Source organism: Eurosta solidaginis, chromosome X (genome assembly GCF_040869045.1).
Source record: "Eurosta solidaginis isolate ZX-2024a chromosome X, ASM4086904v1, whole genome shotgun sequence".
Lineage (NCBI taxonomy): Eukaryota > Metazoa > Arthropoda > Insecta > Diptera > Tephritidae > Eurosta > Eurosta solidaginis.
In genome coordinates this window covers 128,052,654-128,124,742 of record NC_090324.1, presented here as the reverse complement: position 1 = coordinate 128,124,742, position 72,089 = coordinate 128,052,654, and the positions used below count along the sequence as shown (strand labels likewise).

The 72,089-nt window shown below is 37.8% G+C and overlaps 1 pseudogene; it reads right to left on the bottom strand.

Moving 5' to 3' along the window:
- Window positions 1-38,899: 38,899 nt before the first annotated feature.
- Window positions 38,900-42,943, bottom strand: LOC137235147 (methyltransferase-like protein 25B; annotated as a pseudogene).
- Window positions 42,944-72,089: the final 29,146 nt, after the last annotated feature.

Genomic DNA, 72,089 nt, shown 5'->3' with positions numbered 1-72,089 from the left:
CTTCATTAAATCGAATCCCAAATTGTTGTATGTTTTTAGAAATTTGTTTTTGTAGCTTTTTTTGATGCGTTCTTTCCATCCCGGTATCGATGTATTTGATGTAATGATCTTGTTTTTCTACAATGTTATTGTAGTCTGCTTCTCCAAGCATTTTCAGCGAGTCTTTTGTGCGTTTTAGATCCTTTTCGAATACTTTGATAGTTATATTTGTTTCTTTGATTTCCAAATTTAAAATTTTTCGTAGAAAGCATTCCTCTATTTTTTCAAAACTGCGACGTGTTGTCTCATTTTTAAAACAATATAACAAAGACTTTGTCCTACCTCGAAGGTGTGTTGGTATAATTCCATAGCTTTTGCATCCAAGTAGAAATTTTAGTCTTCCCTTCTGTCTCACGATTTTTTTTAGAATTTTTATTGAACTGTTTAATTGTGGACTGGGTTTCCTCATTGTGATTGATTTTTATATAACGCAAAAAATGTTTATCTTTGTTGATTGTTGCGAGTTTGGATGGTGTTTGTTTTTCGGATTTGCTCACCGATGTTGTATTTCAAAGAGTTTGTTTGGACCAATTTTAAATATTATGATCGCGGGTTCGAATCGAGCTCAAGGCCTAACAATAATTTTTTATCATTATTATTGTTATGATAAATTTTTTCTTAATTGAAAAAATTTTTAAATTAGAATAGAAGAAAGAAAAAATTTTAGACAACTGCCAAAGCTCGTTGTATAGATCCATTTCGGGAACTGCTAAATTCCTTCATCGGCAACGTTTAGGCGCCGCTGCTATAACCATTCAGCCACCACAGCGGTTTTTTTGTTTGTCTTCATTAATCCTACTTCTATTCTGGTTCGTGCCAATTGATATTCACACCACTGCGACATCTGTTGCAGAATAGCTGTGAAAATTGGACTTGTTTGTTGGCAATGCTGCCATAGTGTCATATTTTATTGACACTTTTTTACCCCGTGCTCTGGGATGTATTAACAATTTTTGTTGTTATATCGGCCTACTGATTTTAAGATCGCGGGTTCGAATCGAGCTCAAGGCCTAACAATAATTTTTTATCATTATTATTGTTATGATAAATTTTTTCTTAATTGAAAAAATTTTTAAATTAGAATAGAAGAAAGAAAAATTGGCACGAACCAGAATAGAAGTAGGATTAATGAAGACAAACAAAAAAAACCGCTGTGGTGGCTGAATGGTTATAGCAGCGGCGCCTAAACGTTGCCGATGAAGGAATTTAGCAGTTCCCGAAATGGATCTATACAACGAGCTTTGGCAGTTGTCTAAAATTTTTTCTTTCTTCTATTCTAATTTAAAAATTTTTTAAATTAAGAAAAAATTTATCATAACAATAATAATGATAAAAAATTATTGTTAGGCCTTGAGCTCGATTCGAACCCGCGATCTTAAAATCAGTAGGCCGATATAACAACAAAAATTGTTAATACATCCCAGAGCACGGGGAAAAAAGTGTCAATAAAATATGGCACTATGGCAACATTGCCAACAAACAAGTCCAATTTTCACAGCTATTCTGCAACAGATGTCGCAGTGGTGTGAATATCAATTGGCACGAACCAGAATAGAAGTAGGATTAATGAAGACAAACAAAAAAACCGCTGTGGTGGCTGAATGGTTATAGAAGCGGCGCCTAAACGTTGCCGATGAAGGAATTTAGCAGTTCCCGAAATGTATCTATACAACGAGCTTTGGCAGTTGTCTAAAATTTTTTCTTTCTTCTATTCTAATTTAAAATTTTTTCCATTAAGAAAAAATTTATCATAACAATAATAATGATAAAAAATTATTGTTAGGCCTTGAGCTCGATTCGAACCCGCGATCTTAAAATCAGTAGGCCGATATAACAACAAAAATTTTTAATACATCCCAGAGCACGGGGAAAAAAAGTGTCAATAAAATATGACACTATGGCAGCATTGCCAACAAACAAATCCAATTTTCACAGCTATTCTGCAACAGATGTCGCAGTGGTGTGAATATCAATTGGCACGAACCAGAATAGAAGTAGGATTAATGAAGACAAACAAAAAAACCGCTGTGGTGGCTGAATGGTTATAGCAGCGGCGCCTAAACGTTGCCGATGAAGGAATTTAGCAGTTCCGGAAATGGATCTATACAACAAGCTTTGGCAGTTGTCTAAAATTTTTTCTTTCTTCTATTCTAATTTAAAAATTTTTTCAATTAAGAAAAAATTTATCATAACAATAATAATGATAAAAAATTATTGTTAGGCCTTGAGCTCGATTCGAACCCGCGATCTTAAAATCAGTAGGCCGATATAACAACAAAAATTTTAAATATTATGGTTTGCTGGGTTGAGCTTATTGGTCGTCTAAATAAGCAAAATTTATTTTTGTTTAATTCGCTTCAACGCGTTTCAACGCTTCATGCGTCATCATCAGGAAGCTATTTATTGAAATATTTTAATAGTTTAACAATTTTTTAACAACAAACATGAAATTATTACTTACATTGATTAATTTATATAAATAGTATCACATTTTTTTAACACTGTGTACAGAATACGTATATATAGGTATCTTAATGTTGACATTTACTTTTTTTATTTTCTTTTTGCACAACCGCAGTATAGACATTACTTATGTTGTTTATATCTTCTTTGAAGTTCATTACCTTGTTTATCTTTTGCTGCACTCTTAAGCTCTCTAAAATTAGTGTTGTCTTTTCTCTTTTTTCTATATCTAATATTTGTGCATGGTCAAAGTCCGCTATATGGTTACTCTTAGTCAAGTGTTGCGCGAGATCTGTGGGCTCGGGACTATACGCAAAAATATAGTTTCTGGCGAATATAATATTAAGAATTCATTCCAATTAAAAGACAAACTTAAAAATATCCATATAGAAGATGACGAAATCCTCATATCATTTGACGTAATTTCACTGTTCACAAACATTCCGATACACTTTGCAATACAGACAATAATTAAAAATTGGTCAGAGTTGGAACAACATACAAAAATTACAAAGGAACGATTTCAAAATATACTCGTATTTTGTCTGAGAGAAAACAATTACTTCATTTACAACTCAACAATATATCAACAAATATACGGCATACCCATGAGCAATCCACTGTCTCCCACCATAGCCGACATAGTACTGGACAAAATACTTGACGACAGCATAGCTGAACTTAACGCAAATTACATATATATCAAATACATAAATAAGTATGTAAATGATATATTCGCTATCATAAAGAGAAAGGACGTGGAAGAAATTTTAAGAGTATTGAAAGCACAGCATAATAGTTAATAGTTTATCGGTATCAAATGAAAGGTGTTAATGAGTATTTTTAAGGCGTGGGCCTTAGTTCTATAGGTGTACGCCTTTTTGAGATATCGCCATAAAGGTGGACCATGAGTGACTCTAGAATTTGTTTGTACGATATGGGTATCAAATGAAAGGTGTTAATGAGTATTTTAAAAGGGAGTGGGCCTTAGTTCTATAGGTGGACGCCTTTTCGAGATATCGTTATAAAGGTGGACCAGGGTTGACTCTAGAATGCGTTTGTACAATACGGGTATTAAACGAAAGGTGATAATGAGTATTTTAAAAGGGAGTGGGCCATAATATATAGATAGTGGGAAATATACTGCCTATGCAATACGGCCGCTGTGATGCCGGTTGCTGCTTTGACCTAAAATCAAAAACGTTTTTGGGACCTATTTTTTTGTTTCGTTTAATATACAACGTGAAAATTTTCGATTCAGTCAAGTTTCATTTAAATAATAATAAACCAATTTGAAATAAGAGAATATATAATAAAATAAAATAAGAAATAAAATAAGAAATAAAATAAATTAGCATAAACGGCAATATAAAAAATTGTATTTTATATTTTTGTAATTTTTTTTTTGTTCAGTATAAGACGTACTTTATCTAAAATGAGGATTAAATCTGCAAATGCAAAAACATTTTCGGGCAAATTTGCCATTAATTGTTATAAATAAATTAGTTAGTTTCAACAAAATTTAACTCATTATTTGTGATTTCATGTTTTTTGAAAACAACTAAAATAAAAAACAAAGAATCTGTTAAATAACTTCTTCACTCAATTCTTTCACTCTAATTACTCTTCTGTGGTTGATTCATCACCTACAAAATATCCGTATGAGCTCCATTCTAGTAACTCAATATATGTCCCACATTTGCTGCCTGAAGATGTTCTACTACATCTAAAGGCCCTAAAAGAATCCTTCAAATACGGTCCCGATTTGATCCCAACATGTTTTCTTAAAAAATGTGCGGAATACATTTACCAGCCCCTTACTGATCTGTTTAACCTCTCTTTAAAAAATGGCATTTTCCCGACGGCTTGGAAGGAATCTCTTCTTCTCCCACTCCATAAAAAAGGAAGCAAGTCGTCTATTGAAAACTATCGTGGAATAGCAAAGCTCTCCGCTATTCCTAAGCTTTTCGAAGCAATCGTTACTAAGCACCTTACATTTTCGATTTCTACATTGATAGATAATTCTCAGCATGGCTTTTGTAGAGCCAAATTAACCACAAACAATTTGCATGAATTTACAAGTCACGTCTTTAATGGGTTTAGAAACAATCATCATACCGACGTTATATACATTGATTTCAGCAAAACATTCGACATAGTACGCCACTCATTACTTGTTTATAAATTCGAATTGCTTGGTTTTCAACCTGGCCTAACTCGCTGGATCTCCTCCTATCTTTGCGGTAGAACTCAAAGAGTCATTTTTAAAAACATTTGTTCGAATGTCATCGATGTTCCCTCCGGTGTGCCTCAGGGCAGCCATCTCGATCCTATTATGTTTTTGATCTTTATAAACGATGTTTCTACAACTATAAAATATTCTAAAATTTTAATGTATGCCGACGACGTAAAACTTTTTAAGTCATACGCGTCGGTTGAAGAACGTTCTGTACTCCAGGCGGATTTAAATCGTTTAGCGACTTGGTGTAATGCGAATTTTATGCCTCTCAACATAGAAAAATGTAAATGCATGTGTTTTTCACGTGGGAACATACAGCCAGCTTCCTACACAATTAATGGCCAAACTCTGGAAAGCGTTGATGTTTTTGTCGACCTGGGAGTTAGAAAGAATTGCAAATTTAGTTTTAACCCTCATATTAATGCCACAGTAAATAAAGCGAGAGGAGTTTTAGCATTTGTGAAAAGATGGGCAAAGGAGTTTAGTGATCCTTACGTTACAAAAGCCCTTTTTACATCATTGGTGAGGCCGATATTAGAATATGGATCGATAATTTGGAATCCGCGTTATCAAGTTCATGTGGATAGCCTAGAATCAATTCAAAAACAGTTTTTACTTTTCGCCTTGAGAAATCTTCAATGGGACTCTCCGTATAATCTTCCTCCTTACACTAATCGATTAAAACTAATAAATCTTCCTACACTTGCAAGTCGTAGAGAAATGCTAGGTGTACTATTAATGGCTAGACTTTCAAATGGATCGATTTCAAGCCCATTTCTTTTGAACGAAGTAAACTTTAATGTTCCATGCCGAGTTTCAAAGCATTATAAACCTATAATTCTTAAACAATGCAGAACCAATTTCCAACTACACGAACCTTTTCTATGTTTGTGTGAAGATTATAACTCTCACTCGAGAATAATTGATGTTTCGGACTCGCTCTTTGCCATAAAAAAGACGGTTCTATCTTCTCTTAATAATTAAGAAATTATATTTATACTTTTAATCTATTGTATTTTGTGAATCTATATTTCTCAGCTGATGAGTTTCTCTGTAGCTGAGCGGTTTTGGATCTCGGCGCTTAAGAAGCCACTGCCTCTCAAAGACTCGGTAACAAAAAAATTATAAATAACACATAAATAAGAATTAGGATACAAAAAAAAAAAAAAACAAAAGTATGTATGAATGAAAAAAAAAAAAACAGGATTAGCCTGGTTTCATCGGGCCACTTGAGGGCAGTGCGCTGCCACAACGTCCGAGAAAAAAAAAGACATGTATTTACGTGTAAGTGATATTTGCCACAAAAAATGGGCCGATCAAAAATTCCATTCCATTCAAGATTTTTTGGTACGCTACAAATTATTTTGGAAAATTTTTTTAGGATTTTGGTAGAGGCTATTGTAGGTAAGTGGTAACAATGGGAAACCATGTTTTAATTTTTCACCGTGTAGCGCGTACGTAACAACACAATGAGTTTATACGTTAGAGGCAGCCGTAGGTATTTCGCTGCACTAACTATATTAAGAAATAAGATTACCCAGGAAGTCAATGATTTGCTATCAAATCATGAAACAGTGCTAAATTTTGATGCCATTTTGGCACGATTAGATTTCGCATACGCCGACAAGAGGGCCAGCCCACATTATTGAACAAGAGATGAGCATTTTGAGACAAGGCTCTAATTCAATAATTGATTATTATAATAAGGTTAGAGAAATCAACGTTGTTGATAAATAAAACGATCATGACCTACGGTACTGACAGTTCAGTTACTAGGGAACTTAATGCCATGAATAGGCGAGATGCTTTACGCATATTTATAACAGGATTGAATGGGAATTTATCAAATATCCTGTTTTCATTATCGCCAAGTGATCTGCCGAACGCTTTGGCAAAGGCCCAAGAATTGGAGTCTAACAATATGCGAGCAAATTTTGCTTTACAGTTCGGTATGCCGACCCATTTTTCGCCTTCAGCAAATAATGGGCAAAATAATTATAACCATAGAAGAAACTTCAATAATAATATGAGGTTTGCACAAGAACAGCCTCAAAGAAATTTCGACCAAAGAATTGAAAGGGTGCAACTACGACCGACCCCAATGGATGTTGATTCCAGCATCAGGGTACAAAATCGGCCGCAGCTAAGACCTGCTTATAATTACCAAAGTAATAACAATCAAAGTGGTAATATAGAAAAAAGACCAAAATTAGCTTTGCCATACATTTTCTTGTATGACAGGGCAATAGGTACAAATTTTAAAATATTAGTTGGACACAGGAGCAACTATCTGTTATATAAAGTCAGGTATTTACAAGAATAGAAATGAATTGGCTATACAAAAAAAGAGTTAAAACAATTAACGGCTATTCAATACGTTACTATCATTTTATAACTTTGTTCGGTAAAAAGCAGATTTTTTATGAAATTGGAAATTTAGAAGCAGATTTGCTGATCGGATATAAGTTCTTGAGAGATATAAAAGCGGTAATTAATCTTGAAAAGAGGAGGTTGATAATAAATAACGATAAAGAAGCAGAAATATTTAGCTTGGGAAGTGAATCCGAGCGACAGGAAAATTTAGAAAATGAAAATACTTTGGGAGCAAGGACTTCTAAAGTGCCAGCCGATGGTAATACCGGCACAATAAAGGAAGATAAAAAGGAAAAACACTCGGGACAAAGAAATCCTGAGACGCCAGCCGAAGGGAATTCCGGCAAGTTTTAAAATAAAACACGTTAATAAAAATAATTTGAATATAAAAAATTCGGGAGAAGATCCTGAAAAGCCAGTCGTTGAATTATCCGACAAGATAAATAGTGAAAAGGGAGCGTTGAATACAATTACTTTGGAGGAAGAATCCTTTGAAGCACCAGCCGATGTATGTTCCGGCAATGCAGAAGATAATTACAAACCCTGTAGTAGGAAAGGGTCAAATAAATTTATTGTTATGGAAAAGGAAAAGGAAATAATAGCGGGAATTAAGAAAATTCATTCTGGAATAGATATGAATTTACCGTTTAGGGACAGATGTTAGAGCAGAGATTCGTACTACGACTAATACTCCGGTTTGGAGTAAGCTGTATCAATATCCGCTAGGTGCAAATAGCTTTGTTAATGAGGAGATCAGGGTTTTGTTACAAGATGGTGTGGTTCGTCCAAGTAGAAGCCCATACAATTCACCCATCTGGGTTGTACCAAAAAAAGGCATAAATGAAGATGGTACACAAAAGTTGAGGATGGTTGTGGACTTCAAAAAATTAAATGAAGTAACAGTTTCGGATAAATATCCAATTCCAGACAGCAATGTCATACTGTCTAATTTGGGGGGTTCTAAATACTTTTCTACAATTGACATTGAGTGAGGATTTCATCAAATTTTGATGAAGGATAGTGATGTGGAAAAGACAGCATTTTCAGTTAATAACGGCAAGTATGAGTTTCTAAGAATGCCTTTTGGAATGAAAAACGCTCCCAGTATTTTTCAAAGAGCTATGGAAAACGTTCTTAGGGATTACATTGGCAAATTTTGTCACGTATATATAGATGATATCATTGTGTTTTCCAAAACATTTACGGAGCACACGGAGCATTTAAAGACGGTTGTTGATACGTTGAAGAAAGCAAATATGAAAATTTCATTGGAAAAATCGAAATTTTACAGAAAGGAAGTAGAATTTTTAGGGTATATTGTAGCTAACAATATTATTAAAACCGATCCGGAAAAGATTGAAGCGATTTCGAGATATCTATTACCTAAAACAGTGAGACAACTTCGTAGTTTTCTGGGGATGACAGTTTATTATAGAAAATTTTTTAAAGATTATGCAGCGATAGCGAAACCATTGACGAAGCATTTATCAGGGAAAAATGGGCATGTGTCACAACACATGTCTAAAAAAATCGAGGTTAGATTAGAACAAGACGCAATTATGGCTTTTGAAACATTAAAGAAATTACTCGCAAACCAAGTCGAACTAACTCAACCGGATTTTACAAAAAAATTTATATTCGCAACAGATGCCTCAAATGACGCATTGGGAGGAGTATTAAGTCAGGAAGGAAAGCCCATTACTTTTATATCGAAAACATTAAATTCAACAGAAAGAAATTATGTGACAAACGAAAAGGAGCTTTATGCCATAGTTTGGGCATTAAAAACTTTAAGAAATTACCTTTATGGGGTATCAGATCTGGAGATTCACACAGATCATCAGCCACTTTTTCGGTTTCTCCAAGAAACCCTAACGTTAAAATGAAAAGATGGCACACTATAATCGAGGAATATGTTCCAAAAATAATTTATAAGCCAGGTAAAGTGAATATAGTAGCGGATGCGTTATCTAGGCAATATTTAAATCAGGTATCTGATGACTCATCGGATCGTGCCACGCAGCATTCCGCGGAAAGCTCAGATAATGTGGAAATTCCGGAGACAAAAAAACCGTTGAATCAGTTTAAACAGCAGATATTACTGAGTAAAGGACGTTTTACCATACATGAGTCAGTGATAAACTTTGGTAGGACAAGACATCTTATTGAATACAATACGGTGGAAAATTTGATAACAATTTTAAAGGAATTTATACAACCCAGTCTTGTGACTGCAATTCACTGTACACCAGAAGATCTCTATGAGATTAAAACTAAGTTAAAGGAAACGTTTACAAATAAATTTTGTATGCCAGGAATTTTCCTATAGATGTAACAAACAGGGAGGACCAAGTTGCGATAATAGAACAAACACATAACAGAGCACACAGAAGTTTTGAAGAAAATATAAAGCAAATTTGTAAGATGTTCTATTGGCCTGAAATGCATAAGCAATTCAGAGAGTTTATTAGAAGCTGCGATGTTTGTAATGGAAATAAATATGATAGGCACCCGAAGAAAATACCGATTGGAGAGGCTCCTGTACCTGATGAGGAAGGAATACAGATTCATATGGATATATTTTATGCTCAATCTTTGAAATTTATTACATGTATTGACGCATATTCAAAGTTTTTTATTATTAAACGAATTGAGGATAAGACTGAGTTGGAAGATAAAATATTGGAGATATTACAGGGTTTCCCTAATGTAAAGATGATAACACTAGATAATGAACCAGGATTTACTACTGTGCAATTTAAGACTTTGATGGAGAGATTTCATATTGAGATTTATTTTTGTAACCCAATTCACAGTACTACAAATAGACAGGTGGAGAGGGTTCATTCAACGATAATTGAGATTGCGAGATTTATGAAGCAGGAATATTATTTGATCAGTTTTTCTGAATCAGTATATAGAGCGGTTCAACAATATAACAAAACTATACACTCCATGATTGAGAATAAACCTTTTGAGGTACTGTATAATAAGATTAAACATGATACTGTGCCACAAAAATTAGTACTGGCGCAAGAAAAGATGTTAGACAGACAAAATAAAAACAGGAAAATAAAAACGTATTCATGTGGTGATATTAATGGTACTCATATAATGTCGCATGTTTGTAATAATTGCGAAGTTGCAAAGTTGCCAATACGGTTAAATGAATGCCCCAATGCAAACCGTGATGGCAAAACTATTAACAGTCAGCTGTTTAGTTTGTTTATTGTCACTTGTAAAAAGTAAACATTTAAAAATGCCGAGAATAACCGAAAAACAAAAACTGCTTAATTTATTACAAGTAGCAGCATTAAATGATTTGATGATTGTCGAATTTTTTTGTGAGGACGAAGGTAATAACTTAAATTGTATTTTGATTCATATGAGTAAAGTTTTATATTTTTTTTATAGAAGAGAAAGGAAGAAAAGAAGATATTGGAGGAACTTCTGTTTGTTTGTGCCCTAGGCGAAGAATGCAGATACAGTGTGCCGTTTATTCAAAATAGCGTTCCAAAATGTCAGAAGTTTGTAAAAGAAGTGTTATGGGAGCTTGATGAGAGAAGATTTAAGAAGATTACACGCGTAAGCTGGAAAACCTTCGATGTTATTTTAAATTTAATAAGGGATGATGAGGTCTTCAACCAATCACGTTCTTGTAAACAGTTCCCTCTGGAAACACAATTAGCAATAGTATTATATCGCTTAGGCTCAAGCGGTGAAGGTGCTACTTTATCCAAGATTGCCGGTTTGTTTGAGTTAGTGATGGTGGTATCATTCAGTCAGTTTCCCGGTATTGTTTTGCCAATTGATTTTTAAGCGTTCAATTTATCTTAGATTATAACCGAGAGAATTTTCAAAGCGCTATTAAAGTATAAAGATCGTTATCTGTTTTGGCCAAATGTCGATGAACGTAAAAAGCTCGTATCAGAGACCTGGGATGAACTACCGAATTGTGTGGGATACGTCGATGGTACAGAAATTCCATTGGCAGAAAAACCTTCGCAAGACCCAGAAGCTTACTTTTCACGCAAGCATCACTACTCTGTTAAAGTTCAAGCCGTTTGTGATAATAGGCTTCAAATAAGACATTTGGTGTTAGGTTATCCAGGTAGTGTTCATGATGCCCGTATTTTTAATAATAGTGAATAGTCCAATGAAGCTGATAAATTTTTTGGAGGAGCTGAATGGATCGCCGGCGACAGTGCCTATAAATTGTCTCGCACAGTTATAACACCATTCAGAGAAAATTCTTGAGAGCTAACACAAAGCCAACGGAATTTCTTTAACAAAATATTCAGCCGTTATAGGATTAGAATTGAACATTGTTACGGCATGCTGAAGGAAAGGTTTGGCAGCTTAAAAAACTTGAGAATTCAAATAAAAGACGAAAATGGCATGAAAAAGTGAACAAATGGATTATCTGCTGCGTATTGTTGCACAATCTTATGCTACAACAAGACGATCGTTTCGATTACGAACTTGAGCAATTGGAGCACGATGCTGGAGAGTCATTACCAAGTGCTCAAACTAATGAAGGGGAAGCAGTGCGACGAACCATCTACGAAATGTTAAGTTATGCACACAATGAGTAAATAATTTGTACTAACACGTAAATGGTTTCTTACTTTTCCGAACTAAATTCAATATTCCATTAACATGTTTAATCGTCGTCGAAGGTCTATAACCCCATGTAAAAAATTGTTTATATACATTTATACAACCAAGAATATCCGGCAGAATTTGCTCTGCTCATTTTCTTCCATTTTATGTTCCATTTTTCTTCCTATTCTTGTGTGTCCCTTATTCGATTTATCTTTCCACTGCAACTTCCACTCATTTACGGGAGCCCTGGAAACAACCCCGACGGCTGCACTGTATTCTATTCTGCACATTCCACCTGTAGACCTGGTAGCAAAGAACATAGCGTTAACAACTGCAACCAGGCTCGGTGCCTCGTGGCAGCTTGAGCGCCGACCATACGGCCATAGAAGTATAGCGTCATCAATCACAAGACGAACAGACCACCTGATTTCACTAACAGACGAGGCTCTGGCGACCCCAAGCTCCTCATGGAACTTGGCGGTGGGGAGGGAGGGATGGCCTGAAGGTTTAATGTGGTCATATAAATCGTTCCCGAGATGGTCGGGCCAGCACCTTAATGGTGCTGTTTTACCGGAGCGTATCGGATCTGTATCCGACAAAGGACCATCACATCGATAACACTCCCCAAAGCCTTCGGGGAGTAACCTAATCGCTACAGCAACAACAACAACAACCACCTGATTCCCTATCATGACAGCTTTCTGACTAGACACTGCCTTCTGGCTTCACGTGCCTTTAAATTAGGTTTGGTCAGTGATAGCAGATGTAGGAAGTGCAGGTTGGAGGAAACGATCGAGCACGTTCTGTGCTCGTGCCCTGCGCTTGCCAGGCTAAGGCTCCAGCTATTGGGAGTGATACAGCTGTCAGATCTAGAAGCAGCAAGTGGCTTAAGTCCTAGGAAGCTTCTAGTACTTGCCAAGAGGACGGATTTATTTTATAACGTAGGTCCTGGTTTTTCAGTTTGGTTCTTAAAGCAAACTTCTGGTAACACTACGGACTGATTCAGTCTATGTGAGGTCCTCATGGACCGGTCAGTTCAACCTAACCTAACCTACCTTCTCTCTCATTAAAGTTGCGCCTAAGTAAGGAAAAATAATTGTTCAATTTCTTTTGCATTTAATTTAAAGAAGACCGTTAAACACTTATAAGCTTGTTAGGAATATCTACTAAAGCATTGTTCCCTCTAAATCTGTACGCAAAGCAGCAATCCAACGGAATAGACGGACTAATAACAGTCTCTGATGTAGAAGGTAGCATAATAGACGGACTGACTAATGGACTCTCGGGCAAACTTGTTGAAGATGTTTCGCCGTCAATTTCAGTAAAGATATCTACTTCAATAGGTTCCAGAAGTGAAATTGGCATGCTCGATTGATATATGGCTGGTGGCTGCACGATTACACGACGTCCAAATATTGCGTGCAAGTCATCATAAAACGGACACATTTTTTTTATATACTCTTCAACACTTTTCACATCTCCACTTTCAAGAAATCCTGCACCTGTTTCTCCCTTCCATTTCAATGCGGACGAAAAATTAGTTTTAAGGTGCCTCATTTTTGTGCGCATAACATCCCATTTGATGCTGCATAAATTTGATGAATTTTGCGTAATGCGCTCATAGAATTTTTGAGCAGTTGGTTTCTATAATAAGTTTATCACATATTAAACAACCTGTTATTGAAAAATGCAAAAATATTACCTCGAAATGTTCTGGATTAGCCTTTACAGTTTCTACTACATTCGCGAGCAAATCTTTGGTTTGCTGTTCTGTCCACCGAAAAGTGCCATTTATACGCCCACGTTTTTTCTGTAAATACGGGTATATTATGCATTTATTTTGTTGTTAGTTATTATAAGAATATTAAATTTGAATATACTTACTTCATCCATTTTGCAGAAAATAAAATTAAAAAATCGCGCTTTTGTGTGAATTTCTTTGGTGATCAGCTGATATTGATTTGCGATAAAATGCGATGGATGCCACTCAAAATAGCCCCGCATAGTTGCCATTACGTCGCAACACAAATTCCATACAAAAATGAGCTGATGAGTTGCAACTTTGCGATTTTGCGACGTTTGCAACGAATGCAATAAGTATGCGACATTAAATGAGTCCCCTTATTATATACGAAAAAATCATAGTATAATAATAAATTAAGACCTAGGTATAGGAAACAGATAGTAAAGGAGGATTTAGGCAATAGGGTTAGGATTAATCAAAGAAATATAATAGTGCATAAAGATAATATAAAATCTTAATTATACATTTTTAGATGATACCAGTAATAATTGTATCACTAATTGCTCTAGCGATATCAGACATAGTAGACTATACACGGGAGGATTATGTACTGATAGAAGATGGTGATGTTGCTTTATACCGCAGCTTTGGAACAATTTTCCACATAACCAATTTGACTTATTTTGAAAATCTCATAATGGCAGATAAAAAATTGTACAACAAAAAATTCAGATACAATAATTTAGAGGAGACGTCTGAATTACCAGATATTGAGAACTCAGACATAGAATTTGAAACCGGTTTAATAGAAACCTTATTGGGGCAACTACAAAGAAAGAGTGGAAGAAATAAAAGGGGTATTAATGAATTAGGAACAATATGGAAATGGATAGCGGGATCAGCAGACCATGATGATTTGGTGTTAGTAAATAACAAATTGAACGAATTAACGGATAATAATAATAAACAGTACACTACAAACTCTGAATTTTTTAAAGAAATTTATAGATTAACTGAAACAATAATAAGCTTAAATGGAGACGAATATGTTAAATTACTTGTAAAACGAAGAAATGATTTTTTAATGTCGGAATTACAAAATCTCTTTAATACTATAGCAATGGCAAAAGTAGGAATTTTAAATCCAGTAATTTTACATTTTGATGAAATAGAGAAGATAACCGAAAATGAGCACGGACGACTGTCTATAGCAGATATAATAGACGTATCTACTTTTAAAATATTGCAAAATGAAGATGTAAAATTATATTTGATTGTAAATTGTTTGAAGTAACGCCAATTTCCCAAATAGATGCTAAGCTATTAATTGCAAAAGAAATTGCAAAATGTAACGACAAATATGTTAATGTTGAAAATTGTAAAAAAGAATTGGTAAATACCTATTGTAAAATTAATAATACAAATAGTTGCTTGTCTGATATTTTAACTGGAAATAAAGCTAAATGTAACAAAATTAAAGAAGGTAATAAACAAATAGATGAAATAAAACAGGGTGCTATATTAGTTTCAGGGAAGCATATTATCAATAATCAGGAATTAGATGGAATTTATTTAGTTACATTTGAAAATCAAACAAATATTGATAATGTTACATATGAAAATATAGATTCAAAAATATGGCAGTATGTCAGGAATAGTAAAGTAAGTACATTTGAAATTGTAGATTACATTGAGTCAAAAGACTATAATTTGAAAACATTAATTTGATCAACTATGTAAGAAATGAAATACAATCACATCCTGTATATTGGATTGTCATTGTATTAACATGTATTATAATTATAATATATATACTTTTTAATATCAACAAAGTGGTTGAGAGATGGAAAACAAATAGACAGTCAATAAAACAAGAGGAAATTTTTAATGAATTAACCGTTAAAATTAATCAACTTACAAACAAAATTACAGAATCGGGGCGATTCTCTTAAAGAAAGGGGGGAGTTAACAGTACACTTCCCACAGTGCCCTTATGGCAATCATAAACAAATATTCCATTTCTCAAGCCACTGGCATTTCAATAAGCAGACTAAACAAATATTGTATTTCTCAAGCCACTGGCATTTCAGTAAGCAGACTAAACAAAGATTATATTTCTCAAGCCACTGGCATTTCAGTAAGCAGACTAAACAAATATTATATTTCTCAAGCCACTGGCATTTCATTGAATAAACATTCCATTTCTCACGCATCGGTTTTCAAGGGCAAATCCGATGCAACGCTTATATTGTAAATATTAAATTAAGTTATAAATAAGAGCAATTGTAGAAAATAAAGGCAGTTTGGTGTCAATGTTACATTCTGTAACTAACCATACAAATTTCTTATTATTTTTTAAAAACCCCTCCTAAAGTAGGAGGACGATAATTTGCATGCACTCGTTACTATTTGACAACTCATTGGAACGGGCATCCAATGTCCAAAAGGCTGGGCGCTTTTCCAAATGTCCGCCCCTAAATTTAAAGATTATGTTGAGAGGGTTTCGGAAAAATTTTTTTTTATTTTTTTTTGATCCTTCGAAATACAGCCGAAAAGGTTTTTTCGTTGTAACTTGGTTATTTGACGACCGATTTTTAAAATTGGTATGTCATTATTTTGGCCTTGAGAAGCTTCACATTTACGTTTAATGTCCTTTTAAGCTATGAAGTCGTTTTCACATGATTAGGTCAGCTAACAAAGTTCTACCCCCCCTAAAGTATCCTTTTTTCCTTACCAAACGAAAGTACTTAAAAATTCAAGAAAATGTTGCTTTGAAACCATATTACTAAAATATTACTATTACTTCTGACTTTTCACCTCGTATAACAGCTGTTATACTAAATTTCTCAAAAAAAGAATTCACTCCCTTCAAATAAAGGAAAAGAACGGACCACGCCCACATTTTTACTTTTTCAATTTGCTGAACGCGTTAACAAAAAAATAAAATTTCGAAATGTAGAATTTCGAACTTCGCAAGCCGATATCTGCTTTTTGGAGGCTAAATTCGAAAAACGGAGATAGTCCTTTGTTTATTCAAGCCTCAATCTCTACAAAAAAGTGGGATTTGTCCAATACCCAGAAAAAAAGTTGATTTTGTCGCATAGTGTTATTATTATAAATACGAAACAACAGGTTTGACTCATTTACTTTGGCTTCCTCTATTCATGATATTTGGCATATATTTATTAACTTTTCAATGCAAACCCTAATAATAATTTTTCCTCCAAAAATATCATGAGTTTCACGTCTAAGTATAATAAGAATCAGGTAAAATAACAGTTGCAATAAATATTGAAAGTGCTATAACTTCTTTGTTTATAATTTTAGTAATATGGTTTAAAAGCAACATTTTCTTGAATTTTTAAGTACTTTCGTTTGGTAAGGAAAAAAGAATACTTTAGGGGGGTACAGCTTTGATAGCTGACCTAATCATGTGAAAACGACTTCATAGCTTAAAAGGACATTAAACGGAAATGTGAAGCTTCTCAAAGCCAAAATAATGACATATCAATTTTAAAAATCGGACGTCAAATAACCAAGTTACAACGAAAAACCTTTTCGGCTGTATTTCGAAGGATCAAAAAAAAAAAAAAAATAAATGTTTCCGAAATCTTCTCAACATAATCTTTAAATTTAGGGGCGGACATTAGCAACTTTTTTTTGTATTTTGACCAACACAGCAGATATCTGCTTTGAGTACTAATAAAATTAGTGCACTTAGTCATGAGCCAAAAAATTGTGTCTAACGCCTCGATTCTGAGCGTTACCGGTAAAATAGTTCCCAGAACATTATGTAACCGAATATCGTTACCAGTTCTTTTATTCGCGATTCTGGCCCAAGTGGCCAAGAAACTCATCAGTGTCTGTGGAGAAATTTGAAAGGTAGTTTTCTTCGCTTTCACGGTTGCCACTTTGGTCCATTTGGAGCAAAAATGGTCCCTTCCAACCCCATTTGGTCCGCTGGTCCCTTTTCTTCAATTTTGGTCCTTTTTAGGCAGTAGCCACGATTGGTGCTTTTCTTTCTTTTTCACTCAGTTAAAAATTCACAGTATTGCCCAAAAATTCGCCACACTTTCGTTAGCCCCCATATAATTTTGAATTTAATTCAATGGAACTCTACCAGAACAATAATATTTCACATAGGATATAATTAAGCCGGGCATTAAAAAGAAAAGTATTGGCAAACACATTGTCATTAATTGTTGATGAAATAACCGACTAATCAAAAAAAAACTCTTGTTTTATAATAATATTAATAACGGCTAGATATTTCGATCGGTTATACAACACTATGTAAAATACATGAAAATAAAAATTTCTTCGCGCCTAGCATAGCTTATAACGAGCACTCTGCCGTGAGCCTAACACTTTCAAAACTTATACAAAGAAATTCGATGCATTTCTTCTCGTTTGGAACTTTGATATTTAATTTTTTCTCACCCGGCTCAATGAGTTCAAGGAATTCCAGGACTATTGTGGTGTTAAGCCACGCAAGGTAATTGAAACTAAGTATCTTGGCTTAAGAAATATTTTAACTCGAAGACAGAAGGAAGCAAATGCAAAAGAGATTTGATTTCGGAAGAAATGTTTTGTATAAAATTATTCCTGTAGGTGCTGGTAGAATGCCTGAGGCCTGAGATTAAAACTCACACTTACTGAATGTAGGCTTTGATATGAAGTTTAAACGCTAAGAGAAAAGGTAGGCATCTATAAAAATAGCACAAACAAAATTGCCTAGTTTCATTAATGATTTACTGAGTTTTCCACATAAATAGCTTGGCAACACCAGAACGCAAATTTTGAACCGTTTCTTACTAAAACCTAACTGCACTTCATATTTTATTTCATTGTAATCAACAACATAATGCTGGAACCAAGAGCTTTGTGACCAAAACTAGGTTCCAACGTTTGGTTCGTGGAAGACATAGACATATCCTATGTCAAAATATAGTATCATTTTTGGTTGCATGCCCATATATTTGTTCAACTTGAATTAAAGGAAAGTATTCGCTATATTTAGTAAAGTTTTATATAAAAACATTCTAAAATGTTGTATTTTATACTAATAAAATAAAACAAAAATTTGGTTCTTTTTTCGATGAATTTTGGTCCCAAATGAAAACATGGTGTGGCAACCATGTTCGCTTTACCGAAAATGTCTCACTTGTAGATACGAGGTTAACGAATAAACGTGACGATGTGTATATGCATATTATGCATGATAGGTTTATACATAGGTATATTGTAATTTATTCTGTGAAAGTACATAATGTAAACAAATATGTATAGCAAGAGGCAACACTTTTTTACTATTATCTTTACTTTTTTGCGCTTACAATGCTTTATTTTTCAGTTTTGCCCTTTTCTAAACAACAGCTGTTGTGTGGTTATTTCGATGTAACCACCTACTTATGTGGGTAAAAAATTATCCGGCTACTTTCGCGGGTAGAATACCAAAAGGGTGTAAAAGTTGCCACATGATTTCGTTACCGTGGTGAAGAATGTTGTTACCACACTACAATCGGGGCGTAAATGTGTACTTAGTCAAGTACAGAAAAATACTATGAGTGATTAGCACATAAAATAGAAAATGCATACCAGTGCCCCGCAACACATATGTCCCATACATATATGAGATTGTTGAGTATAAACTGAAATCATAGTCGCTTTAACTGAAATCATAGTCGCTTTAACTCAGTAGCACGTTGGTTACGTGTGTAATACACTGTATACTTCGTTTATTAGCGTTTTTCTTTAGCGCTGTATTCAGTTTAGTTTCGTGTACATCGTTGTGTTGCTAGCGTCCATAGTGTACTTTACCAAGTCTGTCAACTAAGCGATAAACGTCAAAATTGCAAACAGCCTCGCTCATCTGATGCAAATCTCAGGTCTAGAGTTGCATTTTTGGTACGTAAGAGTACTTTAACCTGAGTTGCATTTAATAGTTCAATAAAACTTTGTAGTATTTACAGTTGAAATAGTTGCATATATTACCACGGAAATATAAATAATAGAAGACTTATAGCCTCCAACAATGCGGTAACATACGGACATTAAAATTTATTTAAATTAGAGTCAAACAAGTATAGAAAAACTTAACAAAAAATAAAGGGCCACTCGTGTAACATTGTTGCTTTTTCATATAAAAATGCTGTTACCAGATTATTGTATTACACAAATATAATGAACTTGGGTACAGAGATTCAGAAATCATAGAAAACATTTTACCGATATACTTTGTTGTTGTGTTTAAAACGTTTTTCACAATAATTTGAAAAACTCTACGTTTTCTATGCTTTTTACACTTAGAGGAGTAACCTCGTGTAATAAATTAAATTTTCAATGAAAATCAATAACTCTGAACTGATAAATTTTCGCCATGAATAAAATTAAAATGCTGTGTAACAGGAGCAACACTTTTGTGACAACAAAAACCCAGTTTTAATTTTATACGTCCCTGCACAGAACCCTAATTGACCGTTTTCAACCGAAACAACAATGGTAACACAGATTTTCCCGTTATGCTAACTTAATGCGGCAGTTACTCACGAACGTACGTACCAAAAACCGGCCTTTTACAATATCAAAAATTAAGTTGGAAAAAATTGATGTTTCCATAAGCATGCATGCAAACTGGCCAATGGCAACAGTGCTTTGTTGTAAACAATACACACACAAATATGTTATGTACATGTACACAGACGCACACATTGATTCCTACGGGCTTGAGAATTCGGTCAAACGTGCTTCGTACGACAAACGTCCGTACGTACGGCACACGTCGGTGGCTAACTGCCGCATAAGCGAGTGCCTGTCAGAAAGAAGTCAACACACCTGTACTTATCCACAATGCATGGTTCAATTATATGGTTGGCTCATCTGTAAAGCAACAAAATATATATGTTCAAATTGTCAAAATCTGTGTATTGGTGTTGGTGCGAATGGTATGGAATTGAAACATAAAACTTAGGAGTTTTTGTATGTGTAAGAAAATGTTGCCAATGTGTTGGTTTCATTTTAAGTTTGCCATCTCCTTTTGACAATCCCTTCGGCCATGTAATGAAATAAATAAAATCAACTGATGAGATGAGCCAACCATATAATTGAACCATGCGACAATGCTAGCGTCAGAAGACTGATATGACTTTATTCATTTTATTGCACTGTAAGTATTATTTATTCCAATTAGTGTTTTCGTATAACACAGTTGACTTTCTTGATCAATAAGACAATTGAGTACTGAACTACAAGATGAATAATTGCAGCTCACTGCAACCCAGTCTAGTACTCGTCAATAAGTACCGAAAATCCCCAAGGCGAGTGACATACATATGTACACATATATGTATATACCTACATTTGATGTTAGATTTGCTACTCGTGCTAAATACCATCATTCCCATACAGTGGCGGATCCAGGGGGGACGAGGGTGCCGATCGCCCCCGCTTTTATCTGGAACTTATGAAAATTATGAAAGTTTGTTTTAGATACATATAAAATTTTTAAATTTTTAGCTTTTATGTATGTCTAATATATAAGTCGTCCTAATCACCCCCCTCCCAAGATCTGCAATTTATAATACTTCGGTTGAAATATTTTATGAAATGAATAGTTTAGCTATATACTCATTTCCAATTTCCATTTGCTTCGCTGTGGGTAAAATCAGCAAGAAAAATATACCATTCTGGTATTTGAGGAAAGAATTGCTTACTTTTCGCTGAAATTTGGCAGCCTTGGTCACTATTTCATGATCACGGTTACCACACTACATCTTTTTTCTGGACAAAAATTCCTTTTGAAAAACCAAAACAAGGTCCAATATTTTTAAAATGTGTTACTATTTAGCAGCAGTAATACATTCAAGTTAGGGAATCTCCATTATTTTGAGAATTGTGGCACGCTCTGACTTATACTATACATAACTATATAAAGATAAAGAAATATGTAAAATTAAGTCAACCTATAGTTATTTGGGCAGCTCGTAGTAGCTGATGGAACCTATCTTGCTTCGGTCCGAAATTCGGTTAATGCAGCAGAAATTCTTTGAAAGTCGAGGCCTCGTACTTTATGAACAATATGGAGAGTTGCTTAAATGTGGATAAACTTTTAGTATTATAGCTAAGGTAACTAATAAAAATAGTCGTGAATTAGCCTAACTGACGCATTTATAATATTTCAAAACCTGTATAAGAGCTTTCAATACACGACTCGAAAAAACGGAATAATAAGATATCCTTTCCAACAGGTTGTGTGGGGTTCACAATAAGCGTAAATTTTTCATGAAACATAAACTTTCTCATCAAGATCAATAAAAATTGAGGGTTTTCCCAAAACAAAGTGAACACTTGTTATTTTCATCTTATTATTATTTAACCGGAATTTAAGCTTAACTTAATGCTTTTGCTGGTTCAAGTCTCTGGCGGTGCCGTGGTGTAGTGGTAGCGTACTCCGCCTACCACAACGAGGGTGCTGGGTTCAATACCCGCGGAAAAGCAACATCAAAATTTAAGAAAAAAGTTCATTCAATTACAAAAAAGCATTTCTAGGTGGGGTCGCCCCTCGACAGTGGTTTGGAAAACACTCCGAAAAGTTTCTGCCATTAAAAACCTTCTCAGTGAAAATTCATATGCCTTCCAGGTGCCGTTCGGAGTCGGTATAAAAATTGAAGCCTCGTCCCGTATATTTGTAGGAAAAACTAAAAAGGGGCAAAATGCAAACTTGAAGAGAAGCTCAGCCTTAATATTTTCTGAGATAAATCGCGCCAAGTATATATCTTTTATTTATTTTTTATCACGGTTCAGGCCTGCTTATTCAATCGTTTATTTGTCAATTTAGCAATGTCTGGCTCTGCCTTAAAATGCTGTGATAATTATTTATTTGCGCTAAAAAATCTGAGAACGTGTGTTAAGTGATCCTATTGCCCTACTATGAAAAAAATTTACACGCATAAAAATAAACCTTGTATTTCATAGTTTTGATATCGGCTGACACTTCGGCCAAAAATCCGCCTGAATATGCATTGCAATGTGATATCTTGGAGAAAAATTTATAATTTTTTTAATCGGTCTTGGTTTAAGTATATATTTTAGTGGCGCAAAGAAATCTATTTTTTGTTATCTATTTCGCTCTCGCTTCCGTACAAAGAACCAGACTGGAGGAAAAGTGGCCATCAGACCAAAGCTAAACAAAAAGCACCAGTTTTGTATAAATGGATCGAAATGGTAACCGTAGCCGCTATGTCAAAATTACCGTTCTTCGAATCTGCTGTGAACAGTGTTGTCGTTGAGAATTTTCAAAAAGCGGTCAATAGGGATTTTACTTTTATCCTACACTTCCACACAAAAGCGTGCCACAAACCTTGTGTAGCAAGACCGCACCAAAATTATACATTGAACTGATCCGTTAAAGTCAAGCACTTAACAATTCACCTTTTAATTGAAATTTTTAACAGCTATAAGCTGTAAATCAATTTAAAAGGACTAATAAAAATCCTTCTCTACATTCAAATACCCAAAAACTATGGTCATATTCACAATCAATATTATGTAGGTAGGCTTTTTAAAATAATTTGCTATGGACAATATGTCAAACAAGCTGTGACCAAATTTGAAGTATAGGTAACTATATTTCGACTTTGAATACGCAACTTTATTTTTAAGTTATGGATTTCTTATAAATTCGAAAGGATAAAATTTCTCAATCATATTTATATAGATACTTCTTAAAATAATCAAGTGCATTTTTAATATTAATGTGTATGACAGGGTAAAATATTGAGCCCCAAAAAAGTTATAAAAATAAATATAATAAGAGCCACCAGTCTGCTACGAGTGGCGAGTAACTCGCTGGAAATTAAAAAAATGTATGCCTAATAATTTCCATGAGGGACGTTTTCAATTGTCTCGCATTTATCCATTCCATGTAGGCAAAGAAGATAAATATAATAAGAGCCACCAGTCTGCTACGAGTGGCGAGTAACTCGTTGGAAATTAAAAAAAATTGATGCCTAATGTTTTCCAGGAGGGACATTTTCAATCGTTTCGCATTTATCCATGTCGTGTAGGCACCTTATGCAAATGTAATATTTGGAAAGAGAATTAATTAAGTAAATAAATACAGTCGAAAATGAATATAAATACCCCACGAAATGGTATAAAGACATTTATGCACATCTCGCCCAAAAATAATTCTGCGAGTACCCTAACGAATAACATTATGCAAAGTAACGGGTGTCGTCTCTTATTATATTTATCCTCTTTGGTGTAGGCACCTTTTGCAAATGTAATCTTTGGAAAGAGAATTAATTAGTTCATTAAATACAATCGGAAAAATAAACACAAATACCCCACGAAAATGTATAAAGACATTTATGCACATCTCGCCTAAAACAAAACCTGGGATTACCCTAACCTCAAAGATTATGCAAAGTAACGAGTGACGTCTCTTATTATATTTATCCTCATTGGCGAAACCGCATCATACGCCATTTGAATTGATTAAAATTTTCAGCTTTTTGGTAAGAATTTTTAGAATTTTTCTGAGAGATAAATTCTAAAAATTCTTACTGAAAGCTCAAAATTTGCATGAAAATTCGCGGAATTTTCCCGAATTTTCTAAAAAGTCTTAAGGGAATATTTGGATTGTAGGTGTTACTGGTGTTACATAATAATTACTTACTTAATTGGCGCTTAACCGTTTAAACGGTTATGGCCGTCCAACAAAGCGCTCCTTCTCTCTGCCAACCGGCGCCAATTGGTCACACCAAGGGAGTTTAAATCGTTTTCCACCTGGTCATTCCAACGGAGGCGGGGCCGCCCTCTACCTCTACCTCTTCTTCGGTACTCGCCATCGCCAACGCGTAGAGGTCCATAAATCTTTCGAAGAACTTTTCTCTCGAACACTCCCAAGGCCGCTTCATCTGCTGTTGTCATGGTCCATTCTTCTGTCCCATATAGCAGGACGGGTAGGATAACTGACTTTTAGAATATGATTTTCGTTTGCCGGTAGAGGACTTTACTTTTCAATTACCTACCTAGTCCAAAGTAGCATTTAATGGCAAGAGTGATTCTTCGCTGTATTTCAGAGCTGATGTTTTTAGTGTTGATGCTGGTTGCCAAATAAACGAAGTCTTTTACTATTTCGAAATTATGGCTGCCAACAGTAGCGTGGTTGCCAAGGCGCATATGCGCTGATCCTTTGCTCGATGACAGCAGGTACGTCGTTTTGTCCTCATTCACCATCAAACCCATCTTTACCGCTTGTTTTTCCAGTTTGGAGTAAGCAGAATTAATGGCGCAGGTGTTTAGGCCGATGATATCAATGCCATCAGCATACGCCAGTAATTGCACGCTTTTATAGAATATTATTTTTATAAAAATTTCGAAAATAATGAAGGTCGAAGCAAAACTTGAAAAATCTGAGTGATGATGACTTTTGTAGATGAGTGTAGATATGTAAGTGTGTTTGTATGAAACATTTTTAGGTCACTTTATCTTACTTAAAAAGTTGGCTTAAATCGCTCCTCCTCCCAAATCGTGCTGGATCCGCCCATGTTCCCATAATCAATCAACTCTTCCCATGCAATGTCCCACAAATATACATACATAATTTTCAAAGCAAAATTTGCTTGCATTTATATATCTTAATTTCCACAGAATATACATATGTACATGGGAATAAAATATATGGTCGAGCCTTTGTTGTTGTAAATTTTCATTCGAGCATTTGTTGCGCATCGTATTGACTTGATAGTTTCAAATAATAATTTTCAATCAAATTCCCACTTTCAATTAATCACTAAACTAACAACAAATTGTGCAATCACAGCAATTATTGCTTTCTCTTAAAATCGCATAAATTTGCAAGTCCCGTACGAAAATATATAACTATTTTTAGTCTCCTCTCCTTTTCCAAATAACATAAACTACAAATTAATAATCCAAGAGGTGGAATTTATTCTATTTTTTCATTGAATTCGGAAAACCTAAGCGCGATTTGAACATTTGTGAATTTTTGGTGTTAATTGGGTTATTCGCCTACTCGCTGCCGGCGTCAAGCATACGTTTTGTATAAATACGCACATTTTAAGCTGCGATTAGCGACAACATAACGTAGCGTAGAAGAAGTGACCGTAGAAGATACACCTAGACGTTGAAGTTAAAACATTTAGGAATTGAACTAAATTGAGTTGATATTGGCAAATATCTAACTTCATTAGCGTGCAATAAAAAAGAAACGGTTGAACATATTGTAGCGAATTTACTTGCAAATCCTCTTATTTACCCTTTTGCTAAGTTCGTGTCACTTAAACTGTTGAATAAATAACTCCAATATTGAATAATGGAAAAATGGCCTATTAAAGTACTTCACAATAACACTTATACTTTTCAACTAGCTGGCTTAATAACCAAACTGATAGCTTAAATGAAACTGACTTTCAAAATAATACTGCTATGGCTCGCTAGATAGCGTCTTAATCGAAACTGCTTGATAGCTGAAATCAAACTGAATTCCAGCGCCTCTACATTTGCTGCCTTTTATACTCTCTGATTTCAACCCTCGCATCTTCTAGGCACTTCCATTTCCAGAATCTGCTAGATGCCATCAGTTCTCAAACTTCTCAGTTGTAACTACAATTGCACGATTTTATAGCTCCTCTCATTGCATACTTTCAGGAGTATCTCAGATATATGCATGTGTTTGTGCATTGATTCTCCGCTGCTCGTATAGACGCAATTATTGTTTTGTTTATGTAGATTCATAATGATTGATATATGGATGTGCATGAAGTGATATCATCGGCTTAGAGATAGCAGAACCCCTTAGTTTTGCTAATATTCGTAACTGTTTAGGCAGGATGCCTAACTTGTCCGCACCTGATTGCGACCCCCCCCCCCCCCCCCCCAATACAACTCTGCAAATCGATACTCGATACTCGTCTTAATTTATAACCACCCACACCATCACCCTCATGCATGTGCATGCATGTACATGCACGTGTATGTATGCTGTTTGTCAGCACTCATGCATATGCATGTCGGGGTTGATGTGTGGGTGCCTTTCCCCTCCAAAACGTAGGATTTTGCGGGTCAACGGTTGTAGCTTGCAATACAACCGGCCTCTTGGATTCTAACAGCCATCTTGTTCACATCTGCCGCCAGCGATCTCTGCCGTAATTGTTTGCGTTTATTCAGGTAATATTGTAACCTTTGCTATTTTCACATTTACCCAATAAATCATATCTCTTATAACGAGAAATCTCGTATTCTCTTATTTTATTCCAACCCGCTTATTCCCACTGAGATCTTCCCCGATGCGCCCACCTACCTCCAGGAGCAAACGCACCCCGGCCGAAAATTTGGTCCTATCTCCCCGAGAAAGGAATTAAAGGGCCTATATACAGTCCACATCACAATATATCAAAGCTGACCGCACCAAAAAAGTTATTCGATGAAAGTTATTTGCCACAGTCAACAGCGATACCACCAAAAAACAAAAGGGGAAGCAAAAGTGAGAAAGCTTATGACATTCAAATCAGCGCCATATCGTCACATAATACAAAACCGAGAAAAAAAACCACTGAGCAAGCGACAGCCAGCTGAAGCCGCTGCAACAGCACAAGCTACTTGCCACACCGGAATACAAATCACCAGAAAGTTCAAAGTAAGTGCAATATTTCTTGCCACATTTTTTTTGGTTAAAAATAATAAATAAAAAGTGCGAAAATTCCATTTGAAGTGCCATACGTGATTGTAATTAACCGCGAAAAGTGGGAAAAAACTGTGTAGTGCCAAAAAGAAAATAAGTGCAAACGCGGATCATTAACGTTGTTAAGATTCCTTGTGACTATCTGGCCTGTCCCCCTACCAGCGGTAAGGCTCTCCGGGCACAGCACAAGGAAGAGGTACACATAACCTCACTTTCACATAAAATTTCACGCCATTCGATTTAAATTTTCTTTTTGCATCACATTATTTTCACTAATTTCTCTAATTAATCTTGTTACACAGTTTTGTTCTTTGTTGCATAAGATTTATTTCACGGTTTCACACTTTTCGTCGAGTTTATATCAACGCGCGCACTTAATTTATAATAAATGGAAGGTTGAAGTGGCGAGTGGCCCCCCTTTACTTCGCACAATACACATTGGTATTGATTGCCGCTGCTCCCTGTTTTAAGGCATAAATAATCTGCAAAGTCAGACAAAAATAAACAAATTAAGAGTAATAAATCAATTTTGCGTAATTTTAATAGTTGCTGGTTGGGTGATTCGCTCAGATTTTCAAAGTTATATCCCTTGATTAATTTGCTCTCCACCTTTCAACCATGAACATGGATTCTTACATTAGATTAGCCGATCGAATAATCGAATTCGAGGCCGATTTTAATGAAATCAATGCGGCTCTGCACACTGTACACACTCTTGCAATACAGCAAAAAGAGTTGCAAGCTAATTGCGAAAAAGCAGAGAACGCTTTAGAGGAGTTGCTTGGCTCTGACACGCTCGACGCAAAGAAAATTGCAGCGGTCAAGATCAAGCATAAAACGGCATATGCCGTATTCTTGCGTTGCATGTCGAACATGGCTGAACTTCAAGCCAAATTGAAGCAGGAAAGAGATAGTCAGGTTCGACCTGAAGGAGATCGTGCGCGTGAACACAGTATCCGCCTGCCAGCTTGCGATACTGAGGTATTCAAGGGCGACTACCTATCTTGGCTAACGTTTCGTGACCTGTTCACGGCCATCTACAAAAACAACAGTCGCCTAAGCTCAGTAGAAAAGCTGTTCCACCTCAATCAAAAATTTCAAGGTAAGGCAAAGGACATCGTCAAGAAATGTCCTTTGACAAATGAAGGCTTCGAAACAGCCTGGAAAAACCTATGTGAGGAATACGAGAATAAACGGATTCTCGTAAACTCACAACTACAAATTTTGTTTAATCTAAAAAAGATAGATAGCGAGTGCGGCAGCTCTATCAAAACCTTACAGCGCGCCATAAATAATTGTTTAGCATCCTTAAAAACCCATCAAATTGATGTTTCAAATTGGGATGCGATCATCACATATTTATGCTCGACAAAATTACCCGAAAATACGTTGGCTCTATGGGAGCAGAGCATTGACCACAAAACGGACATATCCAAGTGGGAGGATATGGACAAATTCTTGTCAAATCGTTTTCAGGCACTTGAAACCGTGTCTGATTTTACAGGGAATGCCACTTCTAAAGTGCAAAAGTCAAACACGTCGCGCCAGTCGACAGAACCCCCTACAAAAAGACTTGGTGCTTTTCAAACAAAAGTAACCAAGCAAACAACAAAATCGATATGTAAAATGTGCCAATCTACGGAGCACAGATTAAGCAACTGTTCACGTTTTTGCGATTTAAACCCGGTAGAAAGGATTAAATTCGTCAAATCCACAAATGGCTGCCAGAATTGCTTATCCCCAGGACACACAGTGACGAGGTGCACCAGTTCGTACAACTGTTCCAAATGCCACTCTCGTCACCTGTTATGTAGCTGGCTTTCAGTATTAAGACAGAGGTGGTGTGTATCAGGGGCAAGCCCCTGCTAGCTCGTCGGACGGGGTGGGGTTTTGCGCACCAGCCTTACCAACAACTACACTAACAAAAAAGTAGGGTTCATGCCAAGTGCTAAAAAGAAAAGGGGAAAGCTGAAAGAGGTACAATAGACGTAAGGGGAACAGAGAGAGAAAGGAGGGGGAGATAAAAAAAAAGGGGAAACAGGTGGAGGCCTGTCAAGTCAGGTGGAGTCTACCCACCCTCTTCGCGTATCTTACGCGAAGCCATGGGCGCCGTGCTGACTCCTCTAATTTTACGGCGCCCCCAAACCTGACCCAAGTCTGTCTGTCTACAAGTCTATTAGGCCATCACCCCTACGTCCCCTCTTAAGCTCAGAGCAACACCCACATCAAAGATTCTAAAATCAGCCCTCCATTGCAGTGACCAACGAAAAGCTCAACTCATAAAATTCCAACTGGTTACAAACATATCTACTAAGTGTGATTCCTCAGGTATTTTCACAAAAAAAGGAAATCTATAAAAAGCTTACATTCTAACAATTTCTTAATATAAAAAAATTCCAAAAATATGAAATATCCAAAAAAGAAGATAAAAGAAAATTAAAAAAATTTGAAAATTAGTCGAAATAACAATATGCTAATCAAAAATTTAACGCTAGCTATCGATTTAACAACCGATATACAAGTAAAAACCCGTATATTATTTAAACTTAGTATTTGATACCAAAAAGACAAGAAAAATATATTTGATGAAAGAAAAGTTACCGAGAAAAATAATCTGGTGTACGTGAACAGGCACACCCTAATGGTTGCCGTATCTATCTATGTCTTTTAATATATTTAAAATTACAAAAAAAACAAATTCATATATATGTGGCAAAAATTCAAACGCTAAGCAAAAATTAAAAGTAAATTCCTGACCTAGGCTAAGGCATTAGATATATCGGTCATTGACATATATGTAAAGAAATGGAACACAAATAGTATTGTCAATTTTCTCACTCACCTGATCTCAGCATATCAGCATTGAAGGCGCTTTCAAGCTGCGGGGACCTGTGAGGAAGGGAAATTTACATACATATGTCTTTGCCTACACATAGAAAAATACCATTTACTGCCTGAGCTAAGGTTCAATGAAGTTTTTAAATGTCACCATGATCACTCACTCGCGATAGCGGGCGGCGAGTGTGTAAACACGCAATTTTAACAAAATAAAAAAACCAAGAGGAAAACGCGAAAACTATAAGTGACAAAGAAATATAGAAAAAAACCGAAAAAATAGAAAGTTTAAAACGAGAAGGAAAGAATTAGAAATCGACAATTAAATGCTAGTGGTAGTGTATTTTTGAATATAACCCTAATTAGGAAAACTTAAGAAAAATTACTACCAAATAAATGTAAAAAGAAATGCTGAAGTGAACAAAATAAATGAATATGTGATATGAAAAAAAATTATTGACAAAAATTAATAAAAAAATTACAAGAAAATTCCAAAGATAAGGTAAGGTGTGGCAAAATAGTGCCAAAATCCATAAAACAAAACAAATTCCAATAAAAAGAAACATGTTTCAAATGCCCTTTTATGCCCTCCTTGGGCGTTCGATGTTCATGCCGTCGGCGATGGTGACGTCGCTGCGTTGCTGCTGCTGTTGTCGCTTCTTGACGTTGCGTGGGTGCTGGCGGCGTCGCTGTCGTCGCTGCTGCTGTCTACCGGTCACTTTTGGTCACTTTGGCCAATCCTCTCTCTTGCGCTCTCTCTCTCCCTTCTCTGAACTCCACTGATCGGCGGTCCCAATATTCCGCCGTTTCACCGTGATGTATGCGGGTAAGTATTCGGGCCCGTTTCCTTCGTCCCGCCAAAGAATTCTGCAAACGAAAGAAAACCAAAATGACAAAAATCAAAAATTACAGCTGGTGTCTTTGTACATATGTATATACCTCACATAGCCATATTTTCCTAAGTTCGGTTGAGTATCTTCGATACCGAATTTTGGCTTATATGTCTATATGTCGGTATGTACATATGCACATCAAATGCAAAAAAATTTTTTACTTTCTTATTGGCTAAACCTCTTGTTCCTTTTAATTTTAGCTGAATATTATTTAATGTGTATTTTTAGGAAAAGTTTATTTAGGCTTAATTTTTAGTTTTATTTTAAATTAATTTAATTTAGTTTAATTCCAATTTCATTTCAAAAACAAAGCTTTTATCTATTTCAATTTCAAATTCATTTCTAACCGGTGTTGTGTAATTTACTTTCGATTTCACAATAAATTTAATTTAATTAATTTTGGATTTTATTTTAAGAAACTTTATTTCAATTTACTTTTCGTTTTTAATTTAGATACTTTTTATTCGGTTTAATTTTGCTTTTATTTTCAATAAATTTATTTTAATATATATATTAAATTTTTTTTTTTGACTTGACTTGACTACTTTCACACGCGACTTTTCCGCAGCACGACCACGCACTATTGAGACAACTTTTCTAATGAATTTCTGAGTTTCGGTTAAATCTTCACATACCCGTATCTAAACGAAATTCCATACATTTCACTCAAACACACCACACACACCTACGTACTTTGCTTTCGTTTTTCCACACGCACACACCCACGCTTGTGCTTTCGTTTCATCACTTGAACACGCCCACGCATGCGCGTAGCAGCATCCTTCCACTAATGCTGTGCAACACGTCTAGATACCGGGATTAAGATACTTTTGTGTAGAATGCATATGGTTTGGTTGCTGGTGATGTTTTTTGCCCTTAAGGCTGGCGTAACACACCACACGCTACTGCATGCGGACACACTTCAGCAACCGGCGGTGCGCAACCCTTTCAAAGATGCGGATAATACCCCATCAACTTCGGTACAGGCACGGAAAAGACAGGAATCGGGACAACCACCTTCCTCTACGAACCAGAATGTCAAATCTTGCCATGCCAATTCCAGCACAGGTGTGTTATTAGGAACTGCTCGCGTACACATTCACCATAATGGTACCGACTTCTCCGCGCGGGCATTAATTGATTCTGGGTCTGAATGTTCCTTTATAACTGAAAGACTGAAAAGCAGAATCAATTTGCCAGCGAGGAAAATGCATGCCCATGTTTCAGGCATCACAAATGCGGTGTCAGCTCAGGTGAAAGAAGCATGCAACATCGAATTACGTTCACCAGTGGATCCCTGCTTCAGCCTGACTACACCCGTACTAGTTCTAGCGAAACTCACTGGGAATCTTCCATCCTGCCATATGAACGCAATGACTTTGCAGGCATTTCCAGACTTGGTTTTGGCAGACAAGAGGTTCTACGTCAATGAAGACGTAGACCTCATACTTGGCGGAGACATATATCCCCAAATTATAATGAGCGGTATAAAAAAGAATGTGCTAAACACACTTTTAGCCCAAGAGACAGTGTTCGGTTGGATACTAACCGGTCGTATCGAATCACCGAATCCAACGAAGAGCATTATGTGTTTTTACAAAACGGACATATCCAAGTGGGAGGATATGGACAAATTCTTGTCAAATCGTTTTCAGACACTTGAAACCGTGTCTGGTTTTACAGGGAATGCCACTTCTAAAGTGCAAAAGTCAAACACGTCGCGCCAGTCGACAGAACCCCCTACAAAAAGACTTGGTGCTTTTCAAACGAAAGTAACCAAGCAAACACGCAATTTTAACAAAATAAAAAAAACCAAGAGGAAAACGCGAAAGCTATAAGTGACAAAGAAATGTAGAAAAAAAACCGAAAAAAAATAGAAAGTTTAAAACGAGAAAGAAAGAATTACAAAAAAATCGAGGAGAGAAGCTCCAAATCGGCAACTAAATGCTAGTGCTAGTGTATTTTTGAATATAACCCTAATTAGGAAAACTTAAGAAAAATTACTACCAACTAAATGTAAAAAGAAATGCTGAAGTGAACAAAATAAATGAATATGTGATATGAAAAAAAATTATGGACAAGAATTAAGAAAAAAATTACAAGAAAATTCCAAAGTTAATATTACTAATAATAATCCAAAAAAGATAAGGTGTGGCAAAATAGTGCCAAAATCCATAAAAAAAAGAAATTCCAATAAAAAGAAACATGTGTCAAATGCCCTTTTATGCCCTCCTTGGGCGTTCGATGTTGATGCCGTCGGCGATGGTGACGTCGCTGCGTTGCTGCTGCTGTTGTCGCTTCTTGACGTTGCGTGGGTACTGGCGGCGTCGCTGCTGCTGTCTACCGGTCACTTTTGGTCACTTTGGCCGATCCTATCTCTTGCGCTCTCTCTCTCTCCCTTCCCTGAGCTCTACTGATCGGCGGTCCCAATATTCCGCCGTTCCACCGTGATGTATGCGGGTAAGTATTCTGGCCCGTTTCCTTCGTCCCGCCAGAGAATTCTGCAAACGAAAAAAACCAAAATGACAAAAATCAAAATTTACAGCTGGTGTCTTTGTACATATGTATATACCTCACATAGCCATATTTTCCCAAGTTCGGTTGAGTATCTTCGATACCGAACTTTGGCTTATATGTCTATATGTCGGTATGTACATATGCACATCAAATGCAAAAAAAATTTTTACTTTCATATTGGCTAAACCTCTTGTTCCTTTTAATTTTAGCTGATAATTATTTAATGTGTATTTTTTAGAAAAGTTTATTTAGGCTTAATTTTTAGTTTTATTTTAAATTAATTTAATTTAGTTTAATTCCAATTTCATTTCAAAAACAAAGCTTTTATCTATTTCAATTTCAAATTTATTTCTAACCAGTGTTGTGTAATTTACTTTCGATTTCAATTTTAGCAAGTTTACTTCAAATTAATATTGATTTTATTTTTAATTCAATTTAATTTTTGATTTTACTTTAAATAAATTTAATTAAATTAATTTTGGATTTTATTTTAAGAAATTTTATTTCAATTTACTTTTCGTTTTTAATTTAAATACTTTTTATTCGGTTTAATTTTGCTTTTATTTTCAATAAATTTATTTTAATTTAATTTTGGAATTTTATTTCACATAACGAACTTTAGGATACCACTGCTTTTATTTCGAACTAATTTAATTTAAGCTACTTTTGATTTAATTTTCAACACATTAGGTTTATTTAAATTTAGATTTTATTTTAGTCAAACTTAGTTCAATTTATTTTTGCGTTAATTTTAAATAACTTTAATTTAATTTAATTTAATTTTGATTTTACATTAAATAAATTTAATCTAATATAAGTTTTATTTTTCTTTTTGTATTAATTTTATTTTTAGTTTAATTTACATTTTTTTCCAAATAGATTTTATTTTTGGTTTAATTTTGAGATTTTTCTTTTCTTATTTTTAATGCTATTTTTTTTTATATGTTTAACTGTTTTTTTTTCTATCTTTATTTATTTTATTTTTATTTTAAACACTTCTATTTTATTTATTATTTAATATTATTTTTTTCTTAGGTAGGTTTTATTTGTTTTTATATCTTATTTTAATTAAATTGTAATTTTTAATCAAAAATTTATTTTATTTGCAATTAAATTTCATTAAATTTCCATTTGATCGCAATTTTTTTTTTTATTAATTTTGATTCACCATTTTAAAATGCTTGTAGTTTACAACACATTTTGGCTCACACACATGCATTATTTTATGCACAAAAATCCGCTTTATTAAAAAAAGGAATTTAAAGATGAAAAAAAGGTTTATATAAAAGTGAGTTTAATTAAAGTGAAATTTAATATATTATCAAACTATTTAAAACCAAGACACAAAAAGGAAATATACGATTTATTTTCATACATAGTTGAAATTTGAGTGTCTTAAATTCATGCAAAAAAGGTTTTATTTAAATTTAAAGTGAAAAAGATTTAATTCAACAATTTTTTAAATAATATTAATTTTTATAACTGTGTTACACTTACCGGTGGCAGGATGTTGGAGGGTTTTTTTTTCTTCTTCCCTGGGTTTGCGGTTTCTTTAATAAAGTGTTTAAAAAGCCACTACAACGGTACGACCGTATCGGTATTTTTTTCACATAAAAAAAATATATATATTTAATTTTTTTTTGACTTGACTTGACTACTTTCACACGCGACTTTTCCGCAGCACGACCGCGTACTATTGAGACAACTTTTCTAATGAATTTCTGAGTTTCGGTTAAATCTTCACATACCCGTATCTAAACGGAATTCCATACATTCCACTCAAACACACCACACACACCTACGTACTTTGCTTTCGTTTTTCCACATGCACACACCCACGCATGTGCTTTCGTTTCATCACTTGAACACGCTAACGCATGCGCGTAGCAGCATCCTTCCACTAATGCTGTGCAACACGTCTAGATACCGGGATTAAGATACTTTTGTGTAGAATGCATATGGTTTGGTTGCTGGTGATGTTTTTTCCCTTAAGGCTGGCGTAACACACCACACGCTCCTGCATGCGGACACACTTCAGCAACCGGCGGTGCGCAACCCTTTCAAAGATGCGGATAATACCCCATCAACTTCGGTACAGGCACGGAAAAGACAGGAATCGGGACAACCACCTTCCTCTACGAACCAGAATGTCAATTTGCCAGCGAAGAAAATGCATGCCCATGTTTCAGGCATCACAAATGCGGTGTCAGCTCAGGTGAAAGAAGCATCCAACATCGAATTACGTTCAACAGTGGATCCCTGCTTCAGCCTGACTACACCCGTACTAGTTCTAGCGAAACTCACTGGGAATCTTCCATCCTGCCATATCAACGCAATGACTATGCAGGCATTCCCAGACTTTGTTTTGGCAGACAAGAGGTTCTACGTCAATGAAGACGTAGACCTCATACTTGGCGGAGACATATATCCCCAAATTATAATGAGCGGTATAAAAAAGAATGTGCTAAACACAACGACCTTCAGACGTGCATTCACGAATACTGGAGTCGACTTCGCCGGACCCTTCGACATTAAAAGTTACCGCGGCAGAGGGTGTCGACAATCCAAAGGCCATGTCTGCCTTTTCGTGTGTTTTTACACACGAGCAATTCATCTGGAGGCCACTACTGACCTCAGCACACCATCATTTCTAGCGGCATTTGCCCGTTTCATATCTAGGCGCGGATGCCAGAAAGATATGTACTCCGACAATGGTACGATGTTTGTCGGAGCGTCACGATCCCTACGATCAGAATTCAAGACCTTCATCTCACAAGCGCGAGAGAACGCTGTCTCGAAGTACAGCCACCAATCACTCACGTGGCATTTCATCCCTGCGGACGCTCCCCATATGGGAGGGCTGTGGGAGGCGGGAGTGAAAAGCTTCAAAAGCCATTTCAAAAAGATAGCCTCACCACACAAATTCACCCTCGAGGAATTCCATACCCCCTTGTGCCGCATCGAGGCATGCCTGAACTCGCGGCCGCTCAGCTCGGCATCCAATGACCCAACGGACCTAGAGCCACTTACCGCAGGTCATTTCCTCACTGGCAGCCATCTACTGGCTCCGCCAGAGCCGGACGCTAGTGAGAGCCCTGCCTCTATGATCAATCGGTGGCAGAAACTCAAAGCCCTCCATCACACTTTCTGCAAGCGATGGAAAACCGAATATCTCACCGAAATTGGTACTCCTTCCGTCCCACGACAAGGAGGATTAAATACAAGGGCCCAAATGCCGCCTAAAAAAACCCCAAAAAGCAAAATTCTATTTCCCCCCACTACCTAAAATCAGAGGCGCACGGTTGGTGATAGCATGGAAAGCATATTAAGGAACCCGCGTCTTCGTGTCTCTCTATCCTTAAGCCTGCGTTTCTCCCGAGCCATATATTATAATCAACCCCCCGGTCTCGTGATGGTGCGAGTCTACCGGAGGGGAATACTAAAACGTACTACGCGATGGCAATGGGGAAAGGGAGCGCGGGACGTAAAGACGCGTTCAAACACGCGCTGTGATGCCCCGCTATCCCTAATCTTGTGTCTCTCCCGAGGCCCTAATTATTATCAACCCCCCGGTCTCGTGATGGTGCGAGTCTACCGGAGGGCGATCCTACATCTTCTCTTTTTTTGTTCTCTACCCCCGGTCTCGTGTCGAGTCTACTGGAGGGAATCCTACACCTGACAATTGGTGGGCAATTGGGAAAGGGAGCGAGATGCACGAAGACACGGGAGAGCTTACCAAAAGCTCGCAAACAAAAAGCATTTATTTTCTATTTTTGTTTTAACAATATTAGCCGGGGCCCCCTGAACAGAAAATCCCCAAGTTCACTCGCTCGCCCCGAGCGAGGACACCAGAAACCATCGCAATCACTCGTTATCCCATAACGAGGACATCATAAAAATCTACAGCAGAAGGGCGAACCGATCTGCCACAGAACCTAAAGGCGTTCAGCCCATTATCTTTCTTAATGCCCAGCTCTCGTTCACCCCGAACGAGGCCAACAACCTGCTTAACCCAGCTCTCGTTCACCCCAAGCGAGGCCAACAACCCGTATAACCCTGCTCTCGTTCCCCCGAACGAGGCCAACATAACCTAACCGAGATTCGTTATCTGCCACAGTATCTGCAATTAAGTTTGCATTTTACGCCCCCAAAGAAATTTATTCATATCGTCACCAGAATATCCAGCGATTCCAAAAATATTCAAATAGAAATAAAGTCGAAAATTGAGATACTGAAGATGTGCCATACATCTCTTATAGGATTTCTAATAAATAATTTAAAATGGCTTTAAACTTAATTTGAAAATAGTTGGACAATATGTACTGCAATGCATATACACAAAATAGGCGTCCTCAACGTTGGTCATATTTCGTAAGCCGATTCAAAAGTTTGCTAAAAGTTGTATTTGTGACTACGTCACTTTAAGTATCATAGTGAAATCCATTAGAATCACAAGAAGTTTGCTCGGCTGACAAAGTTCTCAAGTCAAAATGCATTGAACTTATGCTCACATAGGGAGTTTTTGAAAAAAAAAAAAAAAAATAAGTTTTTTTGAAATACATAGTATGTCTCTGAATAAAATTCTGACGTACGGCATTCTTCAAACATATTCTTAAGGGTTAAAAATCCAACATAACCCGTTCTCAACTCACGAAATATTAAGTAAAAAAAATGAGCTATACGTTCATGACACACAACTTCTTTATTATTCTACATTTAAATTTGTAACAATTGCGTATCCTTGAAATCAAAAATGAAGTAATACAAGAATCCCTGTTTGCAATACGTGAAGTTGCCAGAAAAGGGGGTTGGCTTGCACCTTCTTGTAGGGATACCAGGTACCTTAACAAATAAATCAGTTCCAAGGTTACCCCCTTGCGATCGGTAGGCGACATTTTATTACACATATCCTACTTGTAAACCTGTACTATGTGCGCGCCTATTAGTAATTATGCAAATTGCAAATTATGTAAACACCATTCTTATCTAAATTTGGTTTGTGCACAGAAAGAACTTCAACGACATTAGCAACGAAAAACATATTACGTAGGCCTCCATCGCACAAAACAGCATGGCACGGCAGCGACGCAATGCTGGCGCAGCGACTGGTGCCACCGAGGCAAACAACAAACAATGCCACGTTAGTTGAAAGAAGAGGCTCAATAGAAGGTTGTAGTAACTTGAGCGCCTACACGCGCACCTTAGTTGGCAAATCTTTGGTAAGCAACAATTGCATTGCACAACTAACCAAGCATACCGTCTCTATAGAATCGTGCCAAGTGATTTTGAATCGTTCAAATAATGTTATCTTTGAAACTAAATGGGCATGTACAGTATTGGCATATTCGGCTACAATTGAAAATGAAGTCCCTGTCTGACTTAAATTGAGGCAACGTCATTACTTTCCTATAATTTCAGTATTAGTTCCTTCAGCGCCTATACAAGCTTGACACACGATTATAGTCAACATACCGGCCCCTTGCCTATATTGTAGCTATAGTCTGCAATTCAGACCGTCGTATATTACTGGCTTCTATTCCATGGACTTCTTTGTAAAAGGAATCTTCGAATTGCATATCATGCACATGCTTAACACTACGTAGTCCGCAGTGTTTCAAATCAAGCCAGTGCGTTACGATAACACCCTCAGCAGCTGCACGGAATGAGTGTACTTTCAGGTATTCATAATCACCTTCAAAAAGCCGATCGGCATACATTTCTATGGCATGACATGAAATTTCACGGGCCTCATAACTCAAATGTGCAAGCTTCGGAATTGCAGTAAGTGGCTGCTAAATGGATATCCCTGTAATACAACGTTGTATTGCGTTTCAACAGTGCTTAATTTCATGTAACAACAGCCAGCGAAAATAAGGAATCGGGCTTGTGGATTATCGGTGAACATTCGCATCAAAGTCACAGCTAAATCGCCACAAGGGTGCAAGCCAATAATACCAAATTGAAAGTTACAAGCGGTCCTATTAAAAGTTTTGGCAATAATGCTATCAGGCCTTTATGGTTTCACATCTGCCGTCAAGCGTAGCGCAACATGCTGGGGTCGACGAAAAATTGCACGTATTGCTGGTTGTATATGTTTTTCAGCCAATAATTCAATTTGTGTGTCTATACTAATTGCTTGGTCATTCAGCTTAGATTGCATTTCTAAGCAACATACTTTAAAGAGTTCAATGCATGCTTACACAAAGCAGGCAAATTTTGTGCATTCTTTTTATTTCAGCAGTAAGGTGTTTACTCGATTATTCACAAGATTGATTAGTCATTAATTAATTTGTTAGTGTAGTTATATTTTATGCGTATGAAGTACCAACGCAAATGTATACGTATATTATGTATTTTTTAGAAAAATGTTAACTCGATTTAATGTACAAAAGCGTGGTAATCAAGTTTTTTTTTTGATAATCATCCACCATTTAAGTGTACTCAAACAAAATCTTAAAATAATCACCTGAATAATTCTATGCCATGACCATATTCGAGCACTCGTGCTAGATGGCCCAAACCAGCACCGAAAGCCACAACATAATCAACGGGCGACTGCTGGCAGCCTTGTTCATACATTGATCCCATCAATTCAATTTCGGGGCGCTTCTTAGGAAAACGTGCTTTAGCTTTGAATGGTTTACAATAGGACTGTGTGAAGAACTTAAAGTTAAGCCAGTGCCTTTTTGGGCCAAACACCAGCCCGTCGTCGCGCCTTCTGCTCATTGCAATTTAATAAGGCACTAAGTTGCTCAGGGGGTTTATGCTCCAAATGTAACTCCCAATTTTTGGGAGCTTCTCCCAGTGTTTGTCGGTATAAAAATCGGATGTTCCTGAAAATAAACGAAAATGCATTAATAAGCTGAAATAACATGAAAATATTTATTGAAATATTTCAAAAATGTTTTACCACTTACCCTTTCTGTCCAGCAACGCGTACAGTTCAAAAGAATTGAAGCAAACCGGTAAAATAAATCTTTCGATTCATTTTTTTTGCTTCATTCTCTATACTGGAATGTTCAACCAAAGTAGGTATGTATGTATGATACATACAAAGAAAACGAGAAACGGCAGAGTTGCCACGTTACCTAACGCGACCACCAAATGATCCGTTTCACAACGCCTCTGTCAGGGTTCAGACACTCACTTTCCCTTTACCCAGGAAGACCACGATCCAAATAAGGAAATCGAGTATTATTTGTGAGCATTAAATTTTATTCCATAAATAACACTTAATACAATTCATAAGTACAAAAAACCGAAATTCAAATGTTAAAATTGAATCCTTAATCCTTAATGCATCCGTTTCCGGTGCAGGGATAACGCAGCCGAAGGCGCATACCGCCTTAGACAATCCCCGCACCGGTACGGGAAAAAGCCCATATGCCCATTCAAATGGGCAACCAAACACGCGAACAAGCTTAGTGCCCGCTGGCACACACGGCAACTAAACTGCCAATGGGGCACTGGATCCTGGTGCGGCCGCCGCACCCATAACATTCCTTCACACCCGCAGTAAAATGTGGAGCACCACGTCGTGGCCCGCCCGCGCACTTTCACGACGATGGGCGTCCGCCTAGCACGGAGCACCCCGGGGTTGGCGCGCCGCAGCTCCTCCCTCACTGCGTGCTGCAGGACCTCGACCGGCGCAAAACATGGCCATGAGCCCCTTCGCCGCTCCGCATATCGGATGTCCGCGACCACCTCAATGGGTTCGGCATCCCCCTCCGCAGCCTCCAGTGTCAAACATATATACTGCCGCGGGTCCATCTGACACTGAAAAGAAAAAAAGAAAGAAAATAGAAAACCCATTAGAGAAAAAATTTATTAAAAAATCCGTTAGGAATTTGTCATACTTACGTTATACCAGCTTGAAAATCCTTTTCCAAATAACAATGTGGTGAGGGTAATTTATCCACCACAATCCTACATTAATGTATCCTGGAAAATTCCTGTTACGGGAAAACAACTGGATGGCAACCCGCAACATAACAACGACAGCCTCATTAGTGCTGTCAGACTAAGGGCGGATACCGAACACTAAATAGACAAAATCAATACCGAAAACCGCAAAACATCACAATCGGGACTGAAGCGTTTTTGTATTTTTACTCATGTGGGCGTCACATGCAGTACCAACCAGTCATACACAACAAAGGACCTCAAAAAAAGGGGGAAACAAAACAAAAAAAAAACCTCTCCTTGCACAAAAATTTCACTTTTTTTTAACAAAGAAATTTGTTGTCGTTTTTTTTTTACCTTGTCCGTTTTTTGGGTACTGTTTTCTGGCTGGAGGCAGGACTTGTTGTTTTTCAACAACAAATATCACAAAAGGTCATTATAAAGGCTCGGTGCAAAAACAATCCGAGTCCCGAAAGTAAAGAATCCCGACACGAAAAAGTCCCGAAATTGGGAAAAGTCAACTGTTTCTACCGGCTTAGTGTGCTACTGCCCCAGTGACCTAGTTTTGTTTTTCAAGGGCAAGCAAATACATATATGTATATATATACTCAAATGCCACAAATTCACCATACCAGCTGTCAGCTAACCAATAAATAAACGACAGGGTTGCATGCAATCTCACAAAGATACGTGCAGATAGAACGCGTCGTGGAGAACGCATCGCCAATCTGCATGCAAGCACCGGCAGTTGGTACACTTTCGAATTTAATTACGATTTGCGCTGTTCGCAATGAGCTGTCGCACAAAATTAAATCAATACCTTAGTCGGTCTCTACGCTTCGTTTTAAACTCACTTTATTCATCTATTTTAACATACGTTTTGTAATAAAACACCTCCGTTTCACCCAACCAACCTCACGGTCACTCGCTCTGGCACCTCAAAAGATGCCACACCTCCTCCAACAAAAAAAGGGCAGTCGCCCCGAGAGCGACACGATACATTAGACGCTAGAACGGAGACCTCGGCCTCTTCGTCCAGCCCAAAAAAAACCTAAACAAAAATATGCGAGTCTGGAACGGAGACTTCGGCCTCTTCGTCCAACCAAACAAAAATAATGCGAATCCGGAACGGAGACCTCGGCCTCTCCGTCCAACAAAAGAAGAAAAAAATTTTTTTTTTATCAGTCTGGAACGGAGAACTCGGCCTCTTCGTCCAGCGCTATTTACCTTCTGCGTCACATCACTTTATGGATTCTATATATATCTAAGAATTATGTATAAACCAATGGCAAGAAATATTCACTTCACTGCTCATAACCGCTAATTTTTTCATCTTAGCTCAGGTGGCATGCTAAGCAAGTCGGAAAAGATTCCCGGCCATTTTGCGTCGCAGGCGAACTCCTCATTTAGATTAAGTTTAGTGTGTAAGTCTTATATTCATTTTTCTCGTTTCAGCGGAGGTCATTGGCGGAAAACGATGTTGCGTATCGCAAGGGGGCCGGCATGTTTAGGCAGGATGCCTAACTTTTCCGCACCTGATTGCGATCCCCCCCAATACAACTCTGCAAATCGGTACTCGATACTAGACTTAATTTATAACCACCCACACCATCACCCTCAGGCATGTGCATGCATGTACATGCACGTGTATGTGTGCTTTTTGTCAGCACTCATGCATATGCATGTCGGGGTTGATGTGTGTGTGCCTTTCCCCTCCAAAACGGAGGCTTTTGCGGATCAACGGTTGTAGCTTGCAATACAACCGGCCTCTTGGATTCTAACAGCCATCCTGTTCACATCTTCCGCCAGCGATCTCTGCCGTAATTGTTTGCGTTTATTCATGTAATATTGTAACCTTTGCTATTTTCACATTTACCCCAATAAATCAAATCTATTATAGAGAAATCTCGTATTCTCTTATTTTATTCTAACCCGCTTATTCCCACTGAGATCGACCCCGGTTCCCCCACCTACCTCCAGGAGCAAACGCACCCCGGCCGAACAGTAACAATATATTCAAAAACACGTTTATAAAATTGTAAATTCGATAAAAGTCCCACTTTCAAATATAAATCTCGAGAACCTCGGAAATTGTCCGCTGCATACATACATACATACACATACAATGAGTAAAAAAGCAAGTGAAAGTATTGATGAAGGTCAACTTGACACAAGCCTCGATACCTTTATTTTCGGAAGTAATACACTCGAGGCATTTTACTCAAAATGGACAGCCACCCTTATATCTGATCAAACGGAATCCCTTCTGAAAGCAAAAACACAACAGCTCGAATGATTGTGGCAATCACTCCTAGAGTCCTACAGAAACGTATCTCTTCCTCCATCCCATCAGGAGTCCACCGATTCAATAAAGCAAAAATACCAAAAATGCTGCGAAGGTTATGAGACTTGCATGTACCAGATAATGGATGTCATGCAGTCACTGAGACCCTCCCCTCAAACGCCTCGGCCCCTTAATCTAGCGAATACGACAAACTCCTCACAATTATATGTCAAAGTACCATCGTGCGATACCCAAATATTCCACGGTGTATACGAAGACTGGCCGGCATTCAGGGATATGTTTACGGCAATCACCCCAAATTAACACAAGCTCAGAAGATGTATCACCTGCGACCGAAGACGAAAGGTCAAGCACGTCAATTAGTAAAGCAATACCCATTAAAAAACGATAGGTTTCAGCCAGCATGGGCCGCCCTTAAAGCTCGGTATGAAAACCGAAGAATATTGTTTGATAACCATCTGAAGACCCTCTTTAGTCTTCAGCAAATTTACACGGAAAATGGTGAGCAGATACAAAAACTTCAAACCATAATAAATAACTGTTTATGTACCCTGGCCGCACAAGGTATCCCAGCCTTAATTGGGACCCTATCCTTGTGTATATACGCTCGTCGAAACTTCCCACTGCAACTATTACTCTATGGAACAATCTCCTAGTTCCCGAAAAGAGTTACCCCTTTGGACAGATATGGACAACTTTCTGACATCCAGATATGAAGTAGTGGAGAGACTCCATACTTACGTGCCGGGTAAACCGAAAACATTTACATTTAAATCGCCTCCCAAAAGCCAAACATATCATTCGCATGGAAATTTAACTTCGAAATGCAAGTTATGCAGTAATAATCGTCCACTGAAATCGTAAGCTGACTGTCGCCGACCACACCCAGTTCGTAGAGCGAGACCAGTATTGTAGTAACTGTTCCGCCTACAATCATGCACTTTCTCAATGTTCCAGTGCATCCCGATGTGCACATTGTAAGAAAAATCACCATACAATGCTGCACCTCCAAGTCACTAATAAACCTAATCCAAAAGCAAACGGTAGAACTTCCTCTACTACATCATCCCATACAGCCTTACTTCACACGGAGTCAAATCAGCAGTCCAGGCATCCGATATTTGAACTAACCAAAGGCAATTGGCAGGAATCCTCTTCCTCGTCCAAGACTAGTCTATGTAGCGAGTCAAAGATCCAAGCGAATTTCTCCACCAATAATGAATCTTCACGTTTTTGCTATATTTTTCTCCAGTTTTTAAACAGTGTATTGATCCGTGCTGAGTATCAACTCATGATCCGGACGGCCAGACAAGAGTACTTCATTTCTCGACTGAAGTCGAAAATAGAACTATGTATTCGCAGTTGCAAAACGTGCACCATTTTTAAGAAGCATACTCAATCCCAAATCATGGCAGCGTTACCACCAGAATGTTCCACTTCTCCTTCCCATTCACATTTACCGGGTTGGACTTCGCAAGTCCCTTGGATCTCAGGTCGTCAACGCTCCGAAAGTCGTCCATAATAAGGGGTTATGTCTGCCTCTTCGTATGTTTCTCAACAAAAGCAATTCATTTGGAGCCTTGTTCTGACCTCTCCAGCAAAGCCTTCGAAGCAGCGTTTCTGCGATTCATTGGAAGGCGTGGGCTACCAAAATGTATATATTCCGACAACGGGAAAAACTTTTTTGGCGCAAATCGAGCCTTTCAAAGGGATTTCGAACGGTTCCTCAAATTCACGTCCGTCGATATTCAAGCAAGACATGGCATACATGGGTTCGAATGGCAGTTCTTACCACCGAATGCACTTCACATGGGTGGCCTGTGGGATGCAGCTGCCAAAAGCTTCAAATTGAATTTTAAATGTATCGCTGGAAGCCATCACTTCACCTTTGAAGAATTGGCTACATTGCTCGCGCGTATCGAAGCGATGCTCAATTTCCGTCCTCTATCGCCTATGTCGGACAATCCCGACGAATTACTAGCCTTGGCACCAGGATATTTTCTGCGCGGTGCGCCATTACTGGCTCCCCCAGAACCCCGAATAGATAATCTTTTACTTCATAATCGATGGGAAAAGCTAAAGATTCTGCACCAAGAATTCAGCCAGAGATGGAAGGACGAATATCTTAATGAGTTACATCGGCGTTATAAATGGAAACACCCTCAGAAACATACCACCGTAGGTGACTTTGTGGCCGTAAAAAATGACTTACTTCCCCCTCAAGAATGGCGCGTAGACAGAATTGAAAAGGACTACCTTGGAGCGGATAATCGCGTCAGAGTTGCGGATGTTCGAACACAGCATGGTCGTTTCACTAGACCAATCGTAAAACTATGTCCCCTACCCATTTATTCCGATGCACCAAATCCCTCAATGGCTTAATTTCACATACACTAATTTCGCAATATCACACAACCATTTTCAAACACACAAATTTCAACTTATCGCTTTATTGAATTGTGCTTAAAACCATCTTTATTTACAGACGATCCCCACAACTTCCGTAACCGATTCGGCCGCCACGAAACCCACGGCTTCGCATGTGCTAACTTTGTCAGCGATATCACACCTTACGCTATTGTCAGAAATTTCGGGATATGTCTACGAGTGAGCGCATCCTTTGTATACGACAACACAAGTATTGCCCAAATTGTTTGGCGCGCAACCATGACAACGTACGCCAGTGCTCGTCGCCGGAAACGTGCAAAACTTGTCATGAGCCACACCATACGCTCTTATACCGGCCGCAAGCCGCCGAAGATCCGGCTCTGACCCAGATACCACGCAGAGCACGGCCAACATCGGTAGATGCGCGTACCCAATTAAACCGTGTGATTAGAGATTTTGAGCGATTAAGGGACAGCCTTGAACCGGTGCACAGGCGGCGCGATTTTTAAGTGACTTAAACCACTCTTCTATGACTCACGCTCATGTGAGGAGTCTATGAGTATTGCGGTGACTGACGTTCCCGCAGTGTTCCCCACAGAAATCGTACGTATGTGTAGAATGCATCTCCGCATGCACTCGTTACTATTTGACAACATATTGGAACGGGCTTTCAATGTCCAAAAGGCTATATAAGCGCTGGGCGCTTTTTCACATCCTTCTTCTTCTCGTTTTTTTTTTTTTTTTTCATCAATCAACCACCGGACGGAGCATCTCCCGCATGGGATCCTGGTCAACGATCACGGCAATCAACTAGATATACCTAAGTATCAAATACAATCCCCGTTAATTCTCTTTACGTTGTAACTATGAATTTTATTGAGCCGCTACATTATTAGAATTTAATAAGTGAATAATTGAAAGATCTTTGTTAGACTAAGGACATCACTGGAAATAAATCGAATATCATTGAATTCAACATATAAATCAACTCGTGATTTAACAGATAGCGACGAGTGAAATGATAGCGAATGGACGTGTTTACAAACGCTCTGAAAATATTATTTAAAAAAAAAAGTTTTAAAGATCATAAATACAACAGGCATGACGTAGCTGAATGCGTTTACAACCATTTCAACTATCGTAGGGGTGCGAGTTCGACTCCCACTCCCGGGAGAAAAGGCTTTGAAGAGATTTACAAGGTATAATCGAAACAGCTGTCGCCTTGTCCGTCCTGATGTCACGTTGTTTAAGTTTTTCCCAAATTATTAAATAAATTATAAAATTAAAAAATTGCTACAAATAAATGTTTTCATACATTTAAAAAAAAAAAAAGCAATATGGGCAATCCCCGATTATTAAAAAAATCATACAAACAGACAAAATTGGTTAATTCGTTGTAGTTCTATAAATAGAACGAAAACAACAACAAAAACCAAAGTTTCTTTGAAAACCGCCGTACCAAGCATAGCTTTAACACATAATTGCATACGAAGTATGCAATGTGTAAAAGATTAAAATATGCATAAAGAAGGCAATTGGGAAAGACTTCACAACAGGCATGACGTAGCTGAATGCGTTTACAACCATTTCAACTATCGTAGGGGTGCGAGTTCGACTCCCACTCCCGGGAGAAAAGGCTTTGAAGAGATTTACAAGGTATAATCGAAACAGCTGTCGCCTTGTCCGTCCTGATGTCACGTTGTTTAAGTTTTTCCCAAATTATTAAATAAATCATAAATATTTTTGTTGTTTACGGCCTTTGAATTATAACTTTTTAAATATAAACGAGCTCTAGGCCAAATATTTGTATATTCTTAATAAAACATAATACGTGAATTTTTGATATACAATTATATTATTTAATTTGTCGATATTTCGACTTCAGTCTGAAGTCATCATCAGGACTAGGTACGAAAAGAACAAACATACATATTAAAATCATAAAAATACACATTTGCACAAGTACAGAACTTACATTTTTGAATGCAATATGTCGACTAGTGTAACAAAAATATAAGTTTACGAACAGTGCAAAGAAAAAAAATTCACGTATTGTGTTTTATTAAGAATATACAAATATTTGGCCTAGAGCTCGTTTATATTTAAAAAGATCATAAATTAACAAAAATATTATACCAAAAACATTACGCGGAATAAGAAATAACAATCAATCTCTTGCGAAAATTTACTATCTTGAGTATTTCGGTCGAAGCCTTAAACACAACAACAATTTAATGCAACGAGTGCAAAAAACACCTGCCTTGCAACGGCGAATATGCTCTCTGCACAATATGCAGCGGCAAATACCATTTTCCAACCTGCACGACAATATCTGACTGCACATGCAACAACATGGGCTCGGAGAGACGTAAAGGTTGGAAGTGCCAGAAATGCCGCCAACGAAATAGATCTGCATCAATTTCCCAAAACTGATAACAATCCAAAGCAGTCAAATCAACGTTCGAGAGCACCTCAATCTGAAGTATTAGCAACAGCAACGACTCTACGACACAACAACAAAAACAAGCCGATGAACACAAAACCTCCGGTGGGAAAACGACGTCGCCGGCTTCCTAAATAACATCAATACTGGCATAGGTGAGCTCAAAACTGACACTAAAGATATCAAGCGACAGATAGAAGAATCATCTTCAAAATTCTCAAATCAAGCACAACAAAATTTAAAACAGGAATTCTCAAACACAACAGCTAAACTAAATGAGACAATTGCTTTGATTAATAACCAACCCAGCGGCGAAGTCAGTCTGCGATCCTTCCGCGTTATGCATGACGAAACCCTTACAAGTAATGTATTACATTCAGTTAGATTGTACGCTGACTTGTAATGAAGAAATTTCTATGCATTCTTCGTAATAGAGATTTTAAAACTTCGGGAAGGTTCGTGTAAAATACATATATACATACATATGTTCATATTTTACATATATATGTACATGTAGATTGTTTTGTAGCACGCGTCAGTCGATTATTCGTGTGGAGATTGTGCGCTGTACTTAGTATTAAAAAAACAAAAAGCAAAAAACCTCAGGTAATAAATAGTAAAAAACAAATTTAAACTATTTAAGTGAGTTTTCAGTTAAATTACTTAGATTTGCATATTATAATAATAAGTTCTTCTTATTTAGTGTGTGCATTGTGGAGTTCCAGCAAGCATTACTTTAAGTTCTGTGAACTATTGAAATATTGTGATTCTTTGTAGTATGTAAGTTAACGCAGCAGTATGTCCCTATGCCTATGTTTTTTATACTCAGTTGAGCAGAGCTCACAGAGTATATTAAGTTTGATTGGATAACGGTTGGTTGTACATATATAAAGGAATCGAGATAGATATAGACTTCCATATATCAAAATAATCAGGATCGAAAAAAAATTTGATTGAGCCATGTTCGTCCGTCCGTCCGTCCGTTAACACGATAACTTGAGTAAATTTTGAGGTATCTTGATGAAATTTGGTATGTAGGTTCCTGAGCACTCATCTCAGATCGCTATTTAAAATGAACGATATCGGACTATAACCACGCCCACTTTTTCGATATCGAAAATTTCGAAAAACCGAAAAAGTGCGATAATTCATTACAAAAGACAGATAAAGCGACAAAGCTTGGTAGATGAGTTGAACTTATGACGCAGAATAGAAAATTAGTAAAATTTTGGACAATGGGCGTGGCACCGCCCACTTTTAAAAGAAGGTAATTTAAAACTTTTGAAAGCTTTAATTTGTCAGTCGTTGAAGATATCATGATGAAATTTGGCAGGGACGTTACTCCTATTACTATATGGACGCCTAATAAAAATTAGCAAAATCGGAGAAGGACCACGCCCACTTTTAAAAAAAATTTTTTTTTAAAGTAAAATTTTAACAAAAAATTTTATATCTTTACAGTATATAAGTAAATTATGTCAACATTCAACTCCAGTAATGATAGGGTGCAACAAAATACAAAAATAAAAGAAAATTTCAAAATGGGCGTGGCTCCGCCCTTTTTCATTCAATTTGTCTAGGATACTTTTAATGCCATATGTCGAACAAAAATTAACCAATCCTTTTGAAATTTGGTAGGGGCATGGATTTTATGACGCTAACTGTTTTCTGTGAAAATGGGCAAAACCGGTTGAAGCCACGCCCAGTTTTTATACACAGTCGTCCGTCTGTCCTTCCGCATCGCGGTTAACACGATAACTTGAGAAAAATCGACATATTTTTACTGAACTTAGTTCACGTACTTATCTGAACTCACTTTATCTTGGTAAAAAAATTAACGAAATCCGACTATGACCACGCCCACTTTTTCGATATCGAAAATTACGAAAAATGAAAAAATTCCATAATTCTATACCAAATACGAAAAAAGGGATGAAACATGGTAATTGGATTGGTTTATTGACGCGAAATATAACTTTAGAAAAAACTCTGTAAAATGGTTGTGACATGTACCATACTAAATAGAAGAAAATGAAAAAGTTCTGCAGGGCGAAATAAAAAACCCTTGAAATCTTGGCAGGTATTACATACATAAATAAATTAGCGGTATCCAACAGATGATGTCCTGGGTCAGCCTGGTCCACATTTTGGTCGATATCTGGAAAACGCCTTCACATATTCAACTACCACCACTCCCTTTTAAAACTCTCATTAATACCTTTAATTTGATACTAATATCGTACAAACAGGTTCTAGAGTCACCCCTGGCCCACCTTTATGGCGATATATCGAAAAGGCGTCCACCTATAGAACTAAGCCCCACGCTCTTTTAAAATACTCATTAACACCTTTCATTTGATACCCATATCGTACAAACATATTCTAGAGTCAACCCTGATCCACCTTTATGACGATATCTCGAAAAGGCGACCACCTATAGAAGCAAGGTCCACTCCCTTTTAAAAATACTCATTAACACCTTTCATTTGATACCCATATCGTACAAACAAAGTCTAGAGTCACCCCTGGTCCACCTTTATTGCGATACCTCGAAAAGGCGTCCACCTATAGAACTAAGGCCCACTCCCTTTTAAAATACTCATTAACACCTTTCGTTTGATACCCATATTGTACAACCGTATTCTAGAGTCACGCCTGGTCCACCTTTATGGCGATATCTCGAAAAGGCACCACCTATACACCTACCACCACTCCCTTTTAAAACCCTCATTAATACCTTTAACTTGATACCCATATCGTACAAACAAAGTCTAGAGTCACCCCTGGTCCACCTTTATTGCGATACCTCGAAAAGGCGCCCACCTATTGCACTAAGGCCCACTCCCTTTTAAAATACTCATTAACACCTTTCGTTTGATACCCATATTGTACAAACGCATTCTAGAGTCACCCCTGGTCCACCTTTATGGCGATATCTCGAAAAGGCGACCACCTATAGAACTAAGGCCCACTCCCTTTTAAAATACTCATTAACACCTTTCGTTTGATACCCATATTGTACAAACGCATTCTAGAGTCACCCCTGGTCCACCTTTATGGCGATATCTCGAAAAGGCGACCACCTATAAAACTAGCACCACTCCCTTTTAAAACCCTCATTAATACCTTTAATTCATATCGTACAACAAATTCTAGGGTCACCCCTGGTCCACCTTTATGGCGATATCTCGAAACGGCGTCCACCTATGGAACTAAAGATCACTCCCTTTTAAAATACTCATTAACACCTTTCTTTTGATACCCATATTGTACAAACAAATTCTATGGTCACCCCTGGTCCACCTTTATCGAGATATCTCGAAACGGCGTCCACCTATGGAACTATGGCCCACTCCCTCATAAAAGACTCTTTAATGCCTTTCATTTGATACACATGTCATACAAACACATTCCAGGGTTTCCCTCGGTTCATTTTCCTACATGGTTATTTTCCCTTATTTTGTCACCATAGCTCTCAACTTTAATGTTCGGTTACACCCGAACTTAACCTGTATATATGTAAGTTAGGTTTGTGGGTGTCCCCCATATGTGTGTGTATGCATAATATGTAGTATGAAATTGAAGTTAATACTTTAGTTTTTTCAAGCTTTTTTGGTTAAATATTTCACATAAGTTTGTTAATTCCTTAAATAACTAAATAAAAATAAAATTTTAAAAATGGTATAAATGAAAATACATAATTTACTGCTGTAACCCTGCCTTTGAATTGTACACTAAGTTGTACTGTGATTCTGTTCCAAAAGCACTTACCACTTCAGAATTGTGTATCATTCTGTGGGTGCTCTACCTATACTGCCGATTAAAATTGCACAAATGTACACTGCAATGTGTTGAATATTCTTTACCACTTCGATTACAAGTACAAGATTTGGAATAGTGGCTGTATTATAAAGTTCCTTACCCTTTAGAAAGCGTGTACCGTTAACAATTTCAGAAAGGTGTGCCTTAGAGTAATAAACATCCGAAGATTGTTCGGAGATCATTTACTTATTCCATTACCAGTAATGATGTAAGTAATCAATTCTGTCCACAAAGCGGCCATGCTTATGGAAAATTAACATTGATTGTAATTGATTCTGGAAGGTAAGCTGCATTCGAAGTGTTTGAAAAGTATTGGATTTCGTAATGCACACATTGGCCGCTGGGTAACTTCGCTAATCTCGACGTAAGTACGAATATATTCGATGATGTTCATAGGATGAAATCCAAAGGCAACAATATTGTACTCAAACTCTCTTCTCTCCGCATCCAGAGGGAGATAATGGGGGAACTGCGCGGAAAAAAACTTTATGCTAGCGGCACCCACCACGGTGGCCAAGAGTTCTTCTAACTCCTATTTAAATATGATGCCAGCAAATGGCATGCTTATGATTGTTAACAAATTTACAAGAATGGATATAGCAATAGGTACAAAAAATTGCATAGAGCATGCTTTTATACGAATTAGTGGAGCCAACATATTATCCTCTATTATCGAAACCAACATATCAGACCATTACTTTCTTTTATGCAGTATTTCCCCTAGGAAAAAAAAAAGTAAAGACAAAAGTAGCCTAGTTTCAAGTTCAGTAAATAGTAGAAAAGTAGATGACAATTGCAGAGTAGGAACTGGAGCTGTGTCCTAAATTCTAGCAACGTAGATGAAATATATTCGAATATGCAAGCCATTTTCGAAGAAATCTATAAAGAGTCAACTGTCACAGTACAAAGAAAAAGGCAAAGAAAAAATAATGAATTAATGACCCGCGAAGCCGTAGATTTATGCAATAGGTACTAGGGATAAAAATTATCGAAATTGGAAATCCAAACCCAGAGATAAGAGCTTAGAACAAGACTATAAACAGTTTAGAAACTACGTTAACAAAGACATTCAACGTGCTAGAAAAAATTTTTACAAAAAAGGACGTGTGGCACTCGGGGACTGCCGCGGTAAAGCTATTGCATATTATCAACTTATGCAATTATAATATTTATGCAACATTTTGTTTTCTTTGATATTAATTCAAGTTTTGTCTTTGATATTAATTCAAGTTACACTTTTTAAGCGTGGTGACCGATAAGAAAACAAATGTTTTACTTTTATTGAATAAATGAGAAGTTAATATTGGTTAAACAATTTTTATTATTATCTTACAAGATATGTACTTACATAGGTTACTCCAGAATATTTATAATTGAAATTATAGGTTTATGGTAACTGAAAAAATTTTTTAAATATTTAAATTTAACTTTAACTTTAACTTTAACTTTAAATTTAACTTTAACTTTAATTTTAACTTTAACTTTAACTTTAACTTTAACTTTAACTTTAACTTTAACTTTAACTTTAACTTTAACTTTAACTTTAACTTTAACTTTAACTTTAACTTTAACTTTAACTTTAACTTTAACTTTAACTCTAACTCTAACTTTAACTTTAACTTTAACATTAACTTTAACTTTAACTTTAATTTAACTCCAGCTTTAACTTTATCTTTAACTTTAACTTTGACTTTGACTTTAACTTTAACGCAGATAAAAGTAGAGAAAGCGAGAATGAAAGGGGTGATGAAGCGGTGTTCAAAAAGAGCACTAAAGTGCTGAGTTCGCCGGTTTTAACAACCGCCGCTAAAGCAAACTTGTTAGACACAAGGCATCGAATCGGCGGAAAAGACACAGGCGGCGAAAACACAGCTGCGCGACAACCCCAGCTAGTCAACACCTGCTACTTCAAGGGAAAAAGCGTCGGTCAGCTCACCCATTGCACAGCGCGCTGTTGGGAAGGAGAAACGTGCAAGTCCGCCAAGAGGCTCACTCTCATACACAAGCCTCGAAGGGAAGAGCCAAGACGAGCTGCTGGAGAACGCGGTATCAGTGCTGCGCGAGATGCAGGAAACCGCTCTCAAGCAGAAGACCGTGTACAAGGACATAAAAACCGGTATGGCTTTTCTCGAAGAAGCGTGAAGCTGCATGGGATCCTTAAGGGTCCAAAAGGTAGATGAGAGCAGAGAATCGGGCCGATAAAACAAGTGGGCACGAACGAGCTCAGATTCCCATTCAGAGGACTTGGAAGCCAAAAAGAAACGAGATGAAAGAACAAATACGCTTTCACAAGGTGAGTTTGGTCGAATGTAGCGCGCCGGGGCTGAAACAGCGGGCCCAGCCAGCCAAGCAGGCAACCCCCGTCCAAGCTCCTTAAGCTCGAAAACGGGAGAGAAAGAGGAGACAAGCAGCAACTTTTGTGGTAAAACCTGTGGAAGGCAAAAGCTATGCCCAGGTAGTAGGGGCCATACGCGGTCAGCTCCGCCCTAATGACACAGGTACGGTGGTACGGTCAGTACGAAAAACCAAATCTGGTAACGTACTGATTGAAACGGCGCGATGAGACGGCCTTTAGAGCAACTATATGTAGTGCAGTAGGAGAGGTCGGTGAAGCACAACAGCTTTCCAAGCGGATGAAATTGGAAGTACTTGGCATGGACTGTCTCACAACTGAAACAGAAATCCGAGACGCAATAAGAAGGGAGGTCGGAGAAGAAGAAATCACTAGACCTCTACGTATCTCTGTGTTCGCAGCAAACCAAAGAGAACAGAAAATGGCGGTCGTCGAAGTGGACGAGAATATTGACAACGCCCTACTCAAAAGAGGTAAAATTCCTATCGGATGGATACAGTGCCGAATCATACAGCGAGCAGAAGTGCAACGCTGCTTTAGATGTTTCGGCTACAGACACCGGAAGGCTGAATGCAAGGGTCCAGACAGGAGTAACGCCTGCTGGAAGTGTGGGCAAAGCGGTCACAAAACTTCGGCCTGTACCGCAGCTGCAAAATGTTACCTGTGTAATACACAGAAGCTCGATCATGTCCCTGGATCTGGAGCATGCAGCATTTTCAGAGCGGCACTCGCTGTTGCAAAGGCCAAAATATCAATTCAATAGTGATTAGTTTTATCCAAGGCAACCTAAACCGGAGCAGACTTGCTGATGAGCTACTACAACAGTCGGTCTTAGACCACAAAGCTAACTGCGTTATCATCAGCGAAACTTATAGAGCCCGAAACGATTGGCACATAGACAACACCGGCACCGCCGCAATCTGGATGACAGATGCAAACGCCAATATTGTGAATCGTGTTGCCGGACAAGGCTACGTCCGCCTAACTACGAATAATACCACAATAGTAAGCTGCTACTTGTCCCCGAATGATCCATTCAAACGTTCAGGGACAAGCTTGAACTTATTGAAGACGACCTGAGGGACTTAACTAGTAACCTGGTTGTGGCGGGAGACTTTAACGCAAAAGCCGTCGAATGGGGCTTGCCGCAGACTAACACCCGTGGAGGGTTAGTCCTTGAGATGGCAGCCAGGCTCGGTTTGAACGTGCTTAACACTGGTACGACCCCTACATACCGACGGCCAGGCTTTAGATACTCGATCCCCGATGTAACACTAGTGTAAGAAAGCCTGATGCTGACCGCTGCGGGATGGAGAGTCATAGTGGATCTGACTGGCAGCGATCAAAACTACATCACTTTCCACCTAAACGATCCCGGTCAGAGGCAGATTCCGAACGGGCCACGTAGAACAATAGCATGGGACGCATCCAAGGTCGACTCTGCCACGTTCTCCGCATCCATACTGGGAGATGCCCGACGGATAATCAACAGCTCCAGTCCGACGGAAGAGACGGTTTAAAAGACAATGAGCTGTCTTCGCCACGCTTGCAATCTCTATATGCCACGGAGGGGAGTGTGGAGTGGTAAAAAGCAGGTATACTGGTGGAACAGCGAAATCGCGGAGCTGCGGAAAATATGCCACAGGATGCGAAGGCTAGCAACTCGCGCGCGCGGCAGGCCTGAGGCTCTAGAAAAGTTGGAAGCCTACAAAGGAGCGAAGAAAGCTCTTAGTGCTGCCATTAAGCAAAGCAAGCTTACGTGCTGGAAAGCGATTTCCGTTCGCCAAACCAGCTGATGGACGAGAACCAAATAAGGAACATTGTGGGTGGCCTGTTTCCCACCCAACTTCCTAGGGAGGGCGGGTACGTTACCCATGAAAACCGCAACCTGGAATCATTCCAAGAAGAAGAGCTTAAAACTGCCGTGCGAACTATGAAGCCTAGGAAAGCACCTGGGCCCAAGGAATACCCGCGGAGGCAATTAGACTAGCTGCAAATAACTGCCCAGAACTTATTTGCACATGTACAACAAATGTCTCGAAGAAAGAACTTTCCCCACCATATGGAAGACAGCACGACTGGTTCTCATTCCAAAAGGGAAAGGAGATCCCAACTCTCCATCATCCTACCGTCCCCTATGTATGTTGGACACAGCAGGGAAATTGATGGAGAGTCTCCTGAAGCAATGCCTCACCAGAGCGTTACAGGACGGCGGAGGACTGTCTCCCAGACAGCAGGGTTTTTTCGGAGGGGGCACTCCACAATTGATGCCATAGCAGAAGTTATAGATGCAGTCAAGAAAGCCGAGACAGCGTGCCACGGAGCAAGACCTATAGTGTTGCTGGTAACGCTGGTCGTCAAAAACGCTTTTAACTGAGCTAGGTGGGAGGACATGCTTGAGGCACTAGAAAGCAATTTCAAGGTACCGCAATAGTTGTTAGAAATTTTAAGGGATTACTTAAGAGCGAGGTATCTAATATATGAAAGCACTCACGGTCAAAAAAAGGTAAATATAACAGGTGGATCAGCCCAGGGTTCAGTACTAGGTCCCGATCTCTGGAATATAACTTACGACAGTCTTCTTCGATTAGACATGCCAGAAAGCACCTTCCTCGTTGCCTTTGCAGACGACGTGACAGCTGTGATAACAGCACCAAGCTGAGAGCTGGCACAGCTAAAATTAAACCAGGTCATGCGTAATGTAAATAGGTGGATGGCTGAGCACGGTCTCCAGTTAGCAACAGCAAAAACGGAGATCGTCATCCTAACAAAGAGACGTAGTCCCACTACCAGGAACATGATGGTTGGGGACCAGCCAATAGAAACACTCGCTTCAACGAAATATCTGGGAGTGAGGTTAGACAGCAAACTCAACTTCTTAGATCAAGAGGAGGGGCCTGCGATAGAGCTGCGCGCATAATAGCGCAGTTGAGTAGATTAATGGCAAACACAGGTGGCTCAAAGCCATGCACAAGCATGTTTCTTGCATTAACCTCGGATTCTATACTCTAATATGGTGCAGAAATCTGGGCGAACGCAATGAAATACCGGAAGAACCGAGTCGCCCTCACCTCGGTCCAATGCAGAGGGGCGCTGCGAATATCTTCGGCTAACCGCACGGTATCAGCTGAAGCTGTCCTGGTCGTTGCGGGAAACATACCGATATATCTTCTCGTCGAGGAAAGAAAAGCAATATACGACAAGGGATCGCAAGCAAGTAGAGCTGCTGTTGCCACGCAGGCGCGAGAAGAATCGATCCGACGCTGGCAAGATCAGTGGAGCAACAGCATCGTAAGCAAGTGGACTAGGGAACTAATCCCTGAACTGAATCCATGGTTGAAGCAACCGCACGGAGAGGTAGACTTTCATCTGACCCAGTTTCTTACGGGACACGGTTACTTCCGCAAATACCTACACAGAATGGGTAAGGTTGATATCCCGAGCTGCCTGTACTATGGGAAAATAGACGATGTACGCCACACCTTCTTCGAATGCAGGCACTTCTCCGATCAGCGAAGGAGGGTAGACGAGTTACTTGGCGACCTATCCCCGGGCAGTGTCATCAATAACATGACCTGTCGCAGAGGCAGATGGGATACGGTCAGCACATATGTGAGGCATATACTTACCAGTAAACGAGAAGACGGATGCCTAGCCCATTAGCGTGAGAGTAGCCATAGAGCTCACGTAGCGCGCACCCGTACCCGAAGTAATGCTAAATGCGGTCCCAGGTACGGGGATTTACGCGGGGCGTGGGAGGTTAGGTTTTAGTGGGTAGGCCCTCGTGGAAGAAGGGAGTCCTACACTCGGAGAGTCTCGCAGTGAGGCTAAAATATCCCGGTCAGTGCATAAAGTATTTCGTCCTTCAACGAAACACAAAAAAAAAAAAAAAAAATTTTACTTTAACTTTAATTTTAACTTAAACTTTAACTTTAACTTTAATTATACCTTTCATGAAAATGAAATGGTATATTAATTTCGTCACGAAACCCAAAATTGTAAGTCCTTAAAGGAAAATATTAATTTCGTCACGAAACCCAAAATTGTAAGTCCTTAAAGGAAAATAGATAGACCCACTATTAAGTATACCGAAATAATCAGGTTGAAGAGCTGAGTTGATTTAGCCATGTCCGTCTGTCCGTCTGTCTGTTTGTATGCAAACTAGTCCCTCAATTTTTGAGATATCTTGATAAAATTTGGTGAGCGGGTGTATTTGGGTGCCCGATTAGACATTTGTCGGAGCCGGCCGGATGGTACCTCTATAGCATATATCCTCCATACAACCGATTTTTCAGAAAAAGAGGATTTTTGTAATATCTTACTCAATTTAACAGATGGAAGCTTCAAACTTCACCATATAATTTCGTATATTGCACATATTGTTGCCTGAAAAAATTAATGAGGTCGGTCGTATATATAGTATATATCTCATACAACCGATTGTTCAGATAAGAAACTTTGCGCAATTTCTGCCCCATTTTAACAGCTAGAAGCTTCAAATTTCACCAAATGCTTACGAATATAGCATGTATTTTTGTGTGAAAAAATCATAGAGATCGGTGTTATATATATTATATACTTCATATAAATTGTAATTTTTGCCCCTTTTTTACGGATAGAAGCTTCAAAATTCATCAAATTTCATCAAATAGTTACGTTTACGCATATATTTTTGAAATACGTGATTCGTAGTCATAGTTTTTACATTCAGAACAAAAAAAACTGGGAGGCTAGGGTCTCGAGATATAGCCCAAAACGTGGACCCGGGTACCCATAGAATGTGTTTATACAATATGGATATCAAATGAAAGCTGTTGGTGAGTGCTATAGTACAGGATAATTTTCATACAACTGGGAGGCTAGGGTCTCGAGATATAGCCCAAAACGTAGACCCGGGTACCCCTAGAATGTGTTTATAATATGGATATCAAATGAAAGCAGTTGATGAGTGCTATAGTACAGGATAATTTTCATACAACTGGGAGGCTAGGGTCTCGAGATATAGGCCAAAACGTGGACCCGGGTACCCCTAGAATATGTTTATACAATATGGATAACAAATGAAAGCTGATGATGAGTGATTTAGTACAGGATTATTTTCATACAACTGGGAGGCTAAGGTCTCGAGATATAGCCCAAAACGTGGACCCGGGTACCCCTAGAATGTGTTTATACAATATGGATATCAAATGAAAGCTGTTGATTAGAGCTATAGTACAGGATAATTTTCATACAACTGGGAGGCTAGGGTCTCGAGATATAGGTCAAAATGTGGACCCGGGTACCCCTAGAATGTGTTTATACAATATGGATATCAAATGAAAGCTGTTGATGAGTGCTATAGTACAGGGTAATTTTCATAAAACTGGGAGGCTAGGGTCCCGAGATATAGCCCAAAACGTGGACCCGGGTACCCATAGAATGTGTTTATACAATATTGATATCAAATGAAAGCAGTTGATGAGTGCTATAGTACAGGGTAATTCTCATACAACTGGGAGGCTAGGGTCTCAAGATGTAGCCCAAAGCGTGGACCCGGGTACCCCTAGAATGTGTTTATACAATATGGATATCAAATGAAAGCTGTTGATTAGTGCTATAGTACAGGATAATTTTCATACAACTGGGAGGATAGGGTCTCGAGATATAGCCCAAAACGTGGACCCGGATGCACCTAGAATGTGTTTTTACATTATGGGTATCAAATTGAAGCTGTTGATGTATGCTTTAGTACAGAGTAAGTTTTACACCGCTGGGTGACTACGGTCTTTAGATATAGGTCGAGACATGGACCCGGATACCCCTAGAATGTGTGTGTATTATGGATATCAAATGAAAGCTGTTGCTGAAAGCTCTAAAGTTCATTGTGATATTCGATTTAGTCGCATCAACCTGGCAAAACTGATAAATATGCATGCGAAGCTGAAATAAAGACAAGAATTAATAATACCCACATACCTATTTACATACGTTCTATTCGATTTGCCTGAAACTTCATATATAAATTTGCCTATATTAGTATTTACGATGCTTCTTTCCGGGAAGTATACCAGAGACGGACTGGGACTGGAATTAGGACTAGGACTGGGACTGAGACTGAGACTCGGAATAGGACTGGAACAAAATACATACCACCCTCTGGGACTGGCAATAAGAGATGAAGAAGGAGCAGAAAAACTTGAGGGAAGAGAAAAGAGAGGAGACTGAGAAAGAGATAGAATGAGACGAAGATGGAGATGAAGCGAAAAAGACGGAGGGAGGAGTGAATAAAAAGATTAGGAAAAAGTGTAGAGGGGTAGAGCAGAGTTAGACGGAAACAGCTTATTAAAATGTATGCAGATAGGCCAAATGAAGGCAGAACAACGTCTGCCGGGTCTGCTAGTATATTATATACTTCATATAAACTGTAATTTTTGCCCCCTTTTTACGGATAGAAGCTTCAAAATTCAACAAATTTCATGAAATAGTTACGTTTACGCATATATTTTTGAAATACGTGATTCGTAGTCATAGTTTTTACATTCAGACCACAAAAAACGTGAAGCTTTGCATCCTCACACAAAGTACCTACCTATTTTTATACCTTTCATGAAAATGAAATGGTATATTAATTTCGTCACGAAAACCAAAATTGTAAGTCCTTAAAGGAAAATAGATAGACCCGCCATTAAGTATACCGAAATAATCAGGTTGAAGAGCTGAGTTGATTTAGCCATATCCGTCTGTCCGTCTGTCTGTTTGTATGCAAACTAGTTCCTCAATTTTTGAGATATCTTGATAAAATTTGGTGAGCGGGTGTATTTTGTGTCCGATTAGACATTTGTCGGAACCGGCCGGATCGGACCACTATAGCATATATCCTCCATACAACCGATTTTTCAGAAAAAGAGGATTTTTTTAACATCTTACTCAATTTAACAGATTGAAGCTTCAAACTTCACCATATAATTTCGTATATTGCACATATTGTTGCCTGAAAAAATTAATGAGATCGGTCGTATATATAGTATATATCCCCCACAACCGATTGTTCAGATAAGAAACTTTTCGTAATTGCTGCCCTATTTTAAGAGCTAGAGGCTTCAAATTTCAACGAATGCTTACGTATATAGCATATATTGTTGTCTGAAAAAATCATACAGATCGGTGGTATATATAGTATATATATGGTGGTATATATAGTATATATATATAGTATATATATATATTTTCGCAATTTTAGCCCAATTTTAATAGCTAGAAGCTTCAAATTTCACCGAATGCTTACGTATATGGCATATATTGTTGTCTGAAAAAATCATAGAGATCGGTTGTATATATAGTATATATCTCATACAACCGATTGTTCAGATAAGAAACTTTTCGCAATTTCTACCCCATTTTAACAGCTATAAGCTTCAAATTTCACCGATTGCTTACGTATATAGTAGGTATTGTTGTGTCAAAAAATCATAGAAATCGGTGATATATATAATATATATATGATGGTATATATAGTATATATATATAGTATATATATATTTTTATACCTTTCATGAAAATGAAATGGTATATTAATTTCGTCACGAAACCCAAAAAAAAATAGACCCACCATTAAGCATACCGAAATAATCAGGTTGAAGAGCTGAGTTGATTTAGCCATGTCCGTCTGTCCGTCTGACCCGTCTGCCCGTCTGTCTGTTTGTATGCAAACTAGTCCCTCAATTTTTGAGATATCTTGATAAAATTTGGTTAGCGGGTGTATTTGGGTGTCCGATTAGACATTTGTCGGAACCGGCCGGATCGGACCACTATAGCATATATGCTCCATACAACCGATTTTTCAGAAAAAGAGGATTTTTGTAATATCTTACTCAATTTAACAGATTGAAGCTTCAAACTTCACCATATAATTTCGTATATTGCGCATATTGTTGCCTGAAAAAATTAATGAGATCGGTCGTATATATAGTATATATCCCCCACAAGCGATTGTTCAGATAAGAAACTTTTCGTAATTGCTGCCCTATTTTAAGAGCTAGAGGCTTCAAATTTCAACGAATGCTTACGCATATAGCATATATTGTTGTCTGAAAAAATCATACAGATCGGTGGTATATATAGTATATATATGGTGGTATATATAGTATATATATATATTTTCACAATTTTAGCCCAATTTTAACAGCTAGAATCTTCAAATTTCACCGAATGCTTACGTATATGGCATATATTGTTGTCTGAAAAAATCATAGAGATCGGTTGTATATATAGTATATATCTCATACAACCGATTGTTCAGATAAGAAACTTTTCGCAATTTCTACCCCATTTTAACAGCTATAAGCTTCAAATTTCACCGATTGCTTACGTATATAGTAGATATTGTTGTTTCAAAAAACCATAGTGATCGGTGATATATATAATATATATATGATGGTATATATAGTATATATATATAGTATATATATATTTTTATACCTTTCATGAAAATGAAATGGTATATTAATTTCGTCACGAAACCCAAAATAGTAAGTCCTTAAAGGAAAAAAAATAGACCCACCATTAAGTATACCGAAATAATCAGGTTGAAGAGCTGAGTTGATTTAGCCATGTCCGTCTGTCCGTCTGACCCGTCTGCCCGTCTGTCTGTTTGTATGCAAACTAGTCCCTCAATTTTTGAGATATCTTGATAAAATTTGGTTAGCGGGTGTATTTGGGTGTCCGATTAGACATTTGTCGGAACCGGCCGGATCGGACCACTATAGCATATATCCTCCATACAACCGATTTTTCAGAAAAAGAGGATTTTTGTAATATCTTACTCAATTTAACAGATTGAAGCTTCAAACTTCACCATATAATTTCGTATATTGCACATATTGTTGCCTGAAAAAATTAATGAGATCGGTCGTATATATAATACATATCCCCCACAACCGATTGTTCAGATAAGAAACTTTTCGTAATTGCTGCCCTATTTTAAGAGCTAGAGGCTTCAAATTTCAACGAATGCTTACGTATATAGCATATATTGTTGTCTGAAAAAATCATACAGATTGGTGGTATATATAGTATATATATATATTTTCGCAATTTTAGCCCCATTTTAACAGCTAGAAGTTTCAAATTTCACCGAATGCTTACGTATATGGCATATATTGTTGTCTAAAAAAAATCATAGAGATCGGTTGTATATATAGTATATATCTCATACAACCGATTGTTCAGATAAGAAACTTTTCGCAATTTCTACCCCATTTTAACAGCTATAAGCTTCAAATTTCACCCATTGCTTACGTATATAGTAGATATTGTTGTTTCAAAAAATCATAGAGATCGGTGATATATATAATATATATATGATGGTATATATAGTATATATATATAGTATATATATATTTTTATACCTTTCATGAAAATGAAATGGTATATTAATTTCGTCACGAAACCCAAAATAGTAAGTCCTTAAAGGAAAAAAAATAGACCCACCATTAAGTATACCGAAATAATCAGGTTGAAGAGCTGAGTTGATTTAGCCATGTCCGTCTGTTTGTCTGACCCGTCTGTCCGTCTGTCGGTTTGTATGCAAACTAGTCCCTCAATTTTTGAGATATCTTGATAAAATTTGGTGAGCGGGTGTATTTGTGTGTCCGATTAGACATTTGTCGGAACCGGCCGGATCGGACCACTATAGCATATATCCTCCATACAACCGATTTTTCAGAAAAAGAGGATTTTTGTAATATCTTACTCAATTTAACAGATTGAAGCTTCAAACTTCACCATATAATTTCGTATATTGCACATATTGTTGCCTGAAAAAATGAATGAGATCGGTCGTATATATAGTATATATCCCCCACAACCGATTGTTCAGATAAGAAACTTTTCGTAATTGCTGCCCTATTTTAAGAGCTAGAGGCTTCAAATTTCAACGAATGCTTACGTATATAGCATATATTCTTGTCTGAAAAAATCATACAGGTCGGTTGTATATATAGTATATATATGGTGGTATATATAGTATATATATATAATATATATATATATTTTCGCAATTTTAGCCCCATTTTAACAGCTAGAAGCTTCAAACTTTACCAAATGCTTACGTATATGGCATATATTTTGTCTGAAAAAATCATAGAGATCGGTTGTATATATAGTATATATCTCATACAACCGGTTGTTCAGATAAGAAACTTTTCGCAATTTATATCACATTTTAACAGATGTAAGCTTCAAATTTCACCGATTGCTTACGTATATAGTAGATATTGTTGTGTCAAAAAATCATAGTGATCGGTGATATATATAATATATATATGAAGGTATATATAGTATATATATATTATATATATATTTTTATACCTTTCATGAAAATGAAATGGTATATTAATTTCGTCACGAAACCCAAAATTCTAAGTCCTTAAAAGAAAATAGATAGACCCACCATTAAGTATACCGAAGTAATCAGGTTGAAGAGCTGAGTTGATTTAGCCATGTCCGTCTCTCCGTCTGTCCGTCTGTCTGTTTGTATGCAAACTAGTCCCTCAATTTTTGAGATATCTTGATAAAATTTGGTAAGCGGGTGTATTTGGATGTTCGATTAGACATTTGTCGGAACCGGCCAGATCGGACCACTATAGCATATATCCTCCCTACAACCGATTTTTCAGAAAAAAAGAATTTTTGTAATATCTTACTCAATTTAACAGATTGAAGCTTCAAACTTCACCATATAATTTCGTATATTGCACATATTGTTGCCTGAAAAAATTAATGAGATCGGTCGTATATATAGTATATATCCCCCACAACCGATTTTACAGATAAGAAACTTTTCGTAATTGCTGCCCTATTTTAAGAGCTAGAGGCTTCCAATTTCCACGAATGATTACGTATATAACATATATTGTTGTCTGAAAAAATCATACAGATCGGTGGTATATATAGTATATATATATGTGGTGGTATATATAGTATATATATATATTTTCGCAATTTTAGCCCCATTTTAACAGCTAGATGCTTCAAATTTCACCGAATGCTTACGTATATGACATATATTGTTGTCTGAAAAAATCTTAGAGATCGATTGTATATATAGTATATATCTGATACAACCGATTGTTCAGATAAGAAACTTTTCGCAATTTCTACCCCATTTTAACAGCTATAAGCTTCAAATTTCACCGATTGCTTACGTATATAGTAGATATTGTTGTGTCAAAAATCATAGAGATCGGTGATATATATAATATATATATGATGGTATATATAGTATATATATATAGTATATATATATTTTTTTTTGCGATTTCGGCCCCATTTTAACAGCTAGAAGCTTCAAATTTCACCGAGTGCTTACGTGTATAGCATATATTGACGTCTGAAAAAATCATTGAGATCGGTGGTATACATAGTATATATCTCATACAACCGCTTGTTCAGATAAGAAACTTTGCGCAATTTCTTCCCCATTTTAACAGCTAGAAGCTTCAAATTTCACCAAATGCTTACGTGTATAGTATATATTGTTGTCTGAAAAAATCATTGAGATCGGTGGTATATATAGTATATATCTCATACAACCGATTGTTCAGATAAGAAACTTTGCGCAATTTCTGCCCCATTTTAACAGCTAGAAGCTTCAAATTTCACCAAATGCTTACTGATATAGCATATATTTTTGTTTGAAAAAATCATTGAGATCGGTGGTATATATATTATATACTTCATATAAACTGTCATTTTTGCCCCTTTTTTTACTGATAGAAGCTTCAAAACTCATCAAATTTCATCAAATAGTTACGTTTACGCATATATTTTTGAAATACGTGATTCGTAGTCATAGTTTTTACATTCAGACCACAAAAAACGTGAAGCTTTGCATCCTCACACAAAGTACCTACCTATTTTTATACCTTTCATGAAAATGAAATGGTATATTAATTTCGTCACGAAACCCAAAATTGTAAGTCCTTAAAGGAAAATATATAGACCCACAATTACGCATACCGAAATAATCAGGCTGAAGAGCTGAGTTGATTTAGCCATGTCCGTCTGTCCGTCTGTCTGTTTGTATGCAAACTAGTCCCTCAATTTTTGAGATATCTTGATAAAATTTGGTTAGCGGGTGTATTTGGGTGTCCGATTAGACATTTGTCGGAACCGGCCGGATCGGACCACTATAGCATATATCCTCCATACAACCGATTTTTCAGAAAAAGAGGATTTTTGTAATATCTTGCTCAATTTAACAGATTGAAGCTACAAACTTCACCATATAATTTCGTATATTGCACATATTGTTGCCTGAAAAAATTAATGAGATCGGTCGTATATATAGTATATATTCCCCACAACCGATTGTTCAGATATGAAACTTTTCGTAATTGCTGCCCTATTTTAAGAGCTAGAGACTTCAAATTTCAACGAATGCTTACGTATATAGCATATATTTTTGTCTGAAAAAATCATACTTATCGGTGGTATATATAGTATATATATGGTGGTATATATAGTTGTTTGCGCGGCGTAGGCTGTCACCCGTCCCATCACCCTCTTGTACATACGTATAGCTATGAATTTATATATAACCCGTACCGTGTATTGTATTCGATCTCTTGAATTGTATTTTTTTCATATTGAAATATCCCTAGAATCAATGCATTGTATCTACCCTTAAATTCCCTATTGGGAATCCTCATGGCCGTGTGGCAGCCTCCACCGCGCAAAATCCACCAAATCAAATTCGCCGCAAGGACAGGATGGCGATCTGGCATGATCGCCATCTGTCAAAAACCCCCCACCTTTTGGTCATAGGAATTTTTATGATTATTATAATTTGTGCAAAGCAATCAGCAGCAACTTAAATTTTCGCCAGAATCTCCCCGGTGTTGTGAACAAAAGATAGTGAAAATCATTATTTTCCTTTGTATTTATAATAAGAGATAATTACGTCTACTTATAAGCCAAGTTCTTTTTTATAAACGTTGTACTTTATCGAAAAGTTCGAACTATTGTACCCATTCGTGGTATTGTCTTTTGACATTGTGCAAAGTCAGTCTTAATAACTCTGGTTATCAAAAATTTTAATATTGTTGTCATCTTTGCCAATAAAAGACAAGTTTTCCAACTAAGTTTTCGGTTCGCGCAAATTATATTTATGCAAATACAAAATATCCGGTTTGTTAAAGTTAAATTTTCCGGAGATCAAAAATCTATTGAAAAAGGAGTGGTTTTTCCTTGCTGTGCGTGTTGGCACAATAAAGAATCAAATTTGTCCACATAATTATAATCATACCATTTTACTGTATAATCGTACTCTTGGAAAACATAGTAGTTTGTGAATTTATCCGGTTTGTGAAAAGATGCTAAATATTAGCACTTTATGAAAAGGAGATATAATCTTCAACGAAAGAAGACCCCTTTCCTGTGAATAAGCCATCTGGTTGTACGTTTTACTTATTCTTTGATGTAATTGCGTTTACATTTGTACACAATAAAATTTGATGAAGTAAGTGACATTGCTATACAGTTCTTCTGCGAAAATCTTTCATTTAAAGCTCTAGTAAATTTGGGAAAAGCGATCCCAACGTTCAATAAGCTTTGTGTTCTTTTGCGCATGCAAGTTATTGCCGATTTGTGAAGAAGTCAACCAGTTACGTTGGACTCAGAAGAGGTTTGAGTTTTCATGAAAAGAGGAAATTGTCCAGCAGCATAGCTGGAAGAACGCGTTTCGCAGCACCGGATTCTCGTGGAGTACTACAGCAACTTAGCCCATTCTGAAACCACATCATCGCCAGCACAGCCGTCAAGCGTCAGCACTGCCGTACCCAGCACCCTACCACAAAAAATTGGTGAGAAGCAACCCACTTTATCTAATGGTCCTTCGTCGCCATTGACGGAACCAGCGTTTTTCAATAATATAAAAAACACGTACATACATTACGTATATCCCCCGACTAAAATTTGGTGGCTCCCGCCAAATCCAAATTTCTCCCGCCAGAATTATAATTTCCCGCCAAAAATACATTTATATATATATATATACAGTATCACCCCCATATACACCCGTACGTAAAAGCGGTGCATTAAAATTTCGAGGCAAATCCCACACACACTTGCACAAAGTTAGCTCATTGCCCTTTAATACTTGAGTCCCTTGCGGTATAAATTAAATACATATCTCCACATTTACATTGTTGACGATACCCAGCAAAAAATTCGGCCACTTTCACATAGTCTGAAATACCCAGCAGCAAATTCTGCAGGTCATCCCAACTGGTCTCAGACTACTCCCAATTAATCTAACTGGTCCTAACCTACCCACTCTTGACCGATAGGAAAGCTTCTGCCTTTGGTATTCCCTCATAAATAAACACCAGGCAGTCCCAAAAAATTCCCAAAATAGCTAAAGTAAAACTAAGCAAGTCCTTTTTTAGAATGGCTACCGTGGTCGAAAATAAATTTATATCCGAAACGGATCTCTTTACTGATTACTGCGCTCGGTTCGGCACAACCGAGATCCAAGATAACACCGAGGCATCCCTAAAGATAAAAGATAAAAATATAGATGTGTTCTGGGAAAGGGTACAGAGCGCATATGACGCCGTCGTAGAGTCAGATGACAACGACCTTCCCGAAAACTTTAAGGCCTCAGCCTTCAATAAATACCGCGCCTGTCTTATAGCATATGAAGACACAAAGGCAAGAATAGGCGATCAGCTCCAGCTAAGGGTACTAAGCAATCCCGTCCCCGCTACAACGACCACTCCCCAAGAAAATTCCGGGATGCACCTCAAAGTACCCGCCTGTGACACCGAAGTCTTTTACGGGAGTTATGATCAATGGCCGTCCTTCCGTGACATGTTCACGGCGGTCTATATCAACCACCCCAAACTCTCGAGCGCCCAAAAACTGTACCACCTCAGGTACAAAACCCAAGGAAAAGCCGGCCAGATAGTAAAACAATTTCCACTGAGTGATGACAACTTTGCTCTGGCTTGGGAAGCTCTTAAATCCCGTTATGAAAATAAAAGAGTCCTGGTCGACAACCAAATCAAAGCCCTCATGACCCTCAAGCCCATTCCGACTGAAAACAACGAAGACATCCAGCGATTGCAATCCTCCGTTAATAACTGCCTCCAGATATTAGCAACCCAACAAGTCTCGACAGACAGTTGGGACCCCATATTAATATATCTGGTAACCTCAAAACTGCCGGAGAATACAGTTGCGCTTTGGGAGCAATCTTTAAGCTCCAGAAGAGTCCTACCGAACTGGTCCCAAATGGATCAGTTTTTGACTACTCGCTACGAGATAGTGGAAAGGGTGGATCAATGGCGACCAGCCAAAACCCGATATAACCCACCCTCCACTAATTTCTCAAAGCCTCCCACAAGTCAAAACAATCCCCAGTTCAGGCAGGCTCAAACCCCTAACCAAAGCCGCAACCCCCCGCAGAACAACAACTACTCTCAAACTCGCACAAATGCTCATGTGGCCGAGCATCAAAAAGTATACGCCTGCAGAAAGTGCAAGCAGAACTCCCACAAGCTACAAAGCTGCTTGCATTATAAAAAGCTGGCAATCCCCGAACGGAAAAAATTCGTGAGAGAAAGCAATCTCTGCGAAAACTGCCTGTCACAGACCCACCTCGTAAAAGATTGCACAAGCACAGGAACGTGTCTATACTGCCAAGGTCGCCACAACTCCACCCTCCACGATACCGGAATATCACACCAAACCAATGGCCCTCGAAGAACGGCAGCCCAAGTAGCAACTACTCAGGACCTTACCAACCAAGATCCCAACGAGGAACTTCCCACCACCTCAAACGCTGCCCGCATTCAATCTTTGTATGCGGAAAATGATAGCAAGATCATTCTCCCAACAGCGATAGTGTCCATAGAACACCGAGGGGACTGCTTCAGGCTCAGAGCCTTAGTGGATCAAGGGTCAGAGCGTAGCTTCATCTCGTCGAAAGCTCAAATCAAGCTAGGCCTCCCATATACCCACTCCCTATTTGAAATATCGGGAATAGGAGGCGGAGTAGTACAAACCTCCAACAAGCTATGCTCACTGACCCTAGTCTCAAATGACCACAAGGTAAAAATAAAGGCCCAGGCAATCGTGCTACCTCGGCTCACTAGGCAACTCCCAACACTCACGCTAAATAACGACCAAATGCGTAAATGGTCCTATCTCAAGCTAGCAGACCAGAACACTCAGAACCCCTCCCAAATTGATCTGGTATTAGGCAGTGATCTTATCCCACAAATAATGCTAAATGGCATAGAAAAGATCTCGCCCACACTGCTAGCACAAAACACGATATTTGGCTGGATAATAAGTGGCCAAACCCCCGAAAAGGTCGGATCACACTCCTCTCAAGCGTGGGAAGTGACGAATGTCCAGCTGAATGAACAGCTAAGGCAATTCTGGGAAATCGAAGAAATACCCAGAGTGCGAGTGGAAACCCCAGAAGATAAAATGTGCGAAGACTTTTATCAAAGCACAACCACTCGCATGGATGACGGTCGATATATGGTTCGGCTCCCCTTTAAACCAACATTCCCGAACGATGTCGACCTAGGTCAGTCCCGTACGGCAGCCCTACGACAGTTCCACGGCATGGAACGTTCCCTCTCAAAAAAGGGCGATCTCAAGCAGCAATACGACCAGGTACTCGAGGAATATCTGTCCCTAGGCCACATGGAAGAATGCAGTTCCAATGAAATAGAATCCCTGGGTAAATACTGCTCATTCTATCTCCCTCACCATGCAGTCGTAAGGCCAGATAAAAAGACAACAAAAGTCAGAGTTGTGTTCAACGCCTCCAAAAAGTCGGGTTCCGGTCACTCCCTCAACGATGTTTTATGTACCGGACCAACCCTCCAACCCGATCTCCGACTTATGTTGCTGAAATGGCGAACATATAAATATGTGTTTAATGGCGACGTCGAGAAAATGTACCGCCAAATTCTCTTGCACCCCGATGACCGAGACTACCAACGGATAATATTCCGAACCCCCGAACACAGTCCAATAAAGGACTACAAGTTAAAAACGGGCACCTTCGGGGTTAACTGCGCGCCTTTCCTGGCTATTCGCACTCTACACGAGCTGGCGAAAGACATAGCCGATTCCCATCCACGCGCAGCCCCAATACTAAAATCCGAGACGTATGTTGACGATATTTTATCTGGCAGTCATGATCTTCAATCAGCCGAGCAATCCCTAACAGAGACCATCGACGCTCTCAATTCAGCCGGCTTTCCCCTAAAAAAGATCACGGCAAACCATCCCAACATCCTCCAAAAAATATCGAAAACTGATCTGCTGGAAACAAATTTTCTCGAGTTCGAAAAGACTAGCACCGCCAAGACCCTGGGCATCCAGTGGAACGCCCTAACGGATACATTCTCGTATACCGTCGACTCAAATCCGGCATCCACTGCAGCCACGAAGCGG